This window comes from Nycticebus coucang, chromosome 15, assembly GCF_027406575.1.
Source record: "Nycticebus coucang isolate mNycCou1 chromosome 15, mNycCou1.pri, whole genome shotgun sequence".
NCBI lineage: Eukaryota > Metazoa > Chordata > Mammalia > Primates > Lorisidae > Nycticebus > Nycticebus coucang.
Window position 1 is genome coordinate 81720671 of NC_069794.1, and position 72089 is coordinate 81792759.

General features: G+C 40.2%; 1 protein-coding gene across 2 annotated transcripts; it reads left to right on the top strand.

The window, feature by feature from the left end:
- Nucleotides 1-2735: 2735 nt before the first annotated feature.
- TEX26 (testis expressed 26) lies at nucleotides 2736-40736 on the top strand. Of its 2 annotated transcripts, XR_008374611.1 has the most exons (7): nucleotides 2736-2798; nucleotides 17604-17769; nucleotides 21482-21638; nucleotides 32506-32682; nucleotides 34636-34797; nucleotides 40240-40431; nucleotides 40556-40736. XR_008374611.1 is itself a non-coding variant. In XM_053563655.1 (6 exons), the coding sequence occupies exons 2-6, from the start codon at nucleotides 17614-17616 to the stop codon at nucleotides 40299-40301; spliced, it is 714 nt and encodes a 237-aa protein (XP_053419630.1). In that variant the 5' UTR covers nucleotides 2736-2798; nucleotides 17604-17613; the 3' UTR covers nucleotides 40302-40736. The 2 variants fall into 2 exon arrangements, 1 of the variants encoding a protein (XP_053419630.1); XM_053563655.1 differs by having other exon boundaries at nucleotides 40240-40736.
- Nucleotides 40737-72089: the final 31353 nt, after the last annotated feature.

Here is a 72089-nt window from a genome sequence, read left to right on the forward strand (position 1 = left end):
AAACAACCAATTAACATTTAACTTATTTAATATAACTTCTCAATAGTTTTGGATCAATTCTAAACTCTGTAAAAGGCATATCAGTAACTAGACGGCTTAATATTGAATGATTAACTTATTCTGGCAGGATGATATGGAACTTTGCCTCTCCTCCTTCTGGAAAAAGAGGTCAGGATTTACCTAAACTTCCTACCTGGCCCCTTTACTCCATCTTTCAAACCCCTCAGTGACTGCTCCTCACACTCAGGTGAAGTTCACCTGGGCAGCAGGGCCTCCCACTCCAGCCTTTACTGGGTTCCCTCTCACCATTTGCCATATGGCAATATCAGACTTCTCAAGGCCTCTGGACTAAAGTCACAGCTCTGGGCCACCAGGCCCTGGCCTTATCTCATGTCGCCTGTCCCTCTTCATCTGGTTGACTGCACGCGTCCCTGAGCACTCAGCTCACAAACCTCTTCTTCTAGGAAGTTGACCCCTTATAGCACCCCAGACTTTCCCTGAATGTCATCACACAGCTTGTATCCAGGGCACAGCAGTGTTTGTTGAGAGAAAGAAGAAAGACAGAGGAGGGGGATCCCCTCCAAATCCACTTAATTATTTAAAGGGGTTGCCTCGGGCAACCAAATTTCAAAATCAGGAATAATGTTATACAGCTCGCACTAAAATGGATCCAGACAAAAATGCATTGTGAAGCAGAAATAAAAGACCATAAAAAGAATAAAGATCAGAATATCAGTAAGACAGAAGTATAATACCTTAGATCGATGTGGCTTTGGAATTTATAAATTGTCAGAATTATTAATATCTTTACAGCATGGTTTGGTAGGAACTAGTGTTCTCATTTTACAGGGAGGGATACTGGAGCTCGGAGAAGGACCTGTTCTACCTGAAGGGCCTCCAGGTGGAAAGCGACAGAGGAAGTCCCAGCTCTGGATTCAGGGCTTAGCTCACCATTTCATAGCTTGCTTAAGATGACACAAAATCCTAAGATATTAGTAAGAATTCACTTAAAAAATTCTATATGCTTACTGCTCTATTTTAAAAATAATTTCTCTTGTTATGCTATGTTAATTAGTTTCACCATTTATAGGCAGTACTCTGTTATTGGGTGCTGCTTCCTAAATAGGGATGCCGCTACTGAATCCTAATTCAGATGTGCTCCTTTTAATGACATCTATGCCTTCTAATGTGGCCACCCTTCCTTGCTTCCAAATTTGAGAGCCTAAAATGCATTCTATTCATTCCGTCCTATGGACAGGACTCTGCCCTTAGAAAATTCTACTTTAGCTCTGCATTGTTAGGAATGCTTCCTTTGATGCTCTTCTGTCTCCTTTGATTAACTTCTCCTTACTTACATTTCACTATTCACCTAAGGCCCTAAATTAGAATAACCCCTTCTGGGGTAAGGAACTGCTGTAAATTGCCTTTTAAACGTGCTGCCTGGGTCTTCACTGTGTATTTCCACCCACTGGGTCATGGCAGTGTTCCACCAAGAAGGCATTCAGTAGTTACCAGCCACCTACTCTGTAACAAATTACCTGGCAGTTGCCAATATTTGAAGGTAAAGACTGTCATCAGCCCGAGAAAACTCTTACTGGGGGTGAAAGACACAGTTTAGTCAGGGGGTAAAAGAACAAAACTGACAACCTCAGAAGCCTGGGGTTGGTGTCAGGCACACAGGCTGGTGAGGAGGTGTCATGATTCCCCTTCCCTCCCCTGTGTCTGAGCGGCCTCCGCTCCTTCTTCTAATTCCTGAGCCAAGATGACCCTTTTGATAGCATAAAGCCAGCAGAGAGACTGCTTCTAATAATGTACACCACATGACTTATGATTTTTGTTCTCTTGCTTGGCTCCTATCTATTGAAAGATTCATGTCTAAAGGTGGAAGGTGCCACAAAGAAGCAGGCCAAGTTCCTGGCAGAGATATATATAATAAGAGCATCTGCAGACAGATGGGCTGCCACCAAAAAGGGAAAATGGTGACACCCCGAGTTGGGGTAAGGGAGGTTCCATTTGTGGGGTTGAGTTCTGTTTGATGAATGTTCTTGTGCCACGTGGGAGGTGATGGGTGTGCAGCTGAGGAGGTGCTGGGAAGCTGTCACAGCTCAGTAACTGGAATGTGGGGTCAAAGACCAAAGGCCACCTGCTGGAGGCCTTGTCAAATGTCGGAGTGTCATCTGCAGTAAATCTTAAGTTTCACAAAACTAGAAACACTGCGAGTTCTCTTCTTTGTAGAATGCGTGTCCAGACCACTCAGAGCCAGAGAAAACTAACAAGTCCTATTAGATTCTTTACTTAATGAGTGTTACTTAATAAATGTTAAGTCCGCCCAGGTAGACACTTGATGAATGTTTATTATCGGAGGTAGAGAAAGACTAACAACAACATTGCCCACATTTGCTTAAGCTGAAAGTTATGAAGGGATGAAGGTTTGCAAAAGAAACACTACTACTTTGTCTTCAATCTTTCCCTTTCAGCTCCTCTTCCGAAATATACACCGCAGTGGGTATGAGCAGAGCTCATTGCCAGAACTATACGAATACGCGAAAGTAAGGAATCCATGCCATCAGAAGCACATCTCTTTGCCTTCTCCCCACCCCCGGGCTCCGCAGGGTAAGCCCCAGCGGTGGACTCCGGGAGCTGGAACCGGTCCCGCGTCTCCATGGAGACGCGTCACAAAGCTGGCCGCTGGCCTCCTGCCCCACAAGTTCAGCTCCAGCCTGGCCTCAGGGGCGGAATGGCACAGCCTGCGCCTAGGGTTCCCGATCTCTGTCTAAGAGAGCACAAGCTCCAGCCCAGTAAGACAGCGGGGCGGGGCTGGGGTCTCCCCTGGGGAAGGGGCGCTGCTGGCCAAGGGGGCTTTGGTCTTTAGGTGTCGCCTCCCTGCTAGCGACAGGCTCAGCTGAAAATAGGGACCGAGAATCAGGCAGAATTACAGTTGCGCCTGACCTGCAGTGTCAGGCTGGAACTACCAACACGTCCCCCCACCCCACCCCCCAAAAAAACCGTGAGGTGCTTTAAATACCGCAGGACAAGGGGACAGGAGAAAGGAAGGACGGTGCTGTTCTAAAGAGAACAGGGCTGAAGGCAAAGAAAGATCAGAGGTGTCAGCAAAACGCTGAAGAAAACAGGCCCGGCTTGGGTCCAGACCCGCAGGACCTGGAAACAGGGTGTGTGTGTGTGTGTGTGTGTCTGTGTGTGTGTGTGTATGTGTGTGTGTGTGTCTGTGTGGTGGGGGCCGCACAATGCGGAGGAAGGGACCCTCCACCTGGCTGCAGCGGGCTAAACACTATGGCATTCAGTGGCTGCTTCTGACCTGGGCTGATTTTTCTTTCAAAGAGATTTCCTGTATGACAGCTCGCTCTCCATCCTAGTTCTCCGTGGGGATGCAGCAGGCCCGCCAGCGGCACCATCACTGCGCAGTCAGTCCCACGGGGCCTTTCTCTCCGCCTGTTGCCGCCTTCTAGCTGGGAAATTGTGGCTCTCCTGGTTGCTCCGGAGCAGTGAGGAATTGTTCAAGTACAAATTGTTCAAGTACAAAGAACTGTGTTCCCACAAGAATGAATGAAATGTATTTTTTCATTCCAATTTATTCATTTGTAATTTATGACTAGAGAATGAAAATACTTAATTAGCATAAAATACCAAATATATTCTGCTTGTTTATGATGGCAGGGGCAGCCGGAGAGTCAGTGGAGGGAGAAACTTCTCCCCAAGCCCCCCGGCAGCTCTTCTTTTGATTTTCTTCTTCCCTTTCTAACACCCATTTGCATCTTGGTGTCTAGCTGTCTGTCTCCTGTTCCGCTCTTTGTCTGGGAAAGGTGGAGTCCTCCCAGGTTTACCTTTCGGGACTTATACCCTTGATGTGACTGTCCCCTGCCACAGGGCTTCAGGACCTGGACGACTGTCTACTCTCTAAGTCGGATCTTCCTCCTCATTTTCAAACAAGAATATCCACCTGTCTATCAGACAGTTCCCTTTGGATGTCACAGCAGGGCTTCCAACTCAAATTACACTCCTCGCCTTCCTCAAACCTTGCAGACGTTGAGAGCTCAGTTAGGAGGGTCCCCTCAGCTCAGATCAGAAGGGAACTTCCTTGAGACTGCGTTTTGATCACCAGATCTCTTTGATTCTGCCTCCAAAGTTCTTCTCCCTCTGGGTGAGTTTGACTCCTCCCCTCTGGACTCCAGTCTATATTAGCCACCTGTGCTAGTCTCTCACCCACTGCTGGGTCACCCTCCAAAAGGTAGGCTGGCTGTGTCACTGTGCAGCTTTGGTCTGAGGGTGGGCCGGGTGACAATGACTCACTAGCTGTGGTGGAATGATGACTACAGACTGGGCTCTCGAGTACTATGTGAGTTTCCCAAGGCTGCTCTTTGTTACCACAAGCTGGTATCTTCAAGCAACATTTATTTTCTGACAGCTCTGAAGGTCAGGGCTCCAAAAATCAAGGTCTGGACAAGGCTACACTTCTTCTGGGGGTTTTTGGGGTAGATCCTTCCTTGCCTCTTTCCGCTTCCTGAGGTCGTCCACGTTGCTGACTTTGGGAAGCATCTTTGCAGCCTCTGCCTCCCCCGTGAGGTTGGCTTCCTCTCCTCTGTCTGTGTGGACTCTCCCTCTGCCTCCGTCTTCTAAGGACTCTTGCATTTGAAATTTGGGTCCATGAGGATAATCCAGGATGATTTCCTTATCTCAAGATCCTTAACTGCACAAAGACCCCCTTTTCCAAATAAGGTCAGATTCGCTGGTTTTAGGTATTAGGACGTGGACATATCTTGGGGAAACTACCGTTCAGAATACTGCAAGTGCACGCCTTGCATTCTCAGAACAACACAAGATTAGAATTACTACATACCATTATAGCCTTATCAGATTATTCTGAGAATAAAACTAAAACAAAATAATGCATGTGGAAATACTTTGTAAAGTGCAGTATAATATACACATTCATTATTATTATTTGGCATTGTCAAAGCTTTGTATTATATTTTTATTATCACGAACACATCCAGTGGGTCACCAAGGTTAGCAGAATAAGGCCGTCCTAATGTGTTGCAAGGCACACAACTCCAGCTGGTTGTTCACCATCTTTCCCTTTGCTTCATTTACATGGGGCCATTTGTTCTGTCTCAAGTTCTCAAACCTCCTGCAACTTCCTCTGCAAATTGCTTTACGCCATGTCCTCCTCGCTAAATTAAATCCCAGCTCAGATGCCACCCATGCTATGAAGTGCCAGTAGCCCTGCCCTTCTGAGTCCTCAGCATCCCCATGACGCACAGGATGTCAGCCCCATTTGACACTTGTGCTCCTAGGATGTTTAGCTCCTCCACTGGCCTGTGAGTTCTCTGAGAGCTGGCCAGGGCTCTGTGTCCCCAGGCTTTCTCTGTGGGAGGGCTTTAGGACTTGTTGGTAGGAGGAACAGAAAATCATCAAAGAAGACAGAGCGGGAAGACGGAATCACAGGAACGGTGGACGGAACAGAAAATCACCAAAGAAGACAGAGCGGGAAGACGGAATCACAGGAACGGTGGACGGAACAGAAAATCACCAAAGAAGACAGAGCGGGAAGACGGAATCACAGGAACGGTGGACGGAACAGAAAATCACCAAAGAAGACAGAGCGGGAAGACGGAATCACAGGAACGGTGGACGGAACAGAAAATCACCAAAGAAGACAGAGCGGGAAGACGGAATCACAGGAACGGTGGACGGAACAGAAAATCACCAAAGAAGACAGAGCGGGAAGACGGAATCACAGGAACGGTGGACGGAACAGAAAATCACCAAAGAAGACAGAGCGGGAAGACGGAATCACAGGAACGGTGGACGGAACAGAAAATCACCAAAGAAGACAGAGCGGGAAGACGGAATCACAGGAACGGTGGACATGAGCTGCAGAGAAAGACACTGAGATACCAACCAAAGGGCAGGGCAGGAGGAAGAGTGGCACGCAGAGAACACACTAAAAAGAGTTTAGAACATTGTGATGAGGGAGCTTGAACGAACATTTCTGTTAATGAAGAGAATTAATTCTGATAACATACTTTATTATTTTCAGAAGCTTTGCCAATGGAAGTAAAAAGCCTAGGAATACAGGTTTGACAAAACAGACTGTGGCAAGAAAAATCATGAAACATGCAATTAAAGGAGGATGCACTGGAATCAAGCGTGCATCTAGGGTGCTAGCCTAGGTAGCAGAGGGAAGGCCTGGCCTGTACTAAGGTCGCACAGGAAGAGAGAGGACGGCTCCAATGAGGTCCTGGAAGCAGCCAGGCAGCTCATCCTGGTCCTGCAGGCTACAGGAACGGCTACTTAGCAACCGTTTGGTCCGGTTACCAGGGCCCACCCTGTCATCAGAAGGAGAAGGACCCTAGAAAAGGACACGGAGCGACACGGAGCGCTGTCTCTTGCTCGCCCGTGGGACGGGTTGGGAAATGCTGCCTGCAGCTCTGTTCTGGGCTTGCAGGAGAATGAGCTGAGTGAGGTTAGTGTTGTTCGCCTTAGGAAAAGGACAGCTGAGGGACTGTGGTCTCCGTGCAGAGCTTCCTTCCTGATCCTTGCAAAGTCCAACTCAAAAGTTAAAGAAGGCTTCTTTTAAGAGCAGTGTGCCTCACAATTTCTTTCCTTCTTGTCTACACTTCAAATTATTTTCACAAAGAATATTTAATTCACCTATGGCAGTAAAGTACTTTCAAGCACAAAGTGACTTCTGGTAAAGCAGGAATATCAAAAGATGGTGTCCTTTCTAGCAGAGTGGGCTTACAGAGCACACGGCAGCGGTGTGTGTGAGCAGAGGCACACTCAGGCTGCAGGCCCCTCACTGGGAGGTTTCTAGGCGGAGGTAGAACTTGAGCCAGGGTGAAGGCCATGAGTAATAGCCACAGAGGAGCAGATCCTGGCTGGAACAGAGAGCCTGCTAAATTAGAAACTGGGCTTAGTTGGGAGTGAGGAGCAGATGAACATGAAGATGTTCACAGGAGACAGAAACCATAACTATTTGGCTGGAGCCCTCTGTGCTAGATAGTGGCATTTAGCTTTTAAGAACATTGGGATATTGTGGAGAGATACTTTATAGCAATTGTAATAGAATACAAGCAGACAATGAGTTGGCTACAGCATTCCAAGGATGAGGTGACAGATCCTAGGCGGCATTGTTCATCTAAAAAAGTAGAGACATTTCAATCCAGGTTCTCATGGCGTGTAAAAAGCAACAGGTAACTGCCAGATGTGAAGTGTGAGAGAAAGACTGAATTTGGAAATTTAAAATATATGTGCCCAAGAAATTTGGTGGTGCTTTGTTGACAATGAGAGATTGGGACAGAAACACTGAGCTGTTGCTAGTGTGTACCGAAGGGTACATTCTCAGGGTACAGTCCGGACACTCTTCTGGAACGGTTGGCAGTGCCTGCCGCAAGTCATTCTGGGCAACGGCTTCCTCCTGCTTTTGGGAAGACACAGGCTTCTGGTTTTCTCTTTATTTCACTGACTGTCCTTTTCAGCTCTTCACTTCCTCCCCTCTCCTCCCCAAGCTCTTGACATTAGACTGCCCCAGGCTGAAGCCTTAGGGACCGCTCCTGCACGTCTATGCCCTCCCTGGTGGGTCCCTCCACTCTCCTAGCTTTAAATAAAGTCTACACTGCCGAATTTTTCAGTCATCACAAAGAATGAATTTGAGCTACGCCAGAGGAGCTGGAGGGCTTTTCTCTAAGACGCTGTTAGTGACAGATATAAGAAAAGAACATTTGTGACCGTTTTTGTAAAGCAAAATGATGAGAACTAAAACCCAGTATGTCTATGCGTTTATATGGGTGTATAAATCTGCATGTGATCACATCCACGTGTTTGCAAGTACAGAAAGAAACGGGAACAACTGTTAACGTGGGCTACCCGGGAGGAGGGATGGGGGCAGGGAGGATGACAATGGACCAGGAAAAAAAGATGTGAAAGGATGTCCAAAGTAAAACCTGGCATGTTGATATGATCCCCTGTGTATAAAATCATTCCATGTATGTATACGTATATCTTGTATGATATGGAGAAAGTTGTTCACTAAAACATAATACTGGGTCTCTTTACATGATAGAATTTCAAATAAACTACTTTATTTATATTTTTATGGCTTGAATTCTTAAAAATAGCATGTATGAATACTCAGGCAAAATGATAGTGCATTCTTTTTATTTGGGGGTGGAAGGGAAGCCCAGATAATTAAGTAAAGCTTCTCTTTCCTATTAGAGGCTGTAAATTGGCCTTTATTCCTTAGACCAGCAGTTCTCAACCTGTGGCTTGTGACCCACAGAAACTGTATTAAAGGGCCCGGGCATTAGGAAGATTGAGAACCACCTTAGACTCTAAAGCTTGTATTCAAAATGTCTTTTTCTCTTCTGAAATTATTTTAATTGTTAAAACAATGCTTGATCAAGTGTTCTGGCTTGCCACCTTTAAAACTGCTTTATTATCCTTTAAGCAGGTGATACCAACTGGGATTCCTATGCCACCACCACCAAGGCTGCATTCACTCCTAAAACAACGGCAGTGGCTACTCCAATACGGTAGATCCTTATTCTAGTTGACTGATACGTACACTTCAGTTTGCTCACTTGTCTCTTATTCAGAATCTAAAACAGAGATAGTAATTAGAGAAGGCTTATAAAAATGCCCTCAGGCAGAGGTTATTGTGTGCACAGCCCTCCTCCCAGGATCCATGTCCAAGCCTCCATCAACAAAACCAAGAAAAGCTCCACACTGGTTCTTCATAAAGTTACCGTGTTTCTTGGTTTACAACAGGCCCAGTGTCTAGGATTGTGCTACCTCAATGTTAGTATGAATTAAATCCATTCCTTAATAAATGGTAGTCAGGCGATGACAGTGACTGAATGGATGAGAGAATATTTGTTGCCCTGACCATCACTGACACTAGTTTTGGAAGCTGTAAGAAGGCCTCTGTCCCCCATCCTTACCTCTGCTCCTCCAGACACTGCTGTGGACCGGCAGCTTCTCCCGTTCCACCTGAGCTGAGGCTGGTGGGAATTTCTAAACAGCAGCCGCCTTTCTCAGCTTATCAGTAGGGGAGTGAGAGCAGGGCTGGGGAACCCTCTGGTCCTTCATGCATCACTAGTAGTAGGTATGAAATCAGCATGAAGAGTCTTCAATTGCCTGTGTTCACTTTGTGAATTGTTTCCATTCTTTCTTGGATGTTTTTACCTTAAAATTTCAAATTATTAAGATGAGGAACAGAATGCTGGCAAGACCATGGCATAGAGTCTGATAGAAATAGGTTTTGCCCTCAGTTCGCGGTTCTCACCTTTATCATCTCTGCTACCTTAGACAAATAATAGGCCATCTGGGCTTCTGTTTTGTCACTGGTGAAACAGGGATGATGCTACCTGCCTAAAGTGACTGCACCAAGGACAGAATTAAAAGCAAAAGGACAGTGACTAGCACTAAGAAGTTAGTCATTTTCATTCATTTTTTTCCCCACATAATATATGATAGATTTTTTAAAAGTGTAAGGTTGCAAGATTCCAGATTTCTGAGTTACTGGCACCCCACCCAGTCCTTTATCACCCTTCTTAAGAGGGGGATTTATCATCTGATGGTGATGAATCTGCTGGGTATAGGACGTTGCAACATCATCTGAAGAAACATTCGGGATGAAATCTGAAATCAAATAAATGCTTAGGGAGTCTAGGTCAGTGGTCTTTAAACTCACATATTTTTGAAGTTCTCATGAAACTTTTCAACATAAATTTAAATAGTTATAAAAGATCAAACTTCCAGCCCACCCTAAATATTGACATTTTAAAATAAAACTTTTTTTTTCTTTTCTTTTCTTTTTTTTTTTTTATTGTTGGGGATTCATTGAGGGTACAATAAGCCAGGTTACACTCATTGCAATTGTTAGGCAAAGTCCCTCTTGCAATCATGTCTTGCCCCCATAAAGTGTGACACACAGCAAAGCCCCACCCCAACTCCCTCCATCCCTCTTTCTGCTTTTCCTCCCCCCACCCATAACCTTAATTGTCATTAATTGTCCTCATATCAAAATTGAGTACATAGGATTCATGCTTCTCCATTCTTGTGATGCTTTACTAAGAATAATGTCTTCCACTTCCATCCAGGTTAATACGAAGGATATAAAGTCTCCATTTTTTTAAATAGCTGAATAGTATTCCATGGTACACATATACCACAGCTTGTTAATCCATTCCTGGGTTGGTGGGCATTTAGGCTGTTTCCACATTTTGGCGATTGTAAATTGAGCTGCAATAAACAGTCTAGTACAAGTGTCCTTATGATAAAAGGATTTCTTTCCTTCTGGGTAGATGCCCAGTAATGGGATTGCAGGATCAAATGGGAGGTCTAGCTTGAGTGCTTTGAGGTTTCTCCATACTTCCTTCCAGAAAGGTTGTACTAGTTTGCAGTCCCACCAGCAGTATAAAAGTGTTCCCTTCTCTCCACATCCACTCCAGCATCTGCAGTTTTGAGATTTTGTGATGTGGACCATTCTCACTGGGGTTAGATGATATCTCAGGGTTGTTTTGATTTGCATTTCTCTAATATATAGAGATGATGAACATTCTTTCATGTGTTTGTTAGCCATTCATCTGTCGTCTTTAGAGAAGGTTCTATTTGTGTCTCTTGCCCATTGATATATGGGATTGTTGGCTTTTTTTTATGTGGATTAATTTGAGTTCTCTATAGATCGTAGTTATCAAGCTTTTGTCTGATTGAAAATATGCAAATATCCTTTCCCATTGTGTAGGTTGTCTCTTTGCTTTGGTTATTGTCTCCTTAGCTGTACAGAAGCTTTTCAGTTTAATGAAGTCCCATTTGTTTATTTTTGTTGTTGTTGCAATTGCCATGGCAGTCTTCTTCATGAAGTCTTTCCCCAGGCCAATATCTTCCAGTGTTTTTCCTATGCTTTCTTGGAGGATTTTTATTGTTTCATGCCTTAAATTTAAGTCCTTTATCCATTTGAATTAATTTTTGTGAGTGGGGAAAGGTCTCCCTGGGTCCAGTTTCAGTCTTTTACATGTAGACATCCAGTTCTCCCAACACCATTTATTGAATAGGGAGTCTTTCCCCCAAGGTATGTTCTTGTTTGGTTTATCAAAGATTAGGTGGTTGTAAGATGTTAGTTTCATTTCTTGGTTTTCAATTCGATTCCAAGTGTCTAGGTCTCTGTTTTTGTGCCAGTACCATGCTGTCTTGAGCACTATGGCTTTGTAGTACAGACTAAAATCTGGTATGCTGATGCCCCCAGCTTTATTTTTATTACAAAGAACTGCCTTAGCTATACGGGTTTTTTCCGGTTCCATACAAAACGCAGAATCATTTTTTCCAAATCTTGAAAGTACGATGTTGGATTTTGATAGGAATGGCATTGGATAGGTAGATTGCTTTGGGAAGTATAGACATTTTAACAATGTTGATTCTTCCCATCCATGAGCATGGTATGTTTTTCCATTTGTTAATATCCTCTGCTATTTCCTTTCTGAGGATTTCATAATTTTCTTTATAGAGGTCCTTCACCTCCTTCGTTAGGTATATTCCTAGGTATTTCATTTTCTTTGAAACTGTGGTGAAGGGAGTTGTGTCCTTAATTAGTTTCTCATCTTGACTGTTATTGGTGTATACAAAGGCTACTGACTTGTGGACATTGATTTTATATCTTGAAACATTACTGTGTTGTTTGATGACTTCTAGGAGTCTTGTGGTTGAGTCTTTGGGGTTCTCTAAGTATAAGATCATGTCGTCAGCAAAGAGGGAGAGTTTGACCTCCTCTGCTCCCATTTGGATTCCCTTTATTTCCTTGTCTTGCCTAATTGTATTGGCTAGAACTTCCAGCACTACGTTGAATAGTAAAGGTGACAGAGGACAGCCTTGTCTGGTTCCAGTTCTAAGAGGAAAAGCTTTCAGTTTTACTCCATTCAGTAAAATATTGGCTGTGGGTTTGTCATAGATAGCTTCAATCAGTTTTAGAAATGTGCCACCTATGCCTATACTCTTCAGTGTTCTAATTAGAAAAGGATGCTGGATTTTATCAAATGCTTTTTCTGCATCTATTGAGAGGATCATGTGATCTTTATTTTTGCCTCTATTAATATGGTGGATAATGTTTATGGACTTGCGTATGTTAAACCAGCCTTGCATCCCTGGGATGAAGCCTACTTGATCATGATGAATGACTTTTTTGATAATAAGTTGTAATCTATTGGCTAGGATTTTGCTGAGAATTTTTCCATCTATATTCATGAGTGAGATTGGTCCGAAATTCTCCTTTTTGTTTGGGTCTTTTCCTGGTTTTGGTATCAGGGTGATGTTTGCTTCATAGAATGTGTTGGGGAAGATTCCTTCTTCCTCAATTTTTTGTAATAATTTCTGCAGTACAGGAATAAGCTCTTCCTTGAAGGTTTGATAGAATTCTGGTGTGAAGCCATCTGGACCAGGGCATTTTTTGGTTGGAAGATTTTTTATTGTTTCTTTGATCTCGGTGCTTGAAATTGGTCTGTTCAGGAGCTCTGTTTCTTCCTGGCTAAGTCTAGGGAGAGGGTGTGATTCCAAATATTGATCCATTTCCTTCACATTGTCAAATTTCTGGGCATAGAGTTTCTGGTAGTATTCAGAGATGATCTCTTGTATCTCTGTGGGATCAGTTGTTATTTCCCCTTTATCATTTCTGATTGAGGTTACTAGAGATTTTACTTTTCTATTTCTCGTTAGTCTGGCCAATGGTTTATCTATTTTATTTATTTTTTCAAAAAACCAACTCCTTGTTTCATTAATTTTCTGAATGATTCTTTTGTTTTCAATTTCATTGATCTCTGATTTGATTTTGGAGATTTCTCTTCTTCTACTGAGTTTAGGCTTAGATTGTTCTTCTTTTTCCAAATCCATAAGATGGCTTGTGAGATTGTTTATGCGCTCTCTTTCTGTTTTTCAAATGTAGGCATCTAAAGCGATGAATTTTCCTCTCAAAACTGCTTTTGCAGTGTCCCACAGGTTTTGGTAGCTTGTGTCTTCATTGTTGTTATGCTCAAGGAAGTTAATGATTTCCTGTTTTATTTCTTCCTTCACCCATCTGTTATTCAACAGAAGATTGTTTAATTTCCATGCCTTTGTGTGGGGTCGAGCGTTTTTGTTAGAGTTGAGTTCCACCTTTAGTGCCTTATGGTCTGAGAAGATACAAGGTAAAATTTCAATTCTTTTGATTCTGTTGATATTTGTTTTGTGTCCCAGGATATGATCAATTTTGGAGAATGTTCCATGGGGTAAAATAAAACTTTTAAATGTAACAAATGAGTACTGTAGGTGCCTTAGCAAATTAATACTTGCCATGATCCTTTTAATAAATACATAAGCTCTTCTTTGATAGATAATTTGCTTCGTTCCTGTTTCTTCCTGAACCCTCATTTCTACTCCACTTCCTCTGCTGACTTTTTTTCCTGCTGTAATATATTTTATGTTTGAAATCAATTTATTGATCACTCTATTATACTTCTTTGCAACTATTTTACTGTACTAGTTGAAATTAATTTTTAAACATGTTATGTAACCTAAGTATTCTGTTATCATGATTTTTAGTATGCAATTGTTCAAAGCAAAAAATACATTACAAATGTTGATAATTACTAGATTAAAAAAAATAAAATTTTTTGAACTTACATCTTAATGAGATACATGAGGCAGTTTTATTTTCAATTACTTCACTTATGCAGTTTGAATCCCATTTCATAATGGGATTGCATTCAGCAAAAGTTTTTTCCTGGTCCTCTATTATTTTCAATTTAGAGATCCTAGTGTTGAGAACCTTGGTTCATATATACAAATAGGTAGATGTGAATAAAAGGAACTTTAGTATAGTGAAGTCATTTAATACTAAATCACAAGGTGATTTTTAATGACTGATCTGTTGACAACTTGGCTGGGTACACCTTCAATTTTATCAAAAGTCAGTAATGAGATGATTTGTTATCTGGTTGTTGAGTTATACTCTATCTCAGTTTCTGAGAAATATATTGAAAAAGCACGTCTTAACAAACGAGTATTAAATTTTACCTGCTACTCTTTCACTTGAAGGCAACCTGTTTAATATTATATGATCAAAAAGGACTTGGAAATGTAAACATTAATTTTAACAAATGTTTTCTAATGTAATCTTCTTTTTGGATAAAAGGTGCTTATCATCACATGCTTTAATGTATTTTTAACAAATTCTTGGTGCTGAAGACTTTGCTTATACAGTTTATCCTATCTTTACCTAGTTGTTAAAAATCAGTCCTTATTGTCAACCAATGAGTGAAAGTAGGCTTATTTCCTGTCTAAATAAAATCTGAATACATTTTCAAATGAATGTTAATGTATGTTTTAAATATATGTTTTTCAGTATTTTCAGAACTACTAAAAAATGAACTATAGAATGAATATTTTAGAGAAGATCATTAAAAATAGACAAGAGAAGTATAAAAATATTTCAGGTCTAATATGGTTAGTTATATCCAAATAACAAAAATAATGCAATAAAATGTGTAGCTAAATGTATATTGATTGAAGAGGGAGATAAACAATATGATGCTCCTTAAATATATTCTCAGGTATTAATATATAGAATTCTGCTGTTTGACTTTTGGGAATAATTAATAAGAATCATGTGTGAAACCCAGAAATAATTTTATTAATTTCATTAATCATCAAATCAAATATTTACTAGTATTCAATGAAAGTAAGTCAGACTAATAGGTCTGATAAGCCAGTATAGATTTTCATTTATTATTAAATATTTTACAACATGAAATAAAAACTGGCTGTGTTGGAGTAAATATTTCATTATATGATTAGATTAAAAATAAGAGTAATACTTTATTGAATGATGAATACAAAATCTGAAAAAAGTCATGTTTCTTATTTACCAGTTTTATCTAGTGAATCTTCAAAAATCTTCAGGAAAAATTAGTTATATTTAAAGTTATATTTACAGCAGCACCAACCTGCATTGTTTCACCCACTCAGAGATGCTATTCTTCCCAGCTAATGACATGTCCTAGGGGTTTTTTTTTATTTATTTTTATTATTATTATTATTTTCTTTTTATTAAATCATAGCTGTGTACATCAATATGATCATGGGGCACCATACACTTATTTCATAGAATATTTGACACATTTTCATCTCATTAGTTGACATAGCCCTCCTGGTATTATCCTAGTTACTTTGTCAAGACATTTACATTCCACATTTGCCAAGGCTCACATGTACCCTTGTAAGATGCACCACATGTGTGATCCTTTCAATCCCCCTCCCTCTACCCACCTCCCCCCTCCCTCCCCACGCTTTCCCCCTTCCCCCTGTTCTTAGGTTGAAACTTGGTTATAGCTTCATGTGAAGGTCCTAAGTTAGTTTCATAGTAGGGGTGAGGTTTTTTTAAAGACAAAAAAAAAAAAAGTGTGATCCTTACGTGAGGAAAAGAGCCATTTGAAGCATTCTGCATTCTCTGCTCTTCTCTCAGAAGCTTCTCCCTAAAGATGGATCAACAATTTTGTAATTATTAGGAGATGGAGAACCAGACATTACTCTCAGCCATGCAGCTGTACAACACACCTAAATTCAGAACATCCCCGCGTAGTATGTAGTGCCCTGGCTACAGCACAACCTTGACTCCCTACAAAAACACTTAGGACACTGAGAAACCACCAGCCCCAGGCAAGTATATGGAACAGAGATTCCAGGGAGGCCTTTTCCTTTGGCACCCCTCTCCTGGTTGAACACTATGTTCTGCGGCAACGAACCCTAGAAAGATCTCTTAGTACAAGAGGAAATGGAGAATTAGGCAAGGAGTGTGGGAAAGGAAGAATCTCTCTGTGTGTGTATATTATGTATACACAGGTTCTTTCTCAGGCAGATATGTTTTTAGGGAAGAATATAGGAAGAAAATAAAATCTGAAATTGCTTCTTCTAAAGCCATATTGTGTCCCCTTTGGAAAATCTCTAGTTTACATGTGAATGATAGTAAAATAATCAAATATGTACATGTTTCCAGTTTTCCAGGTACTGTTTCTTACACACATAACCTGAATCTACCCAGCACTCTTTTTCTAAAAAAGTCAATATGAAATATTTTAGACATACAGGAAGAAATACTCAACAAATCCTCAGCTATGCCCAGGTATGGCAGCCATCAACACATAGATAATTTCATCCATATCTCCACTCAACCTTTCCACTGGATAATGTAGAAGCAGATTCCAGGCATTGTATCATTTAAAATCTAAATGTTTTGTATGTATCTCTGAAAGGTAAGGATCCTTTGAAATACATAACAACACTATTATCTCACCTTAAAAACCCACTTCTTTAATAACAAATAGCCAATGGCAATCAGATTACCCCAACTGTTTCACAATGTGAAAAACACAGTTGGTTTGAAATTGAATCCAAACATTTTTTTTTGTTTTTTGAGACAGAGCCTCAAGCTGTCACCCTGGGTAGAGTGCCGTGGCATTACAGCTCACAGCAACCTTCAACTACTGGGCTCAAGGGATTCTCCTGCCTCCACCTCCCAAGTAGCTGGGACTACAGGCACCTGCCACAATGCCTGGCTATTTTTTGGTTGCAGCCGTCATTGTTGTTTGGCAGGCCGGGGCTGGATTCGAACCCACCAGCTCAGGTATATGTGGCTGGCACCTTAGCCATTTGAGCCACAGGCGCCGAGCCACAATGTCCACATATTATATCAGTCTATGACATCTCTTACCTCCTTTAATCTAAGGAGAAAAAGAGGAGACCCCTTTTAATGAATTTTTTGTTGAAGAAACAGGAGTGTTCTGGATTTTTCTGATTTTATTCCTTCATATAATTTAAACCATTTTTCTTTTCATATATTTCCTGTAATCCAGCATTCTAAAGACTTCATCTGATTCAACTTTTATATTTTGACAAAAATATTTAATAGGTGATGCTGTGTGTGTCTACCTGGAAGCACATGGTGTCTGCTGGTCTCTCTTTTAAGCTGTGAGTGAACATTGCTGGCCATTACCAGATGCATTATTTAATCAGGGCATTGCAGTCCAGTGATATCCTACTACTTATATATTTCTTTCATCAAGTGAAATACTTCTAGAGGGAGAATGATTTTTCATTAACTATTTGATTATAACAAAGTACTGTTTGTATGGGAGAGTACCCAGCTCTTTAAAAAAATTATTGAAATAAATTTCAGATTATTTTTAAAAATTTCATTATAAGTCTTTGTGAGACTATCACAAAGCTATCCTAAAATACATGAAGATTGTTTTTTTTTTTTCAAGGAATCTGGAAATTAAATTATTTCTGGCATCAAGTCTTAAGCCAGCCAATCTTTAAAAAGATGTATAGCTGGGCGTTGTGGCAGGTGCCTGAGGCAAGAGAATCCCTTAAGCCCAGGAGTTGGAGGTTGCTTGTGAGCTGTATGATGCCACGGCACTCTACTGAGGGCCATAAAGTGAGACTCTGTCTCTACAAAAAAAAAAAAAAGGAAGAAAAAAAGATGTAATGAGAGAAATGATTTGACATGTGTGTGAAATTTGACATTTAATCTCTTACTCTAATTTCTACTTTTTTTATAGTCAAAAAGGTATGAGAAGATTGGGATATACATATTCACTTAGTGATCCTATTCCCAATCAGACTCACTACAATGATGAATACAGCTGGAAGGCATATTCTAAAGAAGATTTAATCGTACCTGGGACTTCGAGAGGACTCAGGAGTGACAAATCTTACCCTAATCAAGTAAGATAATGTCCACATATCTGTTGGATTTAACAACCCATAAGAATGAGACTTTGAGTATTTTGTAAAGACCTCTCTTCTTCCAAAGTCATAGGATCCAGAGTCCTTCTCAGACTATTACTTTTTTACCTTCTTACATTTATTTCTAACCACTTCTCTATCCCTTAGGGTTACTTTTTAAAGACTTTTAAAAAATTGAAGTGAAATCCACATACTATAAAATGAAACATTTTCAATGTGAACAATTCACTGGAATTTAGTACATCTATGTTGTTGGGCAACTACTACCTCTATCTCATTCCAAAGCATTTTCATCATCCTAGAAGGAAACCCCAAACCCATTAAGCTGTTACTCCCTACTCCCCTGAACTTGAGCCTCTGACAATCACTGATATTCTTTCTCTCTCTGTGGATTACCTATTCTGGATATTCTACATATGGAATCATACAATAGGTCATCTTTTGTGCTTGGCTTCTTTCACTCAGCTCATTTTTTGAGTTTCAGTGATACTGTAGCAAGTACGAGCACTTCATTCTTTTTCATGATTGGATGATACTCTATTACATGGATATACCACAATTTGTTTATTCATATATCTATTGGTAGATATTTGGGTTGTTTCTAACTTTTGACTATTTTGAATTTTGCTGCTATGAATAGGCATGTTTAAGCATTTGTGTTTGGTATTAAGTTTCATACATTCTCAAACCTGTAGGTCTTTTATCATTCTGTTGTCTCTGTCTAGAATGCCCTTCTCTTCTCCACCCCTATATTTCTTCAAAAGCCCAGTTCAAAGGGATCCATTTCTAAGTCTCTGTCTTCCTGGATAGAAGTAATTGATCCTCCCTCTGTGTTTTCTTGGCCTTGCCATGGTAACAGGCAATGCTCAGTTGTAGTAAAGGGTTTTATTTATTTGACTGCTACCTGGAATGGAGCCACCTGTGATGGAGCCACCTGGATGAATTAAATAAATGCTAATGCTAGGTGGTAGAATGGGCAGGATTTGATGACTATAAGGATGTGAAAGATAAAGAAGAGGAAAGAGGGAAGGATGACGTTCATCTTTCCAATTTAGGCAGCTGGATGTATGCTGGTGCTATTTATTCAGCTGAAACATGGTAGACCACAGGTTTGATAGGAAAGGACATAGGGAAAAATGTGAGCTCAGTTGAAGACACGTTGAGGATATGCTAATATGCATGTCTGGAGAAAGATGAGCTGGAGATACAGACTTTGGAATCATACACATAGGACTCATTTACCTTGGTGCTCATGACATCCATTCATTATAACCTATTTACCTCTCAAATATTTTCTTCAATATTTTAAAATCAATGTAGAGTTGATTACAACATTACACTGCATACCTATGCACACACATGAGCATATATTTTCCCCTTCTAAGCGCTATCAATGCTTTCAACCAATGAGAGGTAGTTTGGCAGAATGTCTTGTCCTCAGCCAATGACAGCTAGCATGGTAAATGGTCTTATGTGTTCTCAGCCAATGAGAGGTAATGTGGCAAACTCTCTTGTGTGTTCTCAGCCAATGGGTGCTCACATGCCAAACTGCAGACCCTATTAATCCACATACTGCACATCCACAGCTGCTAACATCACACAAAAAACAACAACAGTATGTTGTGTGCGGCCTCTAGTCTTGACAAACACCACTTAGGATCTAGTCAAAGGTATTGAATCTGAATCTGAGTCTCTGGATCCAGCTGCCAATTTACAGGAAATACAGGGAACAGAGGAACTGTATGGATTCAACAAAATCCAGACCATGGTTCCACATCACATGACTTCTTCAATAGATAAATTATAATTGGTTTCTCCAGTAGATAAATTACAAGGGAAAGAAGCAGATTGAGAGGAAACCTGAAAATCAAAAGAGATTTGAAAGACAGATTTGGGACAGTGAATACGTATAACTATTTTGAGGAATTTCAATGTAAAGGGAAACTAAGAAATATCTTAGTAACTAGACAGGAGAATTTTCTTTTTAAGAGAAGAGAAAAAAGGCATGCGTGGATACCAATGTCAACCACACAGCAGAGAGGGAGAAATTGAAGTTGCAAGAGAGAAGTAAAAATTGTTGGAGTAATCTGCTTAGACTATGTTAATGGAAAAATACTCAAGCTCTGTAAAATAATTTAAAGAGGTTTATTCTGAGCCAATGAGTGTAACTGTGGCCTAGGGAGCCAAGAAGCTTTGAATGAGTAGTCCAGAGGTGGTTGGGTCAAAATTTGGTTTTATACATTTCAGAGAGATGAGAAATGTAGGTAAAATCATAAATCAGTACATGAAAGGCATATGTTGGTTTGTCCCAAAAAGGTGCAACTTCTCAAAACAGGGGCTTACAGGTGGGTTCAGAGATTCTTTGTAATTAGTTAAAGAAACAAAGCTTAATCTAAAGGCTTAGATGATTTAAGACAAGGAAGTCTGTTAATCAGTGACAAACTACAATATACTGACTCAAGTGATGTGTTAAACAAATTGATGGCCTGCAGGTGTGATTTAACTTTTGCCCTCCATTGCTTTAGTTCCATTAATAATTTAGTATCTTATTGTCTCTAAGTGTCTATTTTATCAGTATTATGATCTCTGTTTTAACATTTATGCTGGTTAATCATTGCATCTAAACTCTAAAAGGGAGGAGGTATAAATGAGGCATGTCTGACCTCACTTCCCTTCATGGCCAGGAGCTCGGTTTTAGGGTCTTTCTGTAGTCCTCTTGGTTAAGAGGGGACCCATACAGTCATCTGGGGAGTGAGGCTTAGGATTTATTTTTAGTTTACAAGTGAACTGAGCTCTCCTAACCCAGGTAGAGCAGGGAACATCTGTGGCTCCTCTCCCATGGCAGCATCTGTGAGTGCAGGTGTGGCTGCTGGGAAAAGGTGCAGTGGGCTACAGAGACTCTCCACTGGTGGCTTCAGTTTTCTCAGGGAAATAGGAAGCAAGGTCATGAGAAAGGGAAGATGGAAAGAGGGGGCAGAAGCTTCAAGTCCTATAATAATAAAATCTCTTTGGGAGTGAAAAAGCAAGAATACCTGCCTGGCCCTAGCCTTCAGGAATTTGCTGAAGTTTCCCTCTGGGGCTTCAAAGGGAAAGGCCCCCAATATCTGTGCTCTTTGGGACTATCCTGTGGGTTTTCTCCTCCTGTGGCCTTGTCTGTAAGAGATTTCTGATTAGAAGCATAACACTTTGAAGTCTTCAATATCATTTTGTTTTTTTTATTTTTAATTTTTACATATACATGTGTTTATTAGGTTTCCACCTTTTGCCTTCACAAAATTAAAAAGGCTTAAAATTTAACAATAACAATGTTTAAGATAAGGACTAGAAACAAAAACCTCGTAAAGAACGAACGAAGATAAATACATTCAGAAAAGAAATCAGATGATTGCTGCAACGAAGTATTAAGCAATAATAATAATAGTAATGCAAAGAAAGTAACATTCACATTCTCAAATAAGAGTATGTCGATCTCATTTTCTTATCAACAGGAAAAGTCAAAAAAATGCAGAAAGTATTTGTGTTACAGCTAGGTAAACCAAAGGCTCCCCTTGACAGGTTCCCTGCAAACATGCAATTCCACAGCAATAGCTGGGTGTTAAGGCTTCAGAAGAATATGTACACACGAATACTCATATTCTTGATTCCACTGAGATCCATACAGATGTTCTTGATGATTGCTTTGCATTTATAGGGCTTTTTTCCGTGGACACTACCTCAAGGTCAGCAAACGACAGCATTAAGGGACTGCCCCCCTTGGAAAATCCCATCTTCGATGGCAGACGTTAAGAAAGCAATAGCAAATCAGTTTGTTTCCATTACTAAGAGAGACTTTGTGGACATAGCAGAAGGTAAATATGTTTGTTTTTCTTTTTTCTATGGTTATGTGATAGTCACTGGAGATGCACTGATTAGCAGCCTGGATGTGGTCTCTTATCTCAAAGAGTTCAGAGTGTAGACAGAGTGATTTTGCAAACAAAAACTATCAAGTATAAAAAGGGGCACCTTGTGAGAAATGCAGGCTGCACTGGGTGCACAGGAGGACGTCTTGCCTCATGGCATGGTGGGGGAGGTTCAGAAAAGGCTTCCCTTCCTGGAAGGATAAAGAAGAATTAGCCTGGCGAAAAGACCCAGGGGACAGTGTTGTTGCTGGATCCTGAATGTCTAGGCAGTGGTTCTCAACCTCAGTGTGGGTCATGATCCCTTTGTAACAATGAAAATACATCCTGCATATCAGATATTTACATTACGATTCATAACAGTAGCAAAATTACAGTTATGAAATAGCAACTAATAACTAAGAAAATGCCAGGAAGGCTATTGTTAAAATACTTTTTTAAGAGCAATTCATAAAACTAATGTATGATTTTAATTGGAAAAAAAGAAATAGCAACGAAAATAATTTTATGGTTGGGGGTCACCACAACATGAGAAACTGTATTGAAGGGTCGCGGCATTAGGAGGCATTAGGAAGGTTGAGAACCACCGGTCTAGAGGAGTATTTGAGGAACTGAGAGAACTTCAGCAGGAATAAAGCAGTCAAGGGTTAGGGAGGCTGAAAGAAGAGACGACCATGGGTGGGGAACCTGCCATCTAGAAGGGTCTGGCAAGGCATGCTGAGGAGTTTGGAGTCATCACAAGAGTGATTAAAAGTTTTTGATAAGAGTGGTGACACCATTGAGATGTAGGATTTAGAAGCCTCACACCGGCTATGGAGTGAAGCATGGAAGTGGACCAGTATGGAAGGAAAAGGCCAGCACGAGGCTGTCAGGGAAGCCCAGGGAGGAGCAAGGTGGCTTGATGCTGGGCAGGACAGGTGGAGGCAGAATTGTCAGGGTGTGGCTTGGGCACTTGAGGGGCAATAATGTTTCTGAAACCACAAGGGAGGGTCCAGCCTAGGTCTGGTTGTTCACTGCACAGAAAGCTAATTACTAAGACAATGGAAACTGTCAACGAAGGAAAGGAATTTTTTTAATACAAATGATCTCAGCTGGAAGACAAGGGAAGCAGCCTCAAATCTATCCCCCTGACTAACAGAGTCGGGGTTCTTGTAAGGGGTTAAGGAATGTGGAGACATGCCCTGGGGCGGATTGTGCTGAAACTAATGTAGGCAGATAGTTTGTACAGGTTAGTGAGGGATGGTGATTCTTGGCATCAGGAAGTCTGCAGCAGGGGTCTTCACAATCTCAACTCTTTTATCTTACACAAATTCTTCCATTTGGGAGAAACAACTCAAAAGGTCAAGTAGTTAGTTGAAAAGTGACAAGATTCTGGTCATTAAACACTACTAGCCTGGAAATCCAAAGCATAAGAAAGCTATGAGGTGTCTTAGCTCATGAAGTCCAACTTTAATGCTACATGAATTTTTTGCCATTTTGCTGATACTGGTATGCTCCCTGAGCTCATCATTTCATTGAAATTATTTTTTTTTTCCTTTTGTATCTTTTTTTTTTTTTAATTTTTTTATTTTTTATTTATTTTTTTTTATTGTTGGGGATTCATTGAGTGTACAATAAGCCAGTTACACTGATTGCAATTGTTAGGTAAAGTCCCTCTTGCAATCATGTCTTGCCCCCATAAAATGTGACACACACTAAGGCCCCACCCTCCTCCCTCCATCCCTCTTTCTACTTCCCCCCCCATAACCTTAATTGTCATTAATTGTCCTCATATCAAGATTGAGTACAGATGATTCATGCTTCTCCATTCTTGTGATGCTTTACTAAGAATAATGTCTTCCACTTCCATCCAGGTTAATACGAAGGATGTAAAGTCTCCATTTTTTTTAATAGCTGAATAGTATTCCATGGTACACATATACCACAGCTTGTTAATCCATTCCTGGGTTGGTGGGCATTTAGGCTGTTTCCACATTTTGGCAATGGTAAATTGAGCTGCAATAAACAGTCTAGTACAAGTGTCCTTATGATAAAAGGATTTTTTTACTTCTGGGTAGATGCCCAGTAATGGGATTGCAGGATCAAATGGGAGGTCTAGGTTGAGTGCTTTGAGGTTTCTCCATACTTCCTTCCAGAAAGGTTGTACTAGTTTGCAGTCCCACCAGCAGTGTAAAAGTGTTCCCTTCTCTCCACATCCACGCCAGCATCTGCAGTTTTGAGATTTTGTGATGTGGGCCATTCTCACTGGGGTTAGATGATATCTCAGGGTTGTTTTGATTTGCATTTCTCTAATATATAGAGATGATGAACATTTTTTCATGTGTTTGTTAGCCATTCGTCTGTGGTCTTTAGAGAAAGTTCTATTCATGTCTCTTGCCCAATGATATAAGGGATTGTTGGCTTTTTTCATGTGGATTAATTTGAGTTCTCTATAGATCCTGGTTATCAAGCTTTTGTCTGATTGAAAATATGCAAATATCCTTTCCCATTGTGTAGGTTGTCTCTTTGCTTTGGTTATTGTGTCCTTAGCTGTACAGAAGCTTTTCAGTTTAATGAAGTCCCATTTGTTTATTTTTGTTGTTGTTGCAATTGCCATGGCAGTCTTCTTCATGAAGTCTTCCCCCAGGCCAATATCTTCCAGTGTTTTTCCTATGCTTTCTTTGAGGATTTTTATTGTTTCATGCCTTAAATTTAAGTCCTTTATCCATCTTGAGTCAATTTTTGTGAGTGGGGAAAGGTGTGGGTCCAGTTTCAGTCTTTTACATGTAGACATCCAGTTCTCCCAACACCATTTATTGAATAGGGAGTCTTTCCCCCAAGGTAAGTTCTTGTTTGGTTTATCAAAGATTAGGTGGTTGTAAAATGTTAGTTTCATTTCTTGGTGTTCAATTCGATTCCAAGCGTCTATGTCTCTGTTTTTGTGCCAGTACCATGCTGTCTTGAGCACTATGGCTTTGTAGTACAGACTAAAATCTGGTATGCTGTCATGAGCTAAGACATCTAATAATGTCCAAAGAGAATAACAAGACTCCACAGCTACCAGAAAAATAAACATACAAGAATTAATTTTAGTGGCTCTCAAATGTGTCTTAAACCTACAATGTTCTCTTTGATTGACTCCCACAATGCAAAAAACCTACACATTAAGTAAAAGAATTCCAGCTTGCGAACATCAGCCGGACATTTATAAGAATATGCTAATATATGTACTTGAGGGTAACAGTTTCTCTCTTGTTAAGGCAGCGTCATTGAAGCATACCCTGGAGTATTCATGCTGGAATTCAGGTTTACAAGATGAACGTGTGCTGAGCATCATACGGCTGGGGAAGCATGTGTGTGTCTGAAAACTGAAGGTCTCAAGAAGGAAAACACAAATGGCATGCTTTAGCCACCTTGCTTATTGAAAGAGCCTCAGTTTAAATAGTTTAAAGTCATAAATGGTGTCAATTTTGAAGCAGTCTTAGTGCTCACTACTAAGGGTATCAAAAATATATTCGGGGGGGTTTTTTAAACCTTTGTAACTTTGGTGAGAGGAAAGAGGTCAGTGACTCTTTGTTAAAAGTTGATCTTGTGTGCTATATGTAACAGACATGGTAAATATGTACTTACAGTGTTTGTTTTTCACAAACCATCCATTTAAAGTGAAATCAACAAAAGAAATTAGATGCAAGGACATGTGATTTTTGAGATTAAAGTTGATCTTAAAATGTAAAAAAAAAAAAAGAAAGCTATGAGGAAAACATACGTGGGGGTTCATCCTCTGTTCATGAGGCTGGTTACAACGAGCCAGTTCTAGGGCAGGGGCTGTGGCTCTCTGGCTCACGTTGTATCCCCAGCACCCACTCCAGTGTCTGGTTCTTTATAGGTGGTTCAACCAAAAGAAATATTGGTTGAACAGAAGGGAGGGATGAGGGAAGGAGCCTGCAGGTGTCTGACCTGGGGTTCCGTGTGGATGGGATGGTAGTACCTGTTGTAGATGAGTAGGAAAACCAGGGCAGGGTGAAGCAAGGGCCATTTTATTCTCCCTGGGCAGAGAGAAGGAGGCTATCATGCATTTCATCCTGCTTCCTGAAAGAGCCCGTGTCTCCTTCTGGAATAGGTGTTCAGCTCGACAGATCTTCCACTGCGAGAGTCTAGCTTCTCATATGATTCATTTGGCCCTACCCTCGGTGCTTTATAGCTGGGGAAGCTTTTGAATGGTTTTCTATAGGGCACATAGAGATGCCACCATAACTTGTCCCTACCTTGGCCTCTTGTCTCAGGGACCAAAAATGAATTTGATTTCTACAGATGTATTTTCCAGAAATGACATCATGGCTGATGTAGTACAATTTCGATCTTGCATATCAGCAGGAACTTTGCTTTATTGAGAATTCATGGAAATTGATTGTAGTTACTTTAAAACTCCAACAAGCTAACCTTTCCCTAAATTATTGAGAAAATAATGCACTCTGGCTTATAGCTGCAAGCCTGTGACAAAATGGCAGTTGGAGTTTTAGTGTTCTCTTGCCTCTTTGGTGACAAAATAATGATACCAAAAACAGCTGAGGAGGGCTGCCATGTGGGATCTGAGCACAAACCAGGGAACACTGAGAGCCCTTGTCCTCCTGGGGCTCCGTGAGTCAGGAGAGGATAATAATACATCTCTCACCACCTCTATGTCTCCCGTTCATCCTGCCCCAGCAGCCCCTCATCCCGTGTGAACTGTAGATCTGTCTCCCCTGCCCTACTTAGCTCACCTTTGATTCTACCTGACTCTTCATTCCCACAGTGTTAACCCCAGCCCACCAGCACACACATTGACTTTATCAGATCCGTCTATGATAGTATATTCCAAACGAAAACAAAAACAAGAGCTCTCCACATTTTTTAAAAAAGTTTCAGATTAATATGAGGGTACAACGTTTGCATTTTGTTAGGTAAAGTCTCCATTGTAGTTGTGCCCCTCACCCTGGAGATGTGCCCATCGGTGAGAGCATAGCCGTCCCCCTCCCTTCTCCCCTCTGTTCCCTCCATCCCTCCTGCCACTCCCCCCAATTTGAGTTGAGTTCTCAGTATCCTTGTACTGGCTTCATATTTGTGTGTACATTGTGATACTTTACTAAGAAGTCCAATTAGATTTTTTAAAACAGCATTCTGTTCTTGTTTTATAGATGTGGTAATTCCATAAGATATTTATGATATACTGAATTGTTAGCATTTTTATCTGTTCTTAGCATTGTTTCTAGTTTTTCTGAATGTCTTAATGGTCCAATATATATTTGGCTGTCTGTTTATATTTATAAGGGAGCAGAGGCAGATTTATTATAAACCTAATAAAACTTAGGCCATTTTCTATTTGACCTCTAATGATTAGAGTTTCTGATTCCTTTCAGGAGCACCTATCCTGAGAGGCTTCCCTCATTTGTATCTCTTTCCAAATCCCCTCCTCAGGTCCCAGTTTCACATATTTGGTTACTGAGTGCAAGTCTCATGGGGACTCCAACCCATCACGTTTTCCTTCCCTGGCAACTGATCTTCCTACATTAGCTATAGATCCCTCTAATTTTTTTTTCCCACATGGCAGCTAGATGATCCCTTGACTATCTACATCGGATCATATTATTCCATTGCTTCCTTTCACTGGCTTTCCGCTGCTCTTTGAATAGCATTCAAATTCTAGTTCCTTGTCTGGGCTCCTGAGTTCCCTTTAGGCTGAACCTCACTCACTTCCTCACTGTCATCTCTGCTGTGGTCTCCTTCTTCACCAGGCTCCAGCCACATGGCCTTGCTTCAGTGTCGGAGATGCCAACTTTTTTTTTTTTTTAATTTCAAAACATTAAGGGGCTGTAAGTGTTTTTGTTACATGGGTGAGCTGTGTAATGCTGAAGTCAGTGCTTTTAGTGTGCCCATCACAGAGGGGTGCACATTGTACCCAACAGGTAAGATTCTAGCCCTGGCCTCAGCCCCTTCTGTGGTTTCTCTTTGTCATTCTGTGGACTTCAGCTTGAACGTCGCCTTCTCTTTGTGCCCTTTCCTTGTTATTTTATCTGAGAGGGTAGCTGTCATCTCCTTTGTTTCCTTCCATTGTGAAATCGTTTGTTACTGATTCTTGGTTTTGGTTGTTTTGTTTTACTCTTTCCTCCACTATTCAGTAAGCTCCCCAGAAGCCTTTATTCACTTACAGCCTCGTGCCATGATTGGCATACAGAAGGAACTCGGTAACTATTTGGGGAATGGGGGAGAGAATGTACAGGAAGTACCTTTTTAAAGCGTGATGGATATGGGATCAAAAGGCCTCCATAGCTGTAGACATGTAAACATTAAGGGTCAGAGGAAAACATTTGATGTGTCAGCATCCTTAAAAGATGTTTTTGAGCTTCCAGGTAAAATTGTCCGTTCAGCCTGGGCAGGTTACCATTTCCCCATGAGTATGTAAATTCTCAGGACCTGTCAAGACATCCTCATCCTCTCCTGCCTCTGTCTGCGTCTCTCCCTTCTTTACTTGGGTTCAACTGTTGGTATCTCTCTGCTGGGTGATCTCTATTCCAATTCCCTTTTCCAGTACTTTCCCCTCAAATCTACTGTCTATAGTACACCATGGAATATTATGCGGCCTTAAAGAAAGATGGAGACTTTACCTCTTTCGTGTTTACATGGATGGAGCTGGAACATACTCTTCTTAGCAAAGTATCTCAAGAATGGAAGAAAAGTATCCAAGGCACTCAGCCCTACTATGTGACTAATTTATGAACCCAATTACAGCCTAAGAATATGGGGAAAGGAAGGGGAAGGGAGAGGAGAGGCTGGGTGGAGGGAGGGTAATGGGTGGGACCACACCTATGGTGCATCTTACAAGGATACATGTGAAACTTACTAAATGTAGAATATAAATGTCTTAACACAATAACTAAGAAAATGCCAGGAAGGCTATGTTAACCAGTGGGATGAAAATATTTCAAATTGTATATAAAACCAGCACATGGTACCCCATGATTGCATTAATGTACACAGCTATGATTTAATTAAAAAAAAAAAAGAACCATTTCTCACCCTTGCAAGTGTGGAAATAAATCACTTGTATAAACTTGAAAAATATATATACTGTCCATACTAGAGCCAAAGCAAGTTTCTAGATGTGCAAATTGATGTCATTTTACAGATTAAAAACCCCTCAATGACTGCCTGTTGTCCTCAGGATAAAAGCATCTGTCTGCATACACTGCTTCCACCCTTGGAACACCTCTCCCCTGCCTCCACAGCTGGGCCTATCCGTAACTCAAGCCTAGATGTGGGCTTCATTTCAATCCTGGAGGCCTCTTCTGATCGCCCACCTTTAGGTCATGGTCCTCTCATATGTTTTAGCAGCTCCATGTTCTTGTCTCTTTTGCAGGACTTAGCACATGAAATTGTCCTTATTCTTTTGTGTGTGTGTGTGTGTGTTTCTCTCATATTTTAAGCTTCCAAAGCACAGGGCAATGTCTTAGTTTTGTATCCTCATTAATGAATCAGTGCAAAGGAGTGAAGCACTAAAAGGTGTTTGTTTTCACATTTGGACTTGAAGAACTTGGCCTTGATGAATCAGAACAACTGAACAAACCAACACAGCTAGTTCCCACTTAGTTAAGATTATGTGCCCATGGTCCTAACGGTGTTGAATAGCCCTTGCTGTAAATTCAAGTTTGGATTGGGACTTTCTACAGATGCCATACATAATCTTAAAATAGGCTAATTTCTTTCTTTGGGCTAAACCACTCTAGTATTACAATTATTAAGTGAAGAAGAAATGGGGGTGGGGGCTGAGCTCCTGAGGAGCAGGGAGGTCTCCCTGGAAGGGGTCTTTGGGTCAAGTTTGCTCTGGGTCATGATTATTATTTCTGCCTATACCTCAGCACCACTGTGGGGGTTTCGGGTGTTGGTTGGGTCCCTTTATATCAGGGATATAATAATGTGTGAAGGCGCTCATTAACATGAAACTTTATAGAGACAATTAAAGATTTCATTAGTTGAAAAGAACAAAATTCCACACTATGGAGTGAATAATATACAGTTTATTAGAAGTTACCTTAAGCATAGATCACATAGGCAAGTCACTGGAGTGTAATTCAGATATCAATTGCTAATCCATAACAATTATGTTTCTAGAGATTTTTGGTTTGCTCATTAATCTGATAAATATTTAATGAGGTTTATTACTGCCATAAGTACTGAGGACCAATGAAGTCTGAGACTTAATCTTTGTCTTCAAAGGAACTTAGACAAAGCGCAGGTCCTGATTTATTGCTTTTTATGGATCTTCATTTCCAACTATTCTAGTTCTCTACTGGTCCATCATGGTGGACCACACACTTCTGCCAACCAGACCACATTGCATGGACACGCTAGAGATGGTTTGCTTCCACGATGACCCATTGTCAAAGCCCTTTGCTGTGTCTGCCTTTCAGTCCTTGTCTTTTTCTTCCCCCCTTGACACAACTCCTCACACTCTGGGCTTTCCTGGCACCTTCGTCAAAGCACTGAGTTAGTGATTCTTGGGAAGTTTGTTCACAGTCTAAGTGCCTGGGGCCCACTTTTAGAGATTCTCAATGTCTGGCATGAGGTTCAGCAGCTATATTCTGAGAAACCTTTCCCAGATGATTCTCATGTCTTATCTCCACTTGAGAACCACAGTTCCAAATGTTATGGTTGCAAGAAGTATCACATTCTGTATGTTTGCGCTGCAGGTATCTTCCTAATCACACTAGTTGCCTCAAGGTTGAACAATGGCTTAATTATCTATAACCTTGGCAAACACCACAGAACACATATGGAAACTGGAAACATTTGCTCTTGAGTGGTAGCCCTAGGGAAAAGATACAGATATATGTGTCAAGTATTTCAATGGGGATTTGGTTTTTCCCTATAAAGCCATTAGTAAATTATAAACACCATGTGACTTAGTCCATTTTGTGCTGCTGTAACAGAATAGCTGAGACAAGATAATCTATAATGAACAGAAATTTCTTTGGATCATGGTTTTGGAGGTTGGAAAGCCAAGAGACAGTGCTGGCGTCTTGTAACAACCATCTTGCTGGATCAACCCATGGATGAAGGTGATAGGGCAAGAAAGTGTGAGGGTGAGAAAGAGAGGAAGGGAGCCACACTCATCCTTTTATCAGGAAGTGACTCTTGCAATAACCAACCTACTCCCACAGTAACAGCTTTCCTCCATTCATGTGGGCAACAATCTAATCCCCTCGCATTAGGCCCACCTCCCAACACTGCTGTCCTGATGATTAAGTTTCCAACACGTGCTTTGTAGAGGGACACATTCAAGGCATAGTAGTAAGTTCTAGATGGAAGTTATAAGAACAGTATTGGATGATTTCCAAAATATCTGACAGGGTTCCCTGATTTTGAGTTCTATAATTTCTTTCTCTCTGTAGACTACTTTTTCATGGGCAGTTTATAAGGTCACTAGGAGGACCATTGAGCACATGTGTCCTCTCCTCCAGTGTCACCCAAAGTTGGAGGCAGAATGTAGTAGAACCCTTTCCTCCTCTGCTGCTCTACACAGAAATTATTTTTAAAAAATCAATATAAAAATGCTCTGGGGTGCCAGGAGATATGATTATGTATCCTTTGATATACAGTGTATGCCAGTGATGCCATTAAGAATCATTTGACATACAATGTATATTAGAATTTATTTTTGAAAAGACCTATGGAAAAACTAATTTGGAAGAAAATTGAATTCAGTGTCAATAGTAATTTGCACTGTTTGGGCATTCTTATGAAACCCACATTTTTAACATCTTCATCCTTCTAAATAGAGATGATGTTGTTTAACGTGGGTCTGAACTAAGGCTTTGAGGCAAGAATTAGAATCTCACTCACTCAAAGCGAGATAGATGGCTTGTGACCCTCTCCTCCTAATCTGGTAGTGTTTGTAGAATTAACAGTGCTTCATAGACATTAATGATGATATATTTAATGAATTTTTTTAGTGGAGATATTTCAAAGAAATTACAGTGCTATTGTCCACTAAGGACAACGATGCTACCTAACCCTTCACGAGTGAGGGATAAGCTTTGAATGGATCTTTCCCAGTAGAGATGAGATATACTGCCCTGTCTAGGGCTGGTATATATCAATAAAAATAAAAATATATTTTTATTTATATCAGCAAATAAAAATATAAGATGCCCAGGCAAATTTGAATAATGATATACAGTAGAAAATGAGTACTTATACATATTTATAATGAAAAAGTATTCATTGTTTATCTGAAATCCAAATTTAACTGGGCATTCTGTGTTTTATATGGCAATCCTATCCAAAGTCTCTCACTCTGCTGCCCACCTCTGTCCCAGAAAGAGGCAGACCTGGGGGAGTGATCAGTGACTCGTTGCCCACTAAGTAGAACAAAAGAACAATTGTAACTGATATACAAATACATACATTAGAAACTACTCGAATCATTTGACCATACACTTCTGTGACTGATGAAGCAGAAAATTATTTCTCGATCAAGGTGTCCATAAAAAGTACATTGACTGTACCTCTTAGTACAAGAAGAGTGGGGTTGTTAGCCGGGCGCCCATAGTCTCAGTTACTTGGGAGGCTGAGGCAAGAGAATCACCTAAGCCCAGGAACTGGAGGTTGCTGTGAGCTGTGTGACACCATGGCACTCTACTGAGCGTGATAAAGTGATACAAACAAAAAACAAAAAGCAAGATGAGTGGGTTTTTTGGTATGATAAATTGGAAGCTACTGCCACAAGCAAAATGGAATGAAAAGCTACTTAAAAATTAGCTTTCAAGGAGTAATTATTGCCTTCGGTTTCTATCCCCCATCCCAGCTCAGAAGATTAAGAAAAGTTCTCTGTTGTCTATGGAATGGAAAAAGTTAATTCCTCAGCCTCTAAACACCGAATTTCGACGAAATTACCAAATTCCAGCTAAAATTCCTGAGCTTCGGGATTTTAGTTTCAAATATGGATGCTACGCGAGCCTGCCAATTGCTTCTCAGGGTCTAGGTGAGTATACCTATAGTTTTTAGACTAACTTTATAGATTCTAAGCCCTGGCAGCAGGACTTCTCAATGCAGAGGAGCCTAGCCAATTCTGATAACCCATAAAACAAGTATGGGCTCTGCCTAGGAGAAGCAGGCTGGGACGGGGGGTGGGCAGGGACACTTCTTCCTTATAAAGTAAGGGAAGGATGTGGTGGCCGTAAAATGGAAAAAGGATTAGGAAGGGATCTAATTGGTCTTGTCTATTATCTAGATGGCACACAAGTTCCATGACCAAGCCACCTCCAGGCTGCTGGCTAACACGAAAACTTGGTGTGAGTCTGAAACATGATTTATTACTGACATGGAGTTGGGAGTTCCCTGAAACAAAAATCACAGAATAGAAGCTTAGCATGTTGGGGGTAGAAAGTAGCCTAGAAGTCACTAGAGACTCAGGACATGTGTGATCTCTTTCCCCCACCTCACCCTGGCCGAAGGGTGATACTCTCTCTGTGTACTCCAGAGTAGAGCCCAACCCCCAAGGCAGCTCCTTCGCTGTCAGATGTTCCAACTGTTTAAAAAGTTGTAGCAGCTGAGCTTCTAATCATCGGTTCTACATCACCCTGTGAAAGTTAATGGTACAGATCTGTGAGTCTATGAAAACCTTACCATAGGGCTTATAAATCTTCTTTTTTCCAGATGCTACAAATGCTCTTTTCAGGGTGTGGTATCAAATTCCCTCAGCAATCTAATCCCTCCATTTGGCCAATGGCCTCTTCTAGGGGTCACCGAGAACAGGAAGGCATTCTCAAGGTTGGGCAAGTCGGAGAAATCATGTTTTCACATCATGTCTTCATTATTTTTTTAATGATACTTCCACGAATATCAGAACCCACATTAAGTGAACAATATTGAGCATCAAATAGTTAAATAATCATTTAGCTTTGGAGGTTGCTGCACCTCATACCCCCATTAGTCTGAATGGAAAACGAGAGCTGACTGTAAATACCAACATGCTTCCAACTGCTCATTCAGACACCAGGGTCCTTGGAAGGAGACCTTAGTGTGCCAGCCCAAGCCTGCAGAGGAGATGTCCTGAAAGAAAAACAAGCTTTGTTTATTAACAAGGTGGTGCATGTGACCATTGTAGGGGCCAAGGCCAACCTTCCCTTTTGCCCTCTGAAGGTTTGCTGAAAAATTCGATTGACAAAGGGCAATTGAAAGGAGAAAGAGCATACAGATCTATTAACGCACATGGGAGTCATGCAAAATCTAAGAACTCAAAGAAATGGCCAGCTGGTTGTCACTTCTATGGCATCTTAAGGTTACAGAAAGAATGTGGGCTGGAGCTTGGCAGAACAAGTTACAAGAGAAGGGAAGAGAAGGAGGCCTGGCTAGCAAAGGGTCTTGTTCTGTGGAAGAGCCCTCATAGGCAGCAGCCTGCAGAGAGGATAGATGGCAAGTGCTTGTTTTAGACCTCCCGAGGTGTCAGATTCTCAGTTACTCTCTCCCAGATCCAGGCAAGGGAGGGGCCCGGAGAAAGCCTGGCTGCAGCCATGAGGACTTGCTCAGCAGATGCGCGTCTCCCCAACACAAGCCGGCTCTGCAGGGCTACTTCTGTCTACAGGCTGTCTGAGCACCCATCTCAAAATATGTCACCAAAGCATACTTTGGTTTTCCTTCACAAATCCTAATACACTGACCCACATAAGAATCCAGTTCATGGAGAGCTTCTTTTTTGGAAGTGGTGGGCAAACTCTCTCTCTGTCTGCGTCTCCCACCACTCCCACCTCCAACAGCAAGGAGCAGTCAGGACATCCCAGGGGCTCTGCCCAGCCCTAGTCACGGGAGGAATTGGTTTCATACGGTGCCTTGGTTTCCGGCATAGTAAGGATGCCTAGAAAGCTCCAAGTGGGGCCGTCGGGGGTGCTTTGCTTGGGTGATCACCCGCGGGTCTCTGTCCTGTGTACCTCTGCAGTCCCATCCGTGCTGCACAGCTACATGAGGAACCAGGCACGCACCAGGAAGCAGACCACGTACCAGAGCGAGTTCGAGAGGGCACAGCTGGACTTCCTGGCCCTGCTGCACTCCTTCTCCCCCACGCAAGTCAAAGAGTATCTTCAGACTGTTCCCTATGAAGGTGAGACGAGGCCTGCAGGTACTATTTCATGCACTTGTGGCTCATAATACACTGCTTTGTGCCAAATAGAAAGTGTTGTAGTTTCTAGCCACCTGAGTCGAATGCCCACAACAGAGAAAATATTACCAAAAAAAAAAAAAAAAAACAACTCATAGTGTTGTGCTAACTTCAATCCATTGAAAAGAAATTTTTCTTTAAAGAGGCCCCAGTGACCATATTCCCACTTATTAAAAAGGAGGCGAGAGCTTTTTGTCACCCGTTTCTGAACTCATTTTGCCTGTGGTTGAATTGCTCCAGGAGGGTTTCTCTTTTTCTTATAGCTAATTGATTTTCTCCAGGGGGGTGTTTGTACTATCTCATAGTTTTGTTTTATTCTAATTTGATTTCCCATTTGTGGTTCCTTTTCGGTGGCAGGCTCTTTGAGGTGCATGAGAATCTGTATGTATTATTACACCCCCAAAGAGAGCAAACGCCGTCCTCAGGATGGCCTTGCTTCACGCCACATGACCAGGACTTAACCCTGGTTCAGGACAGAGTGAGAGGAATCGATTTAGGAGCATCTCGGGGGCGGTCAAAGTGAGAGTGCGTGAAGTGCCAGCTCAGGGAACAAAAGATTCTGAGGAGAGGAAACAAAACTCTTCCCTGGACTGCCTTTCAGACGCCTGTGGGAGGGATCACACGCCCCATTCCTCCAGTATGAGCACATCACGGCCCAGGGCGGATATTTATATAAAGTGCATTCATGGGCCACTGGTGTATCATGTACATTATCAAACATGCAAGCTGTTACAAGAGGAAGTACAAAGCAAATATAAGTGCGAGTTCTGTTTCTTCCTGCACCCAACAGATCATCCTCAGCTTCACTTCGTGCTTTAGGCTATGCGGGGCTGCCAACATCTTCTCTGTCGCCTGCCTAACTCTCTTGGGCCCCCCAGTCTCTGTCCCCAAATGCAGTCAGAAGAACTTACTCCTCTGAAATCCCTGTTAAAACCCTTTCTTTTTCCTGGGATTTCCTGCCCCAAGTAAGACGGGGCGAAATTGATAGGGGTGTGTGTTTTGGAGGAAAAAAGGATGTTTTCCTCCCACAGAAACTGAGGGCTGGGGGCCCAAAACCTTTCCAAGAGCTTGCGTGTTGGGTTTCAGGGAGTACCAGCAGCACGGCTCACCCCATAATGAGGTGGAAGGAGGTATTTTCTACTGGAGGGCTCATTGCTCTCAAGAGGCTCATTCCTGAGGCCTCTGGGCTAGTCTGACACTTCAGAAGGCAGCCGAGAGGCTCCTCACAGGCTGCAGGCCCATCTTCCCAGCGGCCCAGCAGCAGCTCAGCAGCAAGCTTCAGCCTGCCTGCCTGTTCTTTTTCTCAGCTTTGGTGCATGTATGTAAAACTGTCCTCTGCAGTCCCAAAGGAGCTCCTTTTGCCTTTAGAAGCCACATCTGTAGGGCTCCAGGGGAGGAACACTTCTGTCTTCCCTGAGCAGATACTGCCACCCTGCCAGGGACTCACAGTACAGATGTGTCTGTTACATCTCTGCCCTCGTGGAAACCCTGCTGGCTGCAAGCACCTCAGCTCCTTGCCGTCTGTGTGTTGGGTTAACCAAACCTTGGTGAGTGAGCTAGGGACTCCCCAGAGGGCTCTGGCAGCCCCTGCTCAACTTGGGTCTACATCGTCCCACAGACAAGGGTAAGCTGATCTTCCCGGCAGACACTGTATTTACCCGACTGGGCATTCCTCCCCAGCTGGTGAGACAGGAACTGTTAGCCTGCAAGATAACTTTAGGACAGGCTGGGTTTGTTTCTTCTTAGCACCCCCACTTCCTGGTTTCCTGAGGGCAGTGCTGGGATAGGTCCGAAGCCCACACCCCAGAGCTTTGCTATCCCGTGCTGACTTGGCTGATGCAGCATCTGCCCCCACCGTGAGTCTTAGCTTCTCTTTCCCAGCTCTGCTTTCCAGCAGCCCACTCCTCAGTGCCAGCTCTGTGAGAGGCTGCCAAGCAAATGGGAGGTTCCTTTTGAATGCTCATGTCCCAAACCTCTTGTCATTTTCTAGTGTCAAGGATGACACTAATGCTTTTCAGCTGGTGAATATCTCAGCAGCGCTTTTGTAACTGAGCACATATGCAGAGATGTTTTTTTTAAACCTAGCAGATGTGTTAGGCGGAATTATTATCAACTCAGCAGAAATGATTTCACTAGATTAGCCCTTGTAGGTCAGAGGCCAAGGAAGAATAGGGACCCAGAAAAGGTGGGTTTGCAAGAGAGAGAAAAAGGAACCGAGAGGATTAGCTTTCCCCTTAAATAGTGGCCCATGTCAGGGGGTAGAGAGGTAGCTAGGGAGAGGGGGCAGGGGGTGGAATAGAGAAAACTCTAGCAAGACAAAAAAAATAAAGCTAGAGAAGAAGAAAGGAGGGCAGAGAGCTGCAGGCAAGCCTTTAGTTTCCATTAACTGTATGTTGCCAATACAATATTTGGTACTGAGTTTATTTATAACTTGATCAGCTTAAATGAAATGTCTCTAGTGGCTATTTTATTTGCAAAATTAATTTAATCCCTGGGTCTATTTAGGCCACCCAAAAGTTTACTCTGTAGGCTCCCCTTAGCTATTGTAGAGACTGTTGTTGGTCCACTTTGGCCCCACTTGTGAAAGGTAAGGTGATCTGAAATCTGGTTTTCTGTGAATTTATTCAGCTATGACTGTCTCTCCATCTTTCTCCACTGCAACCCCCATGAATATGGCTACCCAAGAAGTGCTTCTTCCTGGCTTGTGATTTAATATTCAGAATCCATTTATTCACTCATTCAGTGAACTTCATCGATAGAATATCTATAAGGCTCACTTGGTACAAAGATAAAGAAATTATCTTTATCTTTTCAGGAAACTCATGGTCTGGTGTGGGAGACAGATACATAGTTATAAGCTCTGTAAGTGAAATAACCTTTGGGTGTAGTAGGTGCTTGCAAGCGATATTCCCAATTGTGGGGTGGACAGGGAATGACAGAAGGCTGCTCAGAGGAGGTGTCCTTTAAGTCTCAAAGATGAATCTGCATGACAAGGAGAGACAGGGCCATTCCTAGCAGACAGAACAGCATAAACAGAGCCATGGGGGCATGAACCTGCATCTAAATACAGTAAATATGGGTAGCATTTGAATGACAACTGGTAGCCTTTTTGAATAGCTATTAAGTTGACATTAAATTTTAGATGTGTACTCTCATCTTTTTTACTAATTCATGCCAAACTTGATTCATGTGGTACTTCTGGTATCAGAAGAAAGGACTTTTTTTTTTTTTTTTGCTTATTTTAAAATAAATTCTTTGGCATAAAGTTTAAAAATAGAGACAACGCTTACAATGAAAAGGACTGACAACCGCGAATGACAAGACAGGGAGCTATCAGAACCCCCAGAACACTGCCAATGGAAATGTCAAATAGCATAATCATTTTGGAAACAGTTCTGGCAGCTCCTCGTAAAGTTAAACATATACTTACTCTGTGATCCAGAAATTCCACTTCTGAGTATTTACTCAAGAGAAAAGAAAACATATGTCTACAAAAGGACATGTACGAGAATGTTGATAACCACTTTATTCTTAATAGCTTCACACTGGATGCAACCCAAATCTCCATCAACAGGAAAATGGATAAATAAACTGTGGTGTATGCACATAATGAAATGCCACTCAACAATAAAAGGAACGAATTATTGCCTTATACAACCAAGTGTATGAACCATTATGCTGGGCAAATGAAGCCAGACACAGAAGAATACCTTCTGGGTGGTTTCATTTATCTGAAAATCTACAGTAGGCAAATTTTACCTATGATGAAAAAAAAAATCAGAACAGCGCATCTTGGGGTAGGAAGTATTGATTTGGAAGGACCAGGAAGGGTCCTCTGGGATGGTGAAAGTGATTTATATCATCATATGGGTGTCGCAGGTCACAGGTGTGCAAGTGTCAGCCTCATCTGTACACATAAGATCAGTGCATTTTTCTTTATGAAAAGTATATTTCAATTAATAAATACAAGAGTCAAGTTATGGAGAAGGGTAGGAATGGATCAAAACTAAACACAAGGGTTATGCTTGTAATCCTAGCACTCTAGGAGGCCAAGGCAAGAGGATCACTTGAGCTCTGGAGCTCAAGACTAGCCTGAGCAAGGGAGAGACCCTGTATCATTTTAAAAATAGAAAAGTTAGCCAGATGTGGTGGCACATACCTATGGTCCCTGCTACTCAGAAGGCTGAGGCAGGAGGATTGCACATACACACATCCGTGATCTCCGACCTCAGTGGGCATTTGTGACATGGGCAGGATGACACGCACATAGAATTTGGTAACATGACATCCCCTGCACTCACTTCTTGTTGGTTTTGACTCCACAGATGACAGTAACTGGAAGTAACAAGTTTTACAGTTCTACTCTATACTATTTATAAAAGGCATAAAATACATAATCAGGGCAGGTATAATGGTTCATGCCTATAATCTGAGCACTCTGCAAGGCCAAGGTAAGTAGATAGCTTGAGCTCAGGATTTTAAGACCAGCCTGAGGAAGAGTGAGACCTCATCTCTACTAAAAGTCAAAACAAAACAAAAAACCTAGTGGGGTGTTGTGGCGGGCACTTGTATTCTCAACTACTCGGGAGGCGGAGGCAAAAGGAACTCCTGAGCCCGAGAGTCTACCCAAGGCGATAGCATGAGACTCTGTCTCAAAAATAATAATAATAATAATAAAATAAAATAAAGCAATATGTAATTAGGATTAGGGAATTGTGGCTGTTCAGAACCAGAGAAGACTCATTCATGTTACAAAAGAAGAAATAGAGGCCAGACACTTGAAGCACCTTCCCACAGCCAAACAGCTATCTCAAAGGGTAGCAAAGCCTACCAGTGTTGGTAGGTAGAGAAACTGCACTGGCTTCTATGAAACTTTTGGCACAATTATCTCTAGTTTCAAATCACTGTATATTGCTGTGTACCCAGTAATAAATGGATAAGACTATTATTCATTGTCTTTGATGGGCCAAGCACTAGCTCAGTTTTTCACACACAACATCCTTAATCCATTCGGGCAACCTTGCAACGTAAATACTGCTACTTGTATCAAAGATTAGGAAATGAAGAATTGGAAAGATTACATGATTTGCTAATACTTGGCAGCCCAGAAGCTTAAGTCTGTTTTATTCTAAACTTCATGGCCTGTCTAGTAAGCCTGCTTAACCTTTGAATGTTAAGTTTAATCTTCTTAATCAGTAATTATGCAACTGAGCCTCTTTAGGTATTAAAGGTAATATAGTCTTTATTTTTGTCTTTTATCAAATTTACAAATTTAGTACTATTATTACCTATTTTCTTCTTTCCTGGAATTTCTCTATTTAGCATTTAAATGCTTAAATACTCATACATGGAAAATTTAATCCTGTTTTTCCTTATGATTTTCAGACAGACAAATTCTTAATCGCTTTATTTGTTCTTACTGTGATGCTGACAAAAGGAAGAAATGAAAAAGGAAAATAGTTCCAGTGAATAAAATCCAGAAATCAATGGAAGCACTAGGACCTGCCTGGTTATTTTTTCAATAATGAAGAAAAAAATAAGATACATATCACTCCAAATACATTGCGATAGTCATGAGTTTGTATACCTTGCTTTGTTTTATTTTTAAATAATAAAATCATTTGAGGCTACAAATTTTCCTCTAAATATAACTTTAGCTGTATTAAATGGGTGTGATATATATTTTTTCTTTTCCCTTTAGGATCTTTAAAGGTTCCATTTTGATTTCCTCTTTGAGCCAGGAATTATGAGAAAGAGATTTCTGCTTTGCATCTTTCTTTTTTTTGCAGTTTTTGGCCGTGGCTGGGTTTGAACCCACCACCTCCAGCATATGGGGCCAGCACCCTACTCCTTGAGCCACAGGTGCTGCCCCAGAAGAGATTTCTTAATTTCCTAATAATAAGAGAATTTTAATATCTTTATTGTCGATTTTTTGAATGAATTAAAGCAAAAATATTTGCTTTGGAAAATTTATCAGTGTTCTTTAATGCCATTAATCAATATACGATTAATTTTGTGTTACACAAAGAAAAATATATAGTTTATTGTATTTTTCAAATTCCTTATGTCTTTATCTTAGTCATATGCATGAACTGTCAAATTCTGACAGTAAAATATGAAAAACATCCCACAATAAATATGTCTTCATCAATTTCTTTTTATGTTTCTGAGATTTTTTGCTTTAAATGTATGGCTGCTATATTATTTATTCTAGTAAGGTTTATGACTCGTATGGAGTGTCTTCATTGACTAACGTTTTCCCTATTATGTGTTTTTCCTGTTGGCCTGGTTAATGCTTTGGGCTTTGAGTTGCATTTTAATTGACATTAGTATTCCCATTCATTCTGCTTTGGTTTGGTTTTCTTTACATTTTCTCCCTACTTAACTTGCCTTCTTTAATTTCCAGTCTGTTTTTTTCTTTTAAACTTTATTTCATTGTGTTTCTATAAATCCCTGGTGCCAGTGGCTGTTCGCTATCCCATCCTCATTGCCACTTGTCAGGGCAGGGACTGGCCAGGTCTCTGGCCCCAGCTTATGTATTGTCTGGACGCAGACTGCTGTGCTACCCTGCTCGGGAAAAATTACCCTTAGGTGTCTGAGGGCCATTCGCCTTAGCAGAAGGGAGAGAGAGAGAAACAGTCTTAGTAGGAAAGTAAATCTTAGCAGTCTTCTTGGAAGAGCCCAGGGCAGACGCCCTGCAGGCAGGAGAAGCGACAGAATCAGAGTGGGCAGGTCCGTGACAGAATGTGTGCACAGTTCTCAAATGTCTTTTCCTGCAACTACTTATAGATGTGATCCCATGGCTACTCGCACCACAGGTGTAAAGACAATCAAGCACTGATGTTCTCGTCTCAAAAGCTCTCGTGTTAGTGTTAAGGAGAGCCAAATCCCTTCCCCATGCCCTTTTCACCAAGGGGTTATATTACCAAGACGTTACACGTGTTTCTTACAGTTCTCGCTTCTCCTTCCCATGAGCTATATGGTGGTCTGCTACAGCCTGGGTTCTATTATAGCTAATAAGACAATCTTTGTCTTTTGATAGAATTTAGTCAGTACAAAGTAATTGTGATGTTTTACATACTTGGTTTGTTTTATATATTATTTTTTGATTGCTATTTGCTATTCTTTGTTCTTTTTAGTTTTGCCTTTCCTAATTTTCTTCATTTTCTTCCTGCTTTTATTTTTGAAAATATACTGTTGAAAAAAAAAAACTAGTATTTTTTTGTTTTTAAATTTTGTTTGTTTATATGTTGCAGTTTTGGGCCAGGGCTGCGTTTGAACCCACCACCTCCGATATATGGGGCCAGCACCCTACTACTTGAGCCATAGGCACTGCCCTTGTTTTTAAATTTTAATAGATTTAGGGGATGTGTTTTTTCTTGTTATATGGGTGAATTATAGTGGTGGGTAGAGCTACCTTGTCTAGTTCTTGGTCTTCTCACATAACTTAATGAGTGCTCATAAATGAGTGACATGAGTTGTCTGTGCCTCACATTGGGTCAGGCCACTGGGGACTCTTGGGCCAAGGAAAATGAGCTTGAGGAGAAAGATAGCGAATTCTATTTTGTGGGTGAGTAGTAAAGCTGGACTAACAGAGAAGGAGTATACTTACCCTCTGATGTGCAGGTAGGAATCCCATCCTGCCTCTGGCCTTCAAGCAAGAGAGAAACAACTCTTTCTCAGCACACAGATTGGGAAAAATTTATCCAACTATTGCACAGATCCCTCCCCCCTGTTTTTCTAGGGTCATCAGGCTTAAGCAGATCCTCCAAGAACCCCAAGTAACAAGTGCACAGCTGTACCCCTGTTCAAAGAGCTACCTCTGCCTATCTGGGGCCCATCAGGAAACCTTCACGCCTGAGCTCTTTGCCAGGGGCTCTAGCAGTGACAGCTTCTCTCATGGGGCTGATCCGACTGCTCCTGCATGGCACCAGGGTTGGAGGAGAATACATCCTTGTATCCACTCCATTGATTTAGGTGTAACATCCTTGGAACCCTTGAAATGAGATAAATCAGTTCTTTCACTTAAAAATACCAAGTCCGATCACCAAACAAAAATGTAAGTGTTTAAAAAGTGGTCTTATTTTAAAATAAGAGAGTGTGGTTAAGGTTCTTTTGTATTATAAAACTTGCCAAATGGGGAAGGCATTTTAAAAATTGAACACTTACTTAAAAGGTTCTCATGAGGCCAATAACCACTGCTTATTTTAGTGTGCTGAGGCTGTGAATAATCACTTTAATCTGGTTCCTTTGCAAAGGAGATTGGTGGTTGTGCACCTAATATGCATTAATTTTGTGGTACTAGTACCTCTATTATTATATTTCAAAGAGAGTTTTTCAACACAGAGACTGATTCTGCAATTTTTTCTCTTGTAGTATCCCCAATGGCTCTTTGATTTTCTTTCTGCCCTCCTGCAAAACTTACTGTCACAGACACTATAAAAAAAAAAAATACATAGAGAATTTCTGTTCTTCCCAGAAACATCTGTTCTTTGTTTTCAACCTCTTAAAGAAACTGTTATGTAAATGTGTTTAACTTGTTCTATTTTGTTTACAAAATGCTTTTATGAATGGAAGACTAGAAAACAGCATCACTTTAAACTAAAGATGGCAATAATCTATAAGAAGATTTTACTTTAGCACCTGCTGCTGCCTGGGTTTCTTCCCCAAGAGTTCTGATGTATTAATAATTAGGTGATCCCCACGCACAATGATGAGTAAGATCCACTGAACTAGGGGAGCAACCTAATTGGCAAACTGCACCTGTGAAGGTTATGTTGGTAGTTCAGCCAAGGTCTAGGCAGGAAGCAGAATCTGCCCCATTTGTTTTAAATGATGGGACTTAAGTGTAGGCACTGCTTACTGAGCACACAAATGGAAGTGTAAGGCTGCCAGGGACCAGAAACAGAAGAAAGCTGTTACCTCCTGTCCCGGGGAGAGCCAGGGTTGTGGAGGAGCTGCTGTCACTTGGGAGAGATGGCGCCATTGCTAGAGACCCGAGGCAGGGAAAGAGTGGGAAGAAAACATTTCAGCCTCTCCTCTCCTTCCCTCTGATACGATCTGACCTCCTCCTGACAATGATAATCCACCAACAAGCCCAGTGGACGCCTACCCACAAGCGAAGGCTGGAGATGCAGACCAGTGGGTGAACCTCCTGTGGCAGCAGCCGGGCCAGAGAATGGTGTTAAAGGGAATTTAGGAGTCAAACACAATACAACAAACACAGTTGGCCAGGCTTGCTGAAAAAAACCCAAATGCAAAAGGTATGGCCAAGTACTAAATATTTCTGAATGTAATAATTTTATTAAAGAAAGAAAGAAAGAGTAATTACTCATATAAAGAACCATCTCAATTACAAAAATCACATATCGTAAAATTGGGATTGTTCCAGAAAAATCCAAGGTTTATAACTGTGACAATTTAAATTTTATCCTTCATTTCACGTTTATTTTAAAATATTTTTAAAAAGTGTTTTATGCCAGACACTATAATGTATTAGTAGGCAATGAAAGACACTGCTTTCTATTCTTAAAGAGTAAGAGTCTAGTGGAAAGTACAGACAAGTTACTTTCCACGCCCAAGACCAGCCATGTGGCTCTAATGTCAACTGGAGGCTCACTGTGTGCTCCCTGGGCTGGGTACTGCACAGGAGTCAGAGCTCTCCCCTCTGACCACAGTCAGGGTTCAGCTCCAGGATTTTCCTCTCTTTCCTCTGCTATTATGAGGTTCCGAGAGGACACATCCAGAGCCAGCTGCAGTCCTTCTCCCAGTATCATGGAGACAGCCAACCCTAGAGAATGGAGACCTGGGAGAGGAGGCAAAAAGAAAGGGGAAATCTGGTGAGACTGGAGCATCCCTCCTAGAAACCATCTCTGTCCCTGCATTCATTTCTCCGCTTGACTAAAGCTGGATTGAGCTATTGGTAATAAATACTGTTCTAATACAAGAAGAAATTTCAGTAAAAGCTGAAGGGGCCCACAGGTAGAACGGTATCAGATTTCCAAGGGGCTTGTCTGACCCAGCCTGAAGATTTGGGGGAGGGTTTCTGGAACACAGCAAGGCACAGATCTTTACTGGAGGTAAAAGCCCTGTAAGTATGTTATTTTCAATAGCAAGAATCTCACATTTGGGAAATGAAAATAAAATCCTAAACCCCTGTCCCGATCTTGGTCAAGGAGACCCCAGAGAAATTTTTAAAAACTTGGGTGCCTGGCCATGAAGGGAGGGGCAGTCCGACATGCCTGTTATAACCCCTCCTTTGCTGACCACCAATAGGCTTCCTTTCTTTAGGGTTAAATAGAAACCAGCCCATTTCCAAAGACTTGCTCCACTGTGATTTACACAATCTCTGACTGGCATTCCTTTCTGATGAGAGTCCACCGACCACAGGCTTGTCCCATCCTCTTTACAGAGGCTGAGCACAAAATGCCCCTGTGACCTCATTTCAACTTTCCATGTAAGGGAGCCAGATTTTACTGCATTCAAGTGTGAAGTTTCCCCTTTGTAGTGAACATGGACATGGTTAACATGTATGTTTGCTTACTACACATGTACATACCCCGTCATGAATACTCATAGCTCTTTCTATAATTCATTGAATATGTTTATGCTTAGCCAACCTTCAGCATAAATTCCTGTCTCACTCTTACCTCCTTCTAAGTGTCTAGAGCTCTTATTTCTGCCATAGTTGACACTTCCCAGCCTGTGGGATGGCTACCCTGCTGACAGAGGTATACAGGGAAAAAAACCAAGTTGTTTTCTTCTTTCTATACTCCATTACTATCACTCAACACAGAACATGTTCATGATCAGATAGGTGAGTTTTTCCCCACATTGAGTAATTCCTTGGCACCAACTGTGTGTCCTACCATTCAGTTTGGCTGGGACACTAATTAGAATGTCAGCAGATCTGGAAGGTTGGGCTCAGAATCCCACAAGATAGATGCCCCCCACTTCAAATGCCAATTAAAAGTAGTAGGTACCAGGGACTTGAAGAGAAACTTCTCTGAAGAAGACAGGCACATGGCCTAGAGACATGAAAAAATGCTCATCGTCCTTAATCATCAAAGCAATACAAATCAAAACTACTTTGAGATATCATCTAACTCCAGTAAGATTAGCCCATATCACAAAATCCCAAAACCAGAGATGTTGGCATGGATGTGGAGAAAAGGGAACACTTCTACACTGCTGGTGGGAATGCAAACTAATACGTTCCTTTCGGAAAGATGTTTGGAGAACACTTAGAGATCTAAAAATAGACCTGCCATTTAATCCTACAATTCCTCTACTAGGTATATATCCAGAAGACCAAAAATCACAATATAACAAAGATATTTGTACAAGAATGTTTATTGCAGCCCAATAATTGCTAAGTCATGGAAGAAGCCCAAGTGCCCATCGACCCACAAATGGATCAATAAATTGTGGTACATGTACACCAGGGAATATTATGCAGCCTTAAAGAAAGATGGAGACTTTACCTCTTTCATGTTCACATGGATGGAGCTGGAACATATTCTTCTTAGCAAAGTATCTCAAAAATGGAAGAAAACATATCCGATGTCCTTAGCCCTACTATGAAACTAATTTATAGCTTTCATATGAAAACTATAACCCAATTATAGCCTAAGAATATGGGAAAAGGGAGGGGAAGAAAGGGGGAGGATGGGTGGAAGGAGGGTAATTGGTGGGACCACACCTACGGTGCATCTTACAAGGGTACATGTGAAACTTACTAAATGTAGAATATAAATGTCTTAACACAATAACTAAGAAAATGCCGTGAAGGCTATGTTAACCAGTTTGATGAAAACATTTAAATTGCATATAAAACCAGCACATTGTATCCCATGACTGCATTAATGCACACAGCTATGAAGCAATACAATAAATAAATAAAAGTAGTAGGTACCCAGGTTACCCACAACTTCTGTCTGACTTGTTTACAAATCAAAAGTTCTCACAGCCCCCCTTTTGGGTTCAGTCATTTGCTAGAACAGCTCACAGAACACAGAAAAACTCTTCGCTTGACATATGTCAGTTTTTCTAAAGGGTATTACAAAAGATACTCATGGAGAGCCAGATGAAGAAGCACATAGGGCAAGGCACACGGGAAGGGGCACGCAATTTCCGTGCCCCCCCTGGTGGGGTGGACTGTTGTCCTTCTGCTCCTAGGGATGAAATGGGGAGGGAACGGCGTGAAAAGTAAACTCTTACTCTCAGTTATTTTCAAAGAAATAACCAGTGAGGCTCAGAGAGATAAGCAGCTTCATGTACCAAGCAGTCCAAGAAAGTGCTGCCCCAAACAAAACCTCAAGTGTCTTTTATTGAACCAGGAAAAACGTGCACGTACAAAACATATAGAACATACAAAGTTAATTATAAACAGAAACTGCTAACTGCATTGCCAAAAAACGAAGTTTTGCAACATCAGTCAATTGAGGAAACAATGGAAAGAAAAAGAAGAAATTATCATAAGGTTACAAAGTAAAAAAGAAACAGTTTACAGTGCTTCAAGGATAAATTTCAACTTCTCTATTCTATGCTGCTAATCTATTTCTTAAACCTTAAGCAATTTCAACCTTTGAGGCTTTTCCAGCACCTGACCTCTAGATCTATATCTAAACTGCTCAACATTCCCGACCCCCTGGCGGTGTTCCACAGATACTGTGTTCAGCACAGGGCAAGGGTCCAGGAATCTGGGCTGTTGCCAGCAGATACTCAGGATTGTCAGCCTGCACTAAACTAACCCGCAGTGGGGCAAACCCTCCCCAGCCGTCACATGTTCAGGAACCTGCAAGCTCTCTAAAAGCTCTTGTTTGGGGTTTTTATAGAGGCTTCATTACATAGGCATGATTCATTATATCATTGGCCATTCATGATAAATACAACCTTCACTCCCTCTCCCTGTTTGGGGGATGGAGCTAGAAGTTCCAACTCTCTAATCATGTGGTTTGTTCCTCTAACAAGCAGCCCCCAATTAGAGTCTATCAGGAAGACTCAGTTCTCCTCCCCCATCAGTCATATCAGTAGTATACAGAAAGACATTCATCACTTATCACTTAGCAGGTTTTTAAGAGTTGTTGCCAGGAAACTAAGCAAAGACGGAAATTAATATTTCTTATCCTAAATCACAGTATAACAAGGGGCCTGGCATGTAACCAAAATGAGGAAAGTCGGCCAGGGATGATACTATAGGGAGTGGTGAGGACTGTGGCGAGAAAAGCAGCACCTGCCACATTTAAATGGGGTGCAGCAGTGATCTCTAATTGCAGGCTATTTGTTGAATGTACCAGTCATGTAGGATTTTAGGAAAAGGCAGAGATAGATTTCATTAAATTTATATACAATAAAATCCAGTCTTTCTTATATATAATGTGATAGACTTTGACAAATGCATAGAGCACCAGAGCCACCACCATGGTCATAAGATACAGTAAATTTCCCTCCAAGATTCCTTCATGGTGGACAGCCCTCCTTCTCAGACACTGGCAACAGCAGGTCTGGTTTTCATTTTGCTTTTTTTTTTTTTTTTAGAATGTTGAATCAGTCGAATCATACAGCATGTAAACTTCTGTATCTTCTTTGACTTGGCAAAATGAATTTAATATATTTTTGTTGCACAATCAATGATTTTTCCTTGTTATTGCTGTGTATGAATGTACCATAGTTCATTTATCTGATCACTCCTTGAAGGACACCTGGGTTGTCTCCAGCCTTTGTCAGTTATAAATAAAACTGTTAAAAGCATTCAGGGACAGGTTTTCTTGTGAACGTGAGTTTTCATTTCTCTTGAGTAAATACCCGGGATTGGGATTGCCATGTCATGTTGCATGCATAACTTTACGAGAAACTGCCAAACCATTTTGAAAATGGCTATACCAATTTGCATTTCACCAGCAACATATGACAGTTACACCTATTCCACATCTGCGTCAGCAATTGGTATAGGCAATTTTTATCTTCTGTTTGTTTGTATTTGTTGCTATTTTAATAGGTGCATCCCTCTGCCACATTGTGTTTTTAGTTTGCATTTCTCCAACAAAATGTTGAGGAACTTTTCATATACTTAATTACCAACTGTATATATTCTTTGGAGAAGTATTTATTTAGATATTTTGCCCATTTTAAAAATTGGATTGGGGAGAGATTAAAGATAGCGGCCAAGTAACAGCTTCCCTGTAACTGGGAACAGCGAGTCTGGGGAGACAAGACTCCAGGCATCTCTGGCCGGTGTGATCTGCCTATAATCATCCCTTTGAGGATAGAGGGAGCCAGCAAGGGATTCCTGGACCCCAAGAGGAAGACAGAAACAGTGGAAAACTGGCAAGTGGTTGCGTGTGTTCGATCGACCTAATCACGCCAGCAACCATAAGTACAAGCAGCAGTGAGACTGCAAACCAGAAAGGCCTTACCTGTGAACAGTTTTGGTGTTCTTGGACTTGGCACCCAGTTGAACTGCCTTGGGGAGAGCTTGAGCAGGAGTGTGGAGAAATTTGGGCATTGCCTGGGGCCCCAGACTGAGCCACTGAGCTGGGCGCAGGAAGCCATTGTGAAAGAACTGCCCCGGCAATCTCCGCCCTCAGGGTCTCAGAGCAAGGATTGGACGGGTCAAAGTAACCTACTGACTGAGTAGCCTAAAGGCAGGGACTGAGCTGCCTTACAGCCTTAATCCTTAGGGGCAGAGTGAGACGGTTTTGGCACACTGGAGCCTTGGGCTGTTGCCCTGGGTAGAGTGCCATGAGGTCACAGCTCACAACCTCAAACTCCTGGGCTTGGCGCTGCCCAGACCTCCATAAGAGCTGTGCAGCAACCCCCGACAGGTGACCCGCACCCACTGGGCCTCCACATTCCCTGACCAGGAACTGCGTGAGCCACGCAACCCTGTGTCCTACCTCCTGTGTCCTCCAAGCTTCCACCCTAGCCTGTTCATCTGGACAGGAACTCTGGTAGTTGCGTGACCTTTGGAGCCCTCCCTGCCTCTGCGCAGAGCTCTTCTCCTGGCCAGAGACTGCTGGAGCCTTGGGCTCTCTGTGCCAAAGTCACTGGGCGCCTGGCACTCCCAGAACCATGTGCGCCACCCCCAGCCCTGTTGCTGGATCCGGGTGTGTCACAAAGGGAGCTGCTTCCACAACCAGAACTCCCTAGCTAGAGCAGCCCCAGAGGAACTACACAGGGTCACTCCCTACAAAGATCCAGCAACAATAGAGTGATCCTGCCGGGGTCTAATCTTGGAGAGACACCTCCCCAACTCTGAGGACAGCCAGAGGCAACGGTGAAAAACAATCATGAGGCGAAATCAACAGAAAAACTCTGGCAATATGAATAATCAGAGTAGATCAACTCCCCCAAGGATCAGTGGGGCAGAAACAGCACAAGACCCCATGCACAAACAAATAGCTGAGATGTCAGAAATTCAATTCAGGATCTGGATAGCAAATAAGATCAAATTAGAATTCCAAAAGTTATCTCAAGAATTCAACGGATTCAAAGACCAAATGACCAAAGATTTCGACACATTGAGACAAGAAGTTGCATCCCTCAAAGATCTGAGAAACACAGTAGAATCCCTCAGTAACAGAATGGAGCAAGCAGAAGAAAGGATTTCTGACATTGGAGACAAAGCTTTCGAATGCTCCCAAACCCTCAAAGAAGAAGAGAAATGGAGAGCAAAAACAGACCACTCTCTCAGAGAGCTCTCGGATAATTTGAAGAAAACCAATATTCATCTTATAGGGATCCCCGAAAGTGACAAAGTGGCTTCACAAGGCACAGAGTCTCTTCTCCATGAGATTATGAAGGAGAACTTTCCAGACATGCAAAGAGATTCCAAAATTCAGATAGCAGACAGTTTCAGAACTCCAGCACAACTCAACCCAAATAAGATATCCCCCAGACACATCATAATCAATTTCACTAAAGTTAATATGAAGGAGAAAATTCTGAAAGCTGCCAGACGAAAGAAAACCATTACCTACAAGGGGAAGAATATCAGAATAACTGCAGATCTCTCTGCCAAAACCTTTCAAGCTAGAAGAGGATGGTCATTGACTTTTAATCTCCTAAAACAAAATAACTTTCAACCCAGGATCCTGTACCCAGCTAAACTGAGCTTCATTTATGACGGAGAAATTAAATACTTTATCAACATTCACATGTTGAAGAAATTTGCCACAACTAAACCAGCTCTCCAGGACATTCTTAGACCTATCCTCCATAAAGACCAGCGTAATTCTCCACCACAAAAGTAAACTTACCCCAAAAAATTTTTGATCAAATTCCAACTTCCACAGCCATAAAAGGATTAAAAATGTCCACCGGTCTCTCAAAAGGCTTATCAATACTCTCAATTAATGTGAATGGTTTAAATTGTCCTCTAAAGAGGCATAGGTTGGCGGACTGGATACAAAAACTCAAGCCAGATATCTGCTGCATCTAAGAATTGCATCTTACATTAAAAGACAGATATAGACTCAAGATGAAGGGATGGTCATCTATATTCCAGGCAAATGGAAAGCAGAAAAAAGCAGGCATTGCAATCCTGTTCGCAGACGCAATAGGCTTTAAAACAACCAAAATAATTAAGGGTAAGTGAGGATGGACACTTCATATTTCTTAAAGGTAATACTCAATATGATGGGATCTCAATTATTAATACTTATGCATCCAACCACAACGCACCTCAATTTATAAGAGAAACTTTAACAGACATAAGCAACTCGATTTCTTCCACTTCCATAGTAGTTGGAGATTTTAACACCCCTTTAGCAGTCCTGGATAGATCCTCCAAAAAGAAGCTAAGCAAAGAAATTTTAGCTTTAAACTCAACCATTCAACATCTGGACTTAACAGACATCTACAGAACATTTCATCCCCAAAAAACTGAATACACATTCTTCTCATCAGCCCACGGAACATACTCCAAAATCGACCACATCCTAGGCCACAAATCTAACCTCAGCAAATTTAAAAAAATAGAAATTATTCCTTGCATCTTCTTAGACCATCCTGGAATAAAAGTTGAATTAAATAACAACAGGAACCTGCATACCCATACAAAAACATGGAAGCTAAACAACCTTATGCTGAAGGATACATGGGTTATAGATGAGATTAAGAAGGAAATCACCATATTTTTGGAACAAAACAACAATCAAGACACGAATTACCAGAACCTCTGGGATACTGCGAAGGCAGTCCTAAGAGGGAAATTTATAGCACTGCAAGCCTTCCTCAAGAAAACAGAAAGAGAGGAAGTCAATAACTTAATGGAATATCTCAAGCAACTGGAGAAAGAAGAACACTTCAACCGCAAACGCAGCAGAAGAAAAGAAATAACCAAAATCAGAGCAGAATTAAATGAAATTGAAAACAAAAGAACTATACAACAGATCAATAAATCCAAAAGCTGCTTTTTTTTAAAAGATCAATAAAATAGATAAACCTTTAGCTAACCTAACCAGGAAAAAAAGAGTAAAATCTCCAATTTCATCAATCAAAAATGGTAATGATGAAATAACAACAGACCCCTCAGAAATTCAAAAAATCCTTAATGAATACTACAAAAAACTCTACTCTCACAAATATGAAAATCTGAAAGAAATTGACCAATACCTGGAAGCACGCCACCTACCAAGACTTAGCCAGAACGAAGTGGAAATGTTGAACAGGTCTATATCAAGTTCTGAAATAGCATCAACTATACAAAATCTCCCAAAAAAGAAAAGCCCAGGACCAGATGGCTTTACGTCAGAATTCTACCAAACATTTAAAGAAGAACTAGTACCTATACTACTAAACCTCTTCCAAAATATAGAAAAGAAGGAATATTACCCAGCACATTCTACGAAGCAAACATCACTTTGATCCCCAAACCAGGGAAAGACCCAACAAGAAAAGAAAATTATAGACCAATATCACTAATGAATATTGATGCTAAAATACTCAATAAGATCCTAACAAACAGAATCCAACAACATATCAAAAAAATTATACACCACAACGAAGTCGGATTTATCCCAGGGTCTCCAGGCTGGTTCAATACATGTAAATCTATAAATGTAATTCAACACATAAACAAACTTAAAAATAAAGACCATGTGATTCTTTCAATTGATGCAGAAAAAGATTTTGATAATATCCAGCATCCCTTCATGATCAGAACACTTAAGAAAATTGGTATAGAAGGGACATTTCTTAAACTAATAGAGGCCATCTACAGCAAACCCACAGCCAATATCGTACTAAATGGAGTTAAATTGAAATCATTTCCACTTAGATCAGGAAACAGGCAAGGTTGCCCATTGTCTCCATTGCTCTTTAACACTGTAATGGAAGTTTTAGTCATTGCAATTAGGGAAGAAAAGGCGATCAAGGGTATCCACATAGGGTCAGAAGAGATCAAACTTTCACTCTTCGCAGATGATATGATCGTATATCTGGAAAACACTAGGGATTCTACTACAAAACTTTTAGAAGTGATCAAGGAATATAGCAATGTCTCAGGCTACAAAATCAACACCCATAAATCTGTAGCCTTTATATATACCAACAATAACCAAGCCAAACAAACAGTCAAGGACTCTATTCCTTTCACAGTAGTGCCAAAGAAGATGAAATATTTGGGAGTATACCTAACAAAGAACGTGAAAGATCTCTACCAAGAGAACTATGAAACTCTAAGAAAAGAAATAGCTAAAGATGTTAACAGATGGAAAAACATACCATGCTCATGGCTGGGAAGAATCAACATTGTTAAAATGTCCATACTGCCCAAAGCAATATATAATTTTAATGCAATTCCTATTAAAGCTCCATTGTCATACTTTAAAGATCTTGAAAAATTAATACTTCATTTTATATGGAATCAGAAAAAAACCTCAAATAGCCAAAACATTACTGAGCAATAAAAACAAAGCAGGAGGTATCATGCTACCAGACCTGAGACTGTACTACAAATCCATAGTGATCAAAACAGCATGGTACTGGCACAAAAGCAGAGAAGTAGATGTCTGGAACAGAATAGAGAACCAAGAGATGGATCCAGCTACTTACTGTTATTTGATCTTTGACAAGCCAATTAAAAACATTCTGTGGGGAAAAGATTCCCTATTTCACAAATGGTGCTGGGTAAACTGGCTGGCAACCTGTAGAAGATTGAAACTGGACACACACCTTTCACCATTAACTAAGATAGACTCTCACTGGATAAAAGATTTAAACTTAAGACATGAAACTATAAAAATACTTGAAGAAAGTGCATGGAAAACTCTTGAAGGTATCGGCCTGGGTGAATATTTTATGAGGAGGACTTCCCAGGCAATTGAAGCAGTGTCAAAAATACACTACTGGGACCTGATGAAAGTAAAAAGCTTCTGCACAGCCAAGAACATAGTGAGTAAAGCAAGCAGACAGCCCTCAGAATGGGAGAAAATATTTGCAGGTTATACCTCCGATAAAGTTCTAATAACCAGAATCCACAGAGAACTCAAATTTATTAGCAAGAAAAGAACACGTGACCCCTTCTCTGGGTGGACAAGGGACTTAAAGAGAAACTTCTCTAAAGAAGACCGACCGAAGATCTACAAACACATGAAAAAAAGCTCATCATCCTTAATCATCAGAGAAATGCAAATCAAAACTACTCTGAGATATAAACTACTCTTACCTAACCCCAGTAAGAGTAGCCCACATAACGAAATCCCAAAACCAGAGATGTTGGCGTGGATGTGGAGGAAAGGGCACACATCTATACTGCTGGTGGGAATGCCCACTAATACGTTCCTTCTGGAAGGACATCTGGAGAACACTTAGAGACCTAAAAATAGACCTGCCATTCGATCCTATAATTCCTTTACTAGGTTTATACCCAGAAGACCAAAAGTCACAATATAACAAAGACATCTGTACCAGAATGTTTATTGCAGCCCAATTCATAATTGCTAAGTCATGAAGAAGCCCAAGTGCCTATCGACCCACGATTGGACTAGCAAATTGTGGTACATGTATACTGTGGAATACTATGCAGCCTTAAAGAAAGATGGAGACTTTACCTCTTTCATGTTTACATGGATGGATGGAGCTGGAACATATTCTTCTTAGCAAAGTATCTCAGGAATGGAAGAAAAAGTATCCAATGTACTCAGCCCTACTATGAAGCTAAATTATAGCTTTCACATGAAGACTATAACCCAACTATAGAACAAGACTATGGGGAAAGGGCCAAGGAAGGGGAAGGGAGGGGGGAGGTTTTGGTGGAGGGAGGGTAATGGGTGGGGCCACATCTGTGGTGCATCTTAGAATGGGTACAGGCGATTGCACTAATGTACACAGCTATGATTTAACAATAAAAATTAAAAAAAAAATTGGATTGTTTGTATTATTATTGTTGAACTTGGGAGGTGGTATATATATACACACACATATATACATATGTACATATATACACATATGTAACATATATATGTATATTCTATACACAAGTTCTTTGACATTTGCAATTATTTTCATTCAGTCTGTGACTTGTCTCTTTATTATCTCAACAGTGTCTTTCATAGTGTAAAAGCCAAACCAAGGTCACAAAGATTTTCTTCTCATTTTCTAGGGTTTTCTAGGTTTGGATTGTACATTTAGGATTGTAATTTGAGGTTTTTTTTTTTTTTTTGTATGTTTGTTTATTTCTTTGAGACAGGTCTCACTTTGCCACCCTTGGTAGAGTGCCATAGTGTCATTGCTTACAGCAACCTCACACTCTTGGGCACAAGATTCTTTTGCCTCAGCCTCTCAAGAAACTGAGACTACAGGCACCTGCCACAATGCCTGGCTATTTTTTGTTTAAGTGATGGGGTCTTGCTCTGGCTTAGGCTGTTCTGGAACTCCTGAGCTCAAGCAATCCACCCACCTTGGCCTCCCAGAGTGCTAGGATTACAGTTGTGAGCCACTGTGCCTGGCTTTGAGTTTTCTTTGGTGTTTTTTTTTTTTTTTTTTTTTTGCAGTTTTTGGCTGAGGCTGGGTTTGAACCCCCACCTCCAGTATATGGGGCTGGCGCCCTACTCCTTTGAGCCACAGGCACCACCCCCTTGAGTTATTTTTTGTATAAAGTGTAAAGCATAGGCTGAGGTTCAACTTATTTTATTGTTTTGCATGTGGATATCTGATTGTTCTAGCACCATTTGTTGAAAAGACTATCCTTTTTCCATTGAATTGGTTTTGCATCTTTGTCAAGTCTGTTTACTCTATTTATGTGAATTTTTATTTGGACTCTATTCCTCTGATCTATGTTTTATCCTTTCACCAATAACACATTGTCTCAATTCCCATAGTTTTGGGAATTTTGAAATCAGATAGTATGAGTTCTCTAACTTCGTTCTTTTTCAAAATTGTTTTTGCTATCCTAATTTCTTTTCTTTTTTTTAATACAAATTTTATAATTAGCTTGTTGATATCTACCACAAAACCAGCCTGCTGTCATTTTTTATGGAGATTATGTTGAATATACAGATTGAATGAGGGAAGAAATAATGCAAATTTGAGTATTCCAATGCATGAATCTTGAATAATCTCTTCATTTATTTGGTTCTTCTTTGATTCATTTTGTCAGTATTTTATAGCTTTTGACATATAGTTCCTGCATATGTTTTGTTAGACTTATTCCTAAGTGTTTCAGTGATTAACTGCTATTAGAAATAGTACTACTTTTTGAAGTTGGATTCTAATTGCTTATTGCCTGGGTATAGAAATACAGTTGATATTTGTATATTGACCTTGTATCCTGTGACCTTGTTCAACTCACTTATTAGTCTAAGAGTATTTATGTAAATTCTTTGGGATTTTCTATGTATAAAACCATGACATCTGTGACAAGAGATAGTTTATTTCTCCTTTTCCATTCTCTAGGCCCATTGTTCCTTTTGTGTATCTAATTATACTAGTTAGAATTCAAGTACAATTTCGAATAGGAGTTATTAGTGAGAACACTCTTCTCTCATTCCTCAACTTTGGGAAAAATCATGTAGTCTAAAAGGTATAATGTTAACTATGAACTTTTTGTAGATACTTTTTGTTAGGTGGAGGAAATTTCCTTCTATTCCTAGTTTGCTGAAAGTTTTGTTTTGTTTTGTTTAATCATGATGGATGTTATATTATCAAATGCTTTTTCTGAATGTATTGAAACAATCATGTAGTTTTTCTTATTTAGTGTATCAATATTGGGACTCTTTGGTTGATTTTTTTTTTTTTTTTTTTTGTAGAGACAGAGTCTCACTTTATGGCCCTCAGTAGAGTGCCGTGGCCTCACACAGCTCACAGCAACCTCCAGCTCCTGGGCTTAAGCGATTCCCTTGCCTCAGCCTCCCGAGTAGCTGGGACTACAGGCGCCCGCCACAACGCCTGGCTATTTTTTGGTTGCAGTTTGGCCGGGGCCGGGTTTGAACCCACCACCCTTACCGACTGAGCCATAGGCGTCGCCCTCTTTGGTCGATTTTTAAGTGTTAAACCAGCCTTGCTTTCTTGGAAAAAGAAAACCCTTAGTTGTAATGAATTGCTGGATTTGATTTGCTAATATTTTTGTTGATGATTTTTGCATCCATGTTCATGAAGGATGCTGGTGTAGTTTTCTTTTTTTGTTCTGTCTTTGTCTGGTTTTGGTGTCCTGTTTAATGCTGGCCTTGTAAAATAAGGTGGAAAATGTTCCCTTCTCATCTATTTCCAAAAGAGATTGTATAGATCACATAGAATTGGTATTATTTCTTCCTTAAATGTTTGATTGAATTCCTCAATTAAACCATCTGGGCCAGGAGATTTCTTTGTGGGAAGTATTATTTTAACTACAAATTTGATTCTTTGATAGCTATCATCTGAACTATTCTTACCTACGTTTTCTTGAATGGGCTTGGTACTTGTGTCTTCCAAAGAATTTGTCCAGTTTGCCTAAGTTGTTGAATTTATGTACATGGAGTTGTTCATTGTATTCCTTATTCTTTTGGTGCCTATCGATTTCATAATAATTGTTCTTCTTTCACTCCTAATACAGTTTGTGTCTTCTCTCTTTTTTTCTGGTTAGCCGATCTAGAGGTTTATCAATTTTGGGCAGCACTTGTGGCTCAAAGGGATAGGGCGCCAGCCCCATATGCCGGAGGTGGTGGGTTCGAACCCAGCCCTGGCCAAAAACTGAAGAAAAAAAATTTGTTAACATTTTAAAAGAACTTACTTTTGCTTTCACTGATTTTTAAATTGTTTTTCCATTTTCTAATATCATTGACTTCTGTGCTTATCTTTACTATTTCCTTTTGTTTCTTTTTTTCCTTTTTCTTAATTAGGGTCTGGTTTGCTTTTCTTTTCCCAGTTAGTTAGCTAGGAGCTCAGATGACTGATTTCAAAATTGTCTTCTTTTCTACTATAAGCACTTAATGCTATAGTCCCATATATTTCCCTCAATGCATTGTGTTAGCTAAACTCCAAGAATTATGCTTTATTTGTATTTTCATCCAGATATTTTAAAAATTTTCTTGAGACTTACTCTTTGACTTATAGATTACTTAGAAATTAAATTTTCAACTATGGGAAACTGTTAGATATATTTAACAGTAACAGTATCCTAATTTAATTCTGTTCTTGTCTAGTAACATACCTTGTATGATTTCTGTTCTTTTAAATTTGTTGAAGTTTGTTGGATGGCTTCAATCTGTCTTGGTGAATGGTTCATCTGTGCATAATAGCACTGTATGTGTGCTTTGGGGTAGACTATGTCAAGCCTGTTGATGGTATAGTTCAAATCTTCTGTATTATTATTCATTTCCTTTTTATATATCAATTACGGAGAGAAGAGCATCCAGGTCTCCAGCTGTAATTGTGAATTTATCTACATTTCCTTTCTGCTCTTCCAGATTTTCATCACATATTTTAAAGTTCTGTTACTAGATGCCAATACAATGTCATGTCTTCTTGGAAAATTGATTTTTTTATGATATAATGTATATCTTTATCCCTGATAATATTTCTTGTTCTGAAGTTTATTTTATCTGATATTAATGTAGCTTTTCAGCTTTCTTTTGGTTAGTTTAAGAGTGGTACATCTTTTTCCATCCTTTTACTTTTAATGCACGCATACCTTTAAATTTAATGTGAGTTTCTTATAGATAGCACATGAGTTGGACTTGCTTTTTTATCCAACCTGACAATCTCTATCTTTCAATCTGTATACTTTGGGCATTTAATATGATCATTGCTGTGGTTGAGTTAAAATCCACCATTTTGAATAAGTTCTTTTTCCCTCTTCTCTTTGCTTGAGTCAATGTTTTTTATTATCCATCTTCATTATTACTATCCATCTATCCATTATTATCCATCGTCATTACTAAAATGTTTTTAGTAGTTGTCTTAATTTTTCCAATATACAAGGTGTCCAAAAATTTTACGTGCAATTTACAATGTAAAACTATTTTAAATTGCACATGAACTTTATGGACACCCTGTATATCTTGAATTAATCAGATTCTACCACCAAATAATATATTACCGTTTCACATGTATTTCATGAGTGTATATTCCTAGTTTCTCTTCCCTTTCCTTTGTGCTACTGTTGTCGTACATTTTATTTTCACATATTCCATAAATATATAATATATTGCTATTATTTTTAGGCAGTTATATTTTAGAATAAATAAAAATTAAATTTTATTTCACCTTCATTTATTGCATTACTAATACTATTCATTTCTTCATGTATATTTCAGTTTCTGTCTGATGTTATGTTCTTTTGTTTAAAGAATTTCCAATAACATTTCTAAAGCTATTACTGCTGGTAGATCTTTGGTGTGAGAGTTAATGTTAATTTAGTCAGCATTCGGGCTGGGTTTGAGATTAGTTACAGCTAAGGTTACCCTCAATGCTTTACTTTTGTTTCTCTAAAAGTCTTATTTCTCCTTCACTTATGAAAGATAGTTTTGCCAGTTACAGAATTCTTATTTGACAAGTTTTTTGTTTTGTTTTTAATCTTTTAACTATGTCACTCCATTGCCTTATTGCTTATTGCTAACAAAGAGTTGCCATAATTCTCGGTATCTCTATTGTAATGTGTTTTGCCCTCCTCTGGGGCCTTCAATATTTTCTGTCTTTTGTTTTCAGCAGTTTGAATATGCTATGGTACATTTTTCATTTGTTTTGTTTGGGTATTTATCCTGCTTGGTGCTCTCTGAATTCATAAATCTATTATTTGGTATCTATCATGAATTTTGGAAAATTCTCAGCAGTTTGAATATGTTATGGTACTTTTTTCATTTGTTTTGTTTGGTGCTCTCTGAACTTCATAAATCTATTATTTGGTGTCTATCATGAATTTTGGAAATTTCTCAGCCATTATTTCTTCACATATTTCTTCTACTCTGCTCTCTTCTTTTTTCCTTCTGTGATCTGCAGTGCCAATTACTCATATGTTATATCATTTGATATCATCACTCAGCTCTTGGATGCTTTGTTCTGTGTTTCTTCTGATTTTTTATTTTCTCTTAGTGTTTCAGTTTGGCTAAATTCTATTGACCTGTCATCAAGTTCACCGATTGTTTTCTTATCTGTGACAGGTCTACTATTTAGCCCATCAAAGGGATTCTTTTTTTTTTTTAAAGTAAAGTTTATTTAAACACACACACAACAACAACAAAAGAAAGAACCACTTTTACCTTACTTATGGGGTACACCAGCATAATTTTCTCAAAACAAAACCATAAATAGGAAATACAGTTCTGTTTGCAAGTTTCTTCTACATTGAGCCTTGAAACACAAATCTTGTTGGACAAGAGGACAAAAGGACTTGGCTACCTCATGTAGAGATAGGGAAAGTAAACATCAATATGCTTGTACTCAATATAATTTATTATCTTATCAAACCATCCTAAAACTCAAGGCACCAGAAATTTCCCTACATAGTGGTACTCAGGGCATGTCTTGCAAGAGGCCCTTAAAACTGAGATTTTCTTGTACCTTAATCATGGCAAAAACCTGTGGGGTAGAGTGTTGCTGTTATATACTTCATAACTCTATTTCTATATAGTCACTGAACTTCAGTGACCAGAAGTTTCCTTACAGTGCAGTGTCAAAAGCATTCTTGTTTCTCTCAGATTCCTTAATAACAGTAATCCTGAAGGAGCTCAGAAGGGTAGACTAGAAAGCACATTTTGAAAAAACCTGCAATGTGCCAGGCAATATACAATGTATTTAAAAGTTGTTTCCTTTGATCACTAAATCCACCAAGTGAGATACTTTTGGTTTGACACCACCAATGAAGGCAGCTATTTTTCTGCTGTGGAATTCTGGTTAGAGCATATTTAAATAAGTCGTTTGTTGATAAAGTTGATCAGATGTCAAGATCAAATTTTGCAGAATTCCCATTTCCCCTCTCTGCTGAGATTGTACAGCCTAGGAAAGAGTTGTACAAAATGAAGCACATGCAAACCAAAAGGGTAACCAAAGTCACTTGCCATTTAGAAACATTTCAGTTCAGGTTCATTTCTTTGGTTGATAGTTTTTTCATCCCCATTATAATACAATTACTTCCCCAGCTGGAGGTAAACATTCTTTCACTAGTTAATGTTTTTTTTTTTTTTTTATTTTATTGTTGGGGATTCATTGAGGGTACAATAAGCCAGGTTACACTGATTGCAATTGTTAGGTAAAGCCCCTCTTGCAATCATGTCTTGCTCCCATAAAGTGCGACACACACCAAGGCCCCACCCCCTTCCCTCCGTCCCTCTTTCTGCTTCCCTCCCATAACCTTAATTGTCATTAATTGTCCTCATATCAAAATTGAGTACATAGGATTCATGCTTCTCCATTCTTGTGATGCTTTACTAAGAGTAATGTCTTCCATGTCCATCCAGGTTAATATGAAGGATGTAAAGTCTCCATTTTTTTTAATAGCTGAATAGTAGTCCATGGTATACATATACCGCAGCTTGTTAATCCATTCCTGGGTTGGTGGGCATTTAGGCTGTTTCCACATTTTGGCGATTGTAAATTGAGCTGCAATAAACAGTCTAGTACAAGTGTCCTTATGATAAAAGGATTTCTTTCCTTCTGGGTAGATGCCCAGTAATGGGATTGCAGGATCAAATGGGAGGTCAAGGTTGAGTGCTTTGAGGTTTCTCCATACTTCCTTCCAGAAAGGTTGTACTAGTTTGCAGTCCCACCAGCAGTGTGAAAGTGTTCCCTTCTCTCCACATCCACTCCAGCATCTGCAGTTTTGAGATTTTGTGATGTGGGCCATTCTCACTGGGGTTAGATGATATCTCAGGGTTGTTTTGATTTGCATTTCTCTAATATATAGAGATGATGAACATTTTTTCATGTGTTTGTTAGCCATTCGTCTGTCGTCTTTAGAGAAAGTTCTATTCATGTCTCTTTTCCATTGATATATGGGATTGTTGGCTTTTTTCATGTGGATTAATTTGAGTTCTCTATAGATCGTAGTTATCAAGCTTTTGTCTGATTGAAAATATGCAAATATCCTTTCCCATTGTGTAGGTTGTCTCTTGGCTTTGGTTATTGTTTCCTTAGCTGTACAGAAGCTTTTCGGTTTAATGAAGTCCCATTTGTTTATTTTTGTTGTTGTTGCAATTGCCATGGCAGTCTTCTTCATGAAGTCTTTCCCCAGGCCAATATCTTCCAGTGTTTTTCCTATGCTTTCTTTGAGGATTTTTATTGTTTCATGCCTTAAATTTAAGTCCTTTATCCATCTTGAATCAATTTTTGTGAGTGGGGAAAGGTGTGGGTCCAGTTTCAGTCTTTTATATGTAGACATCCAGTTCTCCCAACACCATTTATTGAACAGGGAGTCTTTCCCCCAAGGTATGTTCTTGTTTGGTTTATCAAAGATTAGGTGGTTGTAAAATGTTAGTTTCATTTCTTGGTTTTCAATTTGATTCCAAGTGTCTATGTCTCTGTTTTTGTGCCAGTACCATGCTGTCTTGAGCACTATGGCTTTGTAGTACAGACTAAAATCTGGTATGCTGATGCCCCCAGCTTTATTTCTGTTACAGAGAACTGCCTTAGCTATATGGGGTTTTTGCTGGTTCCATACAAAACACAGAATCATTTTTTCCAAATCTTGAAAGTACGATGTTGGTATTTTGATAGGAATGGCATTGAATAGGTAGATTGCTTTGGGAAGTATAGACATTTTAACAATGTTGATTCTTCCCATCCATGAGCATGGTATGTTCTTCCATTTGTTAATATCCTCTGCTATTTCCTTTCTGAGGATTTCATACTTTTCTTTATAGAGGTCCTTCACCTCCTTCGTTAGGTATATTCCTAGGTATTTCATTTTCTTTGAGACTACAGTGAAGGGAGTTGTGTCCTTAATTAGCTTCTCATCTTGACTGTTATTGGTGTACACAAAGGCTACTGACTTGTGGACATTGATTTTATATCCTGAAACATTACTGTATTTTTTGATGACTTCTAGGAGTCTTGTGGTTGAGTCTTTGGGGTTCTCTAAGTATAAGATCATGTTGTCAGCAAAGAGGGAGAGTTTGACCTCCTCTGCTCCCATTTGGATTCCCTTTATTTCCTTGTCTTGCCTAATTGTATTGGCTAGAACTTCCAGCACCATGTTGAATAGTAAAGGTGACAGAGGACAACCTTGTCTGGTTCCAGTTCTAAGAGGAAAAGCTTTCAGTTTTACTCCATTCAGTAAAATATTAGCTGTGGGTTTGTCATAGATAGCTTCAATCAGTTTTAGAAATGTGCCACCTATGCCTATACTCTTCAGTGTTCTAATTAGAAAAGGATGCTGGATTTTATCAAATGCTTTTTCTGCATCTATTGAGAGGATCATGTGGTCTTTATTTTTGCCTCTGTTAATATGGTGGACTTTTACCATATTAAAGTCCATAACGTTTATGGACTTGTGTATGTTAACCAGCCTTGCATCCCTGGGATGAAGCCTACTTGATCATGATGAATGACTTTTTTGATGATAAGCTGTAATCTATTGGCTAGGATTTTGTTGAGAATTTTTGCATCTATATTCATGAGTGAGATTGGTCTGAAATTCTCCTTTTTGTTTGGGTCTTTTCCTGGTTTTGGTATCAGGGTGATGTTTGCTTCATAGAATGTGTTGGGGAAGATTCCTTCCTCCTCAATTTTTTGGAATAATTTCTGCAGTAAAGGAATAAGCTCTTCCTTGAAGATTTGATAGAATTCTGGAGTGAAGCCATCTAGACCCGGGCATTTTTTGGTTGGAAGATTTTTTATTGTTTCTTTGATCTCAGTGCTTCAAATTGGTCTGTTCAGGAGCTCTATTTCTTCCTGGCTGAGTCTAGGGAGAGAGTGTGATTCCAAAAATTGATCCATTTCTTTCACATTGTCAAATTTCTGGGCATAGAGTTTCCGATAGTATTCAGAGATGATCTCTTGTATCTCTGTGGGATCAGTTGTTATTTCCCCTTTATCATTTCTGATTGAGGTTACTAGAGATTTTACTTTTCTATTCCTTGTTAGTCTGGCCAATGGTTTATCTATTTTATTTATTTTTTCAAAAAACCAATTCCTTGTTTCATTAATTTTCTGAATGATTCTTTTGTTTTCAATTTCATTGATCTCTGATTTGATTTTGGATATTTCTTTTCTTCTACTGAGTTTAGGCTTAGATTGTTCTTCTTTTTCCAATTCCATAAGATCTCTTGTGAGATTGTTGATGTGCCCTCTTCCTGTTTTTCGAATGTAGGCATCTAAAGCAATGAATTTTCCTCTCAAAACTGCTTTTGCAGTATCCCACAGGTTTTGGTAGCTTGTGTCTTCATTTTTGTTATGCTCAAGGAAGTTAATGATTTCCTGTTTTATTTCTTCCTGCACCCATCTGTTATTCAACAGAAGATTGTTTAATTTCCATGCCTTTGTGTGGGGTCGAGCATTTTTGTTAGAGTTGAGTTCCACCTTTAGTGCCTTATGGTCTGAGAAGATACAAGGTAAAATTTGAATTCTTTTGATTCTGTTGATATTTGTTTTGTGTCCCAGGATATGATCAATTTTGGAGAATGTTCCATGGGGTGATGAGAAGAATGTATATTCTTTATCTTTGGGATGGAGTGTTCTATATGCGTCTATCAAGCACAATTGTTCTAGGGTCTCATTTAAATCTCTTATATCCTTGTTTAATTTCTGTTTAGAGGATCTTTCCAGCTCTATAAGAGGAGTGTTAAGGTCCCCTGTTATTATGGTATTATCAGATATCATATTGCTCAGACTGAGTAAGGTCTGTTTCAAGAATCTGGGAGCATTTAAATTGGGTGCATAGATATTTAGAATTGAAATGTCTTCTTGCTGTATTTTTCCCTTGACCAATATAAAGTGACTATCTTTGTCTTTTTTGACTTTAGTTGCTTTAAATCCACATGTATCTGAAAATAAGATTGCAACTCCTCTTTTCTTCTGAATTCCATTTGCCTGAAAAATTGTCTTCCAATCCTTGACTTGGAGCTTTAATTTGTTTTTTGAAGCCAGGTGTGTTTCTTGCAGACAGCAAATGGATGGCTTGTGTTTTTTAATCCAGTCAGCCAATCTATGTCTCTTCAGTGGGGAATTCAAGCCATTAACATTTATTGAGATAATTGATAAGTGTGGTAGTATTCTATTCGTCTTATTTTGTGAGAGTCCATTGCTTAGTTTTATCTTTTGCATGAGTGTGGAGGTTAGGTTCTGTCCTTTAATTTCTGAGTTCTTACTTTGCTGGTGATCCATTGTGGTGGTCAGTGTGCAGAACAGGTTGAAGTATTTCCTGTAGAGCCGGTCTTGTTGTGGCGAATTTCCTCAATGATTGTATATCCGTAAATGATTTGATTTCTCTATCAGTTTTGAAGCTTAGCTTAGCAGGGTACAGAATTCTGGGCTGGAAATTGTTCTGTTTAAGTAGATTAAAGGTAGATGACCATTGTCTTCTTGCTTGGAAAGTTTCATTAGAGAAGTCTGCAGTCACTCTGATGGATTTGCCCCTGTAGGTCAACTGGCGCTTACTCCTGGCAGCTTGCAGAATCTTTTCTTTTGTCTTGACTTTGGACAGGTTCATCACAATGTGTCTTGGAGAAGCTCGGGTAGAGTTGAGGCAACCTGGGGTCTGATAGCCCTCTGAAAGCAGTGTGTCAGAATCTTTGGTGATATTTGGGAAATTTTCTTTTATAATATTCTCTAGTATGGCTTCCATTCCTCTGGGGCATTCTTTTTCCCCTTCTGGAATTCCTATAACTCGTATGTTGGAACGCTTCATAAAGTCCCATAATTCTGACAGTGAACGTTCTGCTTTCTCTCTCTTCTTTTCTGCCTCTTTTACTATCTGAGTTATCTCAAGAACTTTGTCTTCTACCTCTGAAATTCTTTCTTCTGCATGGTCTAACCTATTGCTGATACTTTCCATTGCATCTTTAAGTTCCCTGATTGACTGTTTCAGTTCCTTCAGCTCTGCTATATCCTTTTTATATTCTTCATATCGTTCATCTCTGATTTGATTCTATTTTTGAATTTCCTTTTGGTTATTTTCCACTTTATTAGCAGTTTCCTTCATTGTTTCCATCATTTCTTTCATTGTTTTCAACATGTGTATTCTAAATTCCCTTCCTGTCATTCCTAACATTTCTGTATAGGTGGAATCCTCTGCAGTAGCTACCTCATGGTCCCTTGGCGGGGTTGTTCTGGACTGGTTCTTCATGTTGCCTGGAGTTTTCTGCTGATTCTTTCTCATGAGTGATTTCTTTTATCTGTTTCCTTGCCCTAATTTTCCTTTCACTTCCTCTTGCTCTTTAAGTTCTTGTGCCTGTGGACTAAGGGTTACAGGACCAGAAGGGTGAGAAGGTTGAAGAGCAAAAAAGGGATGAAAGAAAGGAGGACCGAGTGATAAGAAAAAAAAAAAAGAAAAATAGAGAAAGGAGAGGGGGTGGGTAAAAGGAATATTGACAAAAAGAAGAGAGGCACAGACAGAGCAATATAGGTGTATAGTAGGGTACTTTGATACAACCTTAAAAAAAAAAAAACACCTTCTGGGGGTGCCCAGTTGGGTGGTTCCCTTGAGGTCAGCAGCTCTTTGCTAACCTGATCAGACACAGTACCCCACCTCCACCAAGTAGAGAGGAAAGACAAAAATGCTATAAATCAAACCAAAACAAGCAAACAGAAAACTTTATGGGATAAAATTGGCTGGAAAAACCAAATAATAGCGGTAGAAACACTAAGAAAAATGAAGTTCTAATTATTGAAATAGGCAGCAATGGGAAATTATAATTAAACTAGAAAAATTGAGAAAGAAAAAGGATCTGTATGGAAAAGGTTGAACTTAAAAAATAAAACAACAATCAACAACATCAAAATAAACAAAAAAAACAACCAAACCAAAAAAAAAAAAAAACACAACCAAAAACAAAGCAGTATTTATATGTTATTGAATATTGTCTGGGCAACACGTGGTCTTCTGGGGTATGAGATGTTAATCACAGTTCTGATATGACTGAAGGCTGCTAGTTTCTCAAACCCCAGCAGGTAGACACCCTAAATCTCTCTTCAGCCCACTTAAAAGGCACCTTGAGCTTGTTCACTTGCTGAGCAGAAGCTTTCCCAGGGAAGTGCTTGTCGCTGGAATCACTGCTGAAGTGGCTATCCACTTACCCTGTGTGCCAAAACTGGTCTCCCTCTGCCCCCGAGGGTTAGGGCTGCAAGGTGGCTCAGACCCCGCCCTTAGGCTACTTGGGCACTGGGTTACCAGCTCCCACCCAATTCCAGCTCTGCGACCCTGAGGGCGGAGCTTGCCGGGGCAGATCTCTCACAATGGCTGCCTGTGATCCAGAGCCAAACACTATTAGCTCCGTCTGGCTCAGCGGCTCAGACTGGGGCCCTAGACAAAGGCCAAAGTTCTCCGCACTCCTGCTCAGGCTCTCCCCAAGGCAGTTCAGCTGAGTGCCAAGTCCAAAGACACCAAAACAGTTCACAGGTAAGGCCTTTCTAGTTTGCAGTCTCGCTGCTACTTAACTTACAGTTGCGGGCGGGTTTAGACGGATTGAACACATGCAACCAATTGCCGGTTTTCCACTGTTTTAGTCCTCCTCTTGGGGTCCAGAAGTCTCTCGCTGACTCCCTGTATCCTCTCAGGGGTGATGATAGGCAGATCCCACCAGCCAGAGATGCCTGGAGTCCTATCTCCCCAGACTCACGGTGCCCAGATGCAAGGAAGCTGTTACTCGGCTGCCATCTTGCTCCGCCTCTCAAAGGGATTCTTTATCTCTGTTGCTATATTTTTCATTTCTAGAATTTCTATTTACTTCTTTTCTTTCCATCTCTATACTGAAATAACCTATTTGATACTGCATTTGTACACATTTTCACCAGAGACTTTAACAAATTAGTCATAGCTAATTAGAATTCTCTGTCAGAGAGTTTTAACATCTGTACCATAAATGAGTCTGTTTCTGTTGATTCCTTTGTCTTTTGGTAGTGTGGTTTTTTAAAATCACTTTTTCATTGTGCCTCATAATTTTTGTTGAAAGTTGGACATATTGTGTAGGATGGTAGACACTGAGATTAATATTTTTCATGGCCAAGAATGGGCATACTTTTTATTCTGTTAGATATTTAGTGTGGGGGTTAGTGGTAGAAGTTGAGGTGGGCTTGAGGTTTGTTGTCACTCTGCGTCTTAGGACACTCAGGCTGCTATATAAAAAAAAAAAAAAAACAGCATGCACTGGATGGCTCATATACAACAGAAATTTATTTTTCACAATTCTGGGGACTAGAAAGTCCAAAACTGAGGCACCAGCATATTCAATGTCAGGGGATGGCCTGCTTTCTGGTTCGTATTTGCCACTTTCTTGCTGCATCATCGCCTGGTAGAAGGGGTGGTAGAGCTCCCTTGGGTCTGTTTTATAAGAACACTAACCCCATTCAATAGGGAACATACAAGAATAATGAACACCACTCAGCAAGACTCTACCACACATTGACATGAACACAGCTGTGAGGCACTGATAGGCCAAGGTTATGAAATATTACAGAGTCATTTGTACACTGCTGCCAACATACTTGCATGGTGGCCAATTTGCTAACTTAATTGTCAGACATCATATGATGGCAGCTCTAACAATCATTCTAGGAAAAGAGTTCCAAAATTGCTTTGAAGGGAGGACTAGGTGCCAGCGTAGGTGCATAGCTTTCCAAGGGGAGTACTTTGAAGGTGACTGTAGTGATACTCAGCAATGAGGTATGCAGCACTTTTTCTAGGATGTTTGCAGACTTGTCAGATCTTGTATGATTGGGATAGGGGGACGCAAACATTCAGACCATAGCACTATGATTATCCCCAGGCTTCAAATTCCTCTAACAATACCTTGTGTTTAGGGTAGAAACTGGTTTTCCAAATGTTTTTCTGAATTTCTGCTTTCCTCAGCTTTAGGTCTTTCCAATGTGGTTAAGTGTGGTTCCTCACTGTGGTTAAGTCTTCACACTGTTGAAATTCTCCCAGCAGCATTCTGTGTTACTGATTACTCAGTACTTGTTAGCTTGTGATGGGGTGTACTCTATTCTGGTTAGTCCTTATTCTGAAGCAGGCACTGTGTTCCCAGGGTCTCTGGGCTCCTGCCTCTCCCTCAGCTATAGCACAGGGCTGAGAACTTTCCTGTCCTCCCAGATGGATACAGGGTGTTTTCTGTTCAGTTCCCCTGGCAATGGTTGGTTTTCACCCGTGCCCTCAGGGCAATGGGATTTTCCCTCTTCTTGAAGATTAAGCCTTTTGTTCCACAGGGGAACTGGAAGAAGAGTGTGGGTAGGTTATCATGCACCACTTGCAGTAGGTGCCATCCCCAAGGCCTATACTAAGAAGAAAGTTTTCTCCCAAAGTTTACCAAACCTGACTCAGTGGTTAGGGTGCCAGCCACAAGCACTGGGGCTGGTGGGTTCGAACCCAGCCAGGGCCTGCTAAATAACAATGACAATAACAAAAATAGCCAGGCATTGTGGCAGGCACCCATAGTCCCAGCTACTTGGGAGGCTGAGGCAAGAGAATCACTTAAGCCCAAGAGTTTGAGGTTGCTGTGAGCTGTGATACTATGGCACTCTACTGAGGGTGACAGAGTGAGACTCTGTCTCAAAAACATAAAATAAAATAAAAGTTTACCAAACCCTTCGGTTAACTCCTGTTGGGGGTGTCTATGGAGGAAAGTCTGCAAGAGGATGTGAACTCACTCTCTTTCTGCAGCCCCAGTGAGCTCACAAGCTTGCCAGCCTATACTCAGCCTCTGTCAAATTACTAAGTATTCCTGATGAATTCTTTCAAGTGTACAGCCACTTCTGTCTCAGGTAAGCAAATGCTAATAATGTCTCATCTCACCCTTCAGGTACCTGTGTCTCCCTAGATTTGGTTGCCCTAAGACTTCAGCTTTCTCATGGGCATACAAAAAGTTGTTAACTTGCAGTTTATCTAGTTTTCTGTTGTTGTTGTCCCTGTAGGGTGGGAATCAACCCCCTCTGGCTCTCTAGATTTCTGAGCAGACACTGAAAGTCAGAAATAAGGTTTTTATTTGAAATTTTCTGCCTTTAAACTGTTTCCAACGAATTCTAATTTTTTAAATGTGCAAATCAAAACATTCCAATTGGATATGGACTGTTCCATGGGTATTCCTTTTGTGACCTCTGTTCCCAAGGTCCTGCTACCTACCAACTTGTGCCAGTTTAGAGCCAAGGCAAGTCTCTACACCAGCTTAGCCATATTAAAGGTTTGTAATACACGTCTTTACTAACTTTCAATAATTAATTGATTATTAATTGAGCCAATAATAATAGGCCCCTGAAAAAGACTGAAATATATATGAGAGTTTAGTATATGATAAAGGAGACAATACAAAAGGTCATAAGGTCTCCAGTCCTATGGGGAGAAAATGACTCAATCAATAATCAATTATAGGTTGATCAATCATCAGTTATTAAATAATTTTTAGTGTTATTTTCTTCATTTAATTTTTATTATTTTTATAATAATAAAATAATTTGGATAACATTTAATTGAAAATGTATAGGACCCGTATGAGGAAAACCCATAAAACTCATGAAGGAACATGAAGGAAGTCTCAAGTAAATGAAGAGGCATTTCAGGAAGGTTCAATATTGAGGGAAGTTTCAATATTGTAAAAATGTCACTTCTTCTTAAACTGACCTGTAAATTTAATACCAATAGAATTTCCAACAGTATTTTTTCATTAGTGTTATATGCATGTGTGTGTAACTTGACAAAAAAATCCTGAAGCTTATTTTGAAAAAAACAAATATCAAGAGTAATTTCATAATTTTTGATAAAGAAGGTAAGTAATTAGAAGAAATTTTCCCTGACATGCATTAAAATGTACTATAAAGTTGCCGTGCTATACTATGTTATACGTGCAAGGGAAAATTAGCAGATTAATAGAATAAAAATAGGCTCCTGAAAAAGACTGAAATATAGATGAGAGTTTAGTATATGATAAAGGAGATAATACAAAAGGTCATAAGGTCTCTAGTCCTGGGGGAGAAAATAGCTCAATCAATAAATGTTATTGAAAAACCAACTTTTTAGGGGGAAAAAAGATGTATCTTCACATTACTTCTCAACAAAAATAAATTCTAGATGGACAATATAAATAAATGTAAAATGTAAAAAAGAAAAGAAGAGAAATCATCCAACTACTAGATGTTTTTTTTTTTTAATTCTGCAGGGAAAGCCATTTCTAAGCATGTTACACCATCCAGAAACTTAAATAAAGAGAATGCTAAATTGGTCTATTTAAAATTAAAACTTTCAGCATGGCCAAAACAAACCAAAAAAATCCTTAGCCCCCCCCAAAAATACCTACCATAAAAATGTTTACGAGACCAATATTATAATTAAAAAGCATTTGCATATCCATGATAAAGTAGCAATAGTAGTATATAAAAATTCTTCTTATAAATCAATAAGAAAATAACAAATGTCTCAATGGAAGAATGAGCAATGGTTTGCCGTACTGGAGAAGATGGACCAGTTTAGCTGGGGGTAAAGTGTTGCCTACTCATGCATGAATGGGGTGTGTCTGAGGCTCCTAGGGCTGCTGTGACAAAGCGGCACAAACCAGCTGGTTTAAAACAAAAGAATTTATTGTCTCACAGTTCTAGGAGCTAGAAATTAGAAATCAAGGTATTTGGCAGGGCCACACCCCACCAAAACCTTTAGAGGAGGATCCTTCCCTACTTTTTCCAGT

Bases quoted from the DNA above. Each gene is read 5' to 3' on its own strand.
- TEX26 (XM_053563655.1), top strand. From the start codon at position 17,614: ATGAGAAGATTGGGATATACATATTCACTTAGTGATCCTATTCCCAAT. The intron at 21,639-32,505 runs GTAAATATGTTT...CCCCCATCCCAG, and splicing joins CTTTGTGGACATAGCAGAAG to CTCAGAAGATTAAGAAAAGT. The intron at 32,683-34,635 runs GTGAGTATACCT...GTACCTCTGCAG, and splicing joins AATTGCTTCTCAGGGTCTAG to TCCCATCCGTGCTGCACAGC.